General features: G+C 41.1%; 6 protein-coding genes and 1 pseudogene across 6 annotated transcripts; 6 read left to right on the top strand and 1 right to left on the bottom strand.

Moving 5' to 3' along the window:
* Positions 1–14,012: 14,012 nt before the first annotated feature.
* On the bottom strand, positions 14,013–15,593 carry LOC115365917 (UDP-glucuronosyltransferase 2C1 pseudogene; annotated as a pseudogene).
* A 6,932-nt stretch (positions 15,594–22,525) lies between these two features.
* Positions 22,526–25,596, top strand: LOC115365489 (nuclear factor 7, brain-like). The gene is made up of 2 exons (XM_030060526.1): positions 22,526–22,713; positions 24,300–25,596. Exons 1-2 carry the CDS (start codon positions 22,526–22,528, stop codon positions 25,558–25,560), a joined length of 1,449 nt encoding a protein of 482 aa, XP_029916386.1. The 3' UTR covers positions 25,561–25,596.
* A 6,048-nt stretch (positions 25,597–31,644) lies between these two features.
* On the top strand, positions 31,645–33,081 carry LOC115364999 (tripartite motif-containing protein 35-like). Its single transcript, XM_030059709.1, has one exon. The coding sequence runs from the start codon at positions 31,645–31,647 to the stop codon at positions 33,079–33,081; it is 1,437 nt and encodes a 478-aa protein (XP_029915569.1).
* A 3,079-nt stretch (positions 33,082–36,160) lies between these two features.
* On the top strand, positions 36,161–37,724 carry LOC115364998 (nuclear factor 7, ovary-like). Its single transcript, XM_030059708.1, has one exon. It carries the CDS (start codon positions 36,291–36,293, stop codon positions 37,722–37,724), a length of 1,434 nt encoding a protein of 477 aa, XP_029915568.1. The 5' UTR covers positions 36,161–36,290.
* Positions 37,725–45,263: 7,539 nt separating this feature from the next.
* Positions 45,264–46,700, top strand: LOC115364997 (nuclear factor 7, ovary-like). The gene has a single exon (XM_030059707.1). The coding sequence runs from the start codon at positions 45,264–45,266 to the stop codon at positions 46,698–46,700; it is 1,437 nt and encodes a 478-aa protein (XP_029915567.1).
* Positions 46,701–60,887: 14,187 nt separating this feature from the next.
* LOC115364996 (tripartite motif-containing protein 35-like) lies at positions 60,888–65,057 on the top strand. The gene is made up of 5 exons (XM_030059706.1): positions 60,888–62,331; positions 63,630–63,642; positions 63,911–64,099; positions 64,235–64,287; positions 64,896–65,057. Exons 1-5 carry the CDS (start codon positions 60,910–60,912, stop codon positions 65,055–65,057), a joined length of 1,839 nt encoding a protein of 612 aa, XP_029915566.1. The 5' UTR covers positions 60,888–60,909.
* A 2,470-nt stretch (positions 65,058–67,527) lies between these two features.
* LOC115365333 (nuclear factor 7, brain-like) lies at positions 67,528–69,086 on the top strand. Its single transcript, XM_030060289.1, has one exon. The coding sequence runs from the start codon at positions 67,633–67,635 to the stop codon at positions 69,067–69,069; it is 1,437 nt and encodes a 478-aa protein (XP_029916149.1). The 5' UTR covers positions 67,528–67,632; the 3' UTR covers positions 69,070–69,086.
* Positions 69,087–71,444: the final 2,358 nt, after the last annotated feature.

The raw sequence follows: 71,444 nt of genomic DNA, 5'->3' as shown, positions 1-71,444 counted from the left end.
TCTCCTTGCTAGGTCATTAGATACAAGGTGATGAGCGTAATGGGTTAAAAATCAACATTTCGACTCAATCCCTAATACAAGGAGCTCAGTTCGCCAAACACAGCAGCCTCACCTCGACTAGAGACGACACAGAGTGGAGTGAGGACACCGCAGCCTGGGAGTGTTTTTGTTTTCTGCACACACATCAACACACACAGTGAGCTTAAACACTCGTAGAAGCTATCATAACAAAATGTGAACATAGAATATGCATGAGTATGGCATATAGAATAAAAGCGGTTGCATGATTTGAAATACAAACATAAGCAGAGTGCATAATTTCCTTCGCAATGGACACTGACGCCTCCTCGGGGGTTGAAAGGGGTCTCAATGTCGGCATCACGTACTTTCCCGAGAATCGCTTCTTCGCCTCAAGTCTGCACGAGGTCTCACACTCTGATCATTTGAAATCTATGTGCGGTTGAGAAGCTATTCTCATTGGTTTGATTTGAATAGATGCAGAAGAAGTTTGCAAGTTATCGACAAGATACAAAACACATGATGCAACACTAAATCCATGGAGGGATACAGGTGCAACTGTGGGGTGTGAGCTTCACTCTTGTCTTATAAAATGGAAAGGATGGAAGGTTTAAAGGAGAGCTGAAAGTCAAATGTGAAATGTAGGCAGCAAATCTTCTGTGATTTGTTGTTTTTTTTTTGGTATTATATAACAGGTGGTTGGCATGTAGCGAGGCTGGGAAGTTCTTTGAACGTCTGCTTTTGTGTATTGATACAGAAACGTACATATTTTCTTGTTGTCTGGCTTTCTCTTTGTGTGTGTGTCTCTCTCCATGCAGCAGAGCGTTCTGGGTGTGTTGTGCCCTGGGCTTGGAGATGCTCCACTATGACGCTGCTCTGAGCCCTGGTGGCTGGCAGAGTCAGCAGGAGAGACGAGGAGAGGATAAATTAGAGACGAGACAATGGGTGAGTTGAAGAACAGAGCAGAGAGAATGAGCGATAGTGGGCTGAGAAGAGGAGACAACAACAGAGGCCAGTGGGAGAAAAGTGCAAGAGGAGGGGGGGAGGACAGGGTGGGGAAAAGGTTGTTAGTTTGACTTGACATAATGGATGAATTATACATGAGCCGCAGCGTCACGGCAATACAAATAGCTCTGGCCTCGGCCTTGAGTATGTGACCCACCAACTTGTTGCAACTGGTGGTGCAAATTACCCATCAAAGTTTATTTATTGAGCTACAACCAGGTGAAGGCTGCTATAGCACAGATTCATGTCCTCCTCAAGGCGAACCTGTGTGTCCACAGGCCTGCTCCACGGTCACACTCAAGGCAGATGCGACGAGGTGAGCCGGTGCATGTCACTGGAAACAGGCACGCCGAGGCTTCTCCGGCGTTTATTTTGTGGTTTGGCAGCGCTCAGACATTGGGCTTCTGGTTCCTCTCAACCTCCTTGACTTTTTTGAAAGGAGGTTTAGAGAGTGTTTTTTTGGGGGGATGGATCGCTTTCCATAAAGCCCATCACCTGATTGGACATGTATAAATAAAAAAAAAAAATAATAAAAATGCATGTGCCTGTTTTTGCCTGTCCTGTGCTGGGTAAATGGGGCGAAGGGCAGATTCTTGTGATCGCCTGTAAGCTGATGCTGCATACAGTCACTGTTGCGCGACACACACGTCATACTTCTCTGATTCGCAGCGCTAGATATCTCCGATCATCCAGGACCGGTCTGATAACTTTCCAGAAAAACAAAGAAAAGAAAAAAATAACACGGTGGAGCAGCAGTTTGCTATTACACGACACACAGAGGGAGCAAACCTCCAGGGAGACTTGCCCCAACTCTGACTTCTGTCAAATCCAGGATGAAAAACTGCCTTTTATTTAGTGCTAGACTATTTATTCTTTTATTCTAATTTAATTCTTGTTGATCTTTGCTTTTTTTTAAAAAAAACTTTTATTAAAAGTGCCTTTATGCATTATGTAAAGCACTTTGAATTTTCTTCGTGAATGAAACGAGACATTCAAACAAACTTGCCATGCCTTCGTCTTGTCGCCAAGGTGACGAATCTGTCACTATGGGTTTGGCAACTAATCAAACCAAGGCAACTTCATTTCTCTAAAGTAAAGCAACAAATCCCGCTACCATTTCCAATCCATGGGAAACAATGCTGATATGTTGTCTACATAATACTTTTCTAACCTAAGACGTCTCATGAGCGCCGTGCCTTCCTCTACACAACATAGACATGCCCTACTTTAAGAGGGACTACAGTAAATGTTTTATAAATAAATTATAATTATTATTATATCATTTTTTTTTTATCAGACTCTGTTTTTGTTTGTTGTAATTGTTGCACTTTGGCTGGCTGTCGTTCATGTACTTAAATATACTTTATAAATAAATTTGGCTTGACTTGACTTGCATGTTCCCTTTGAAATAAACATAAAATAACATAATTAGGGCTAGAGCAAACTTCAATTTGCTGACATCATCCGGTCACTTGTACTGAAGTTTTGAAGAGCCAGTTGCCAGCAACACTGGCTGCAACCTGTTAACTCAGAAAGCCACGCTGCCCGCAGCCTGTGGCCGGCACGACGTCCTGACATCCAAAAGTGTGTGTGCGTGCACAGTCGAACAATCCCTGCGTCTGAGCCCAAAGAGGATTTAGTAAACATGTATATCCCCCCTTCTCAATTAACTAATATGTTGATGTCAGCATGGCCGCTCTAATCCCTGTCTTAATGTGGTATAATGCTCCTGTAGCCTGCTCTGCTCTCTCCTGCTGGATACACAAGGCCTCCTCGGGGGAAACAGCCGTACAGCAACGTAACAGGATGCTGCATTACCTCAGCCGTCACAACAACAGCACCAGGAGCTGGGAGCAACTCCCGGCGGCTTTGAAATCAAGATCTTTATGATCCGGCGGCTGAATCCCTCTACGCATTTAAACAACGAGCCACCTTACAGACATTTTTTTCACTATTTACCAGAGGTGTCCTATAATTTCTATGTGCTTTAGTTATTCCCTTTGAGATCTTCAAGGCAAACATCACACAACAACAAAACACCCCTCTCAAGGTCCGAACCACCGACAAATCCTGCTCATTCTGCCTTTAACTTCCTCTTAATCTAAACTACAGGTCCATCAAATTAGATGTAAATAAATACCACCATCACTGGGACTTCATGTAACGGTGCAGAGTCAAAACTTGTTCTTAAAGCTGGCAGAAGCTGTGATTATGCCTCAAATTACTGAGACGTCTACCTTGATGTCATTATTATGATGTTATCTATCAGATTTGGAAAAAAGGAAACATTTGATGTATTCATGCTCTGTCTCAGGTCAAGTTTCCTTTTTACAATGTACACTTTTTTGGGGGGATGGTGGGTCCCAAATCCCAAGAAAATCCCTGGATATCTCTGTGACAGATCTGTAAAAAAAAAACACACACATCCTCCAGCCAATCAGAAATGGGTGGTAAAAATATAAATGTGAAATGTGTCACTTCCTGTTCCTGTGTGCTAGACTCGGATTCCTCCTGGGAAAGACCCTGCCAGACATCGGCCGTTTACAACAAGCTTTCTTAAAACGGGCATGGGTTTCATCAGTGTTGTGTTCTATCAAAAGAAGGCAGCGGAACAGCTTTTCGCTTGCGTAAAATGTCACAGATTGCCACTTTAAACACACCAAGCTCTTTCAACTTGACATCGGTTCCGTGGTGTCTTCGCAGCGAGAGCCAAAAATAATGACGACCAGCCGCACAGCCCCTTCAAAACTTCTTCCCTTCATGTCATCATCAATCACAAAACCACTTTTAAGCAGCCCAGTGGTCTGTCCGTCCCACTATCTCTGGCTCGGAGGGATGCAGCAAGTGTCAGGGCCAACATAACACCTAATGATGCGTGGTTTGCATGTGTGTGTGGGGGGGTAAGGGGGCGGCTGCCAGTTCAGCCGGGGGGGCAGTCTTGTCTGGGCCACTAATGGATCCAGACAGCTGGTCACAGAAACCCCACCGTCCCGAGGCTCGAACGGGCCGGGCATCCAGCCGATTGTTGTAGTATCCCTCCTGGAGGAAATGTAGTGCGGAGTGGGTGGCAGGTATGTGTGCGGCGAGTGTGTTTGCCTGTTTGTGGGCGAGTGTGCGTGTGTGTAATGAGAGAAGGAACGGAGGGAAATGATGATTTTCATGATTGACGTCAGCGGGGACAACAGATCCTCTGTGGCCTTTAGCGGTCTTAATGATGAAGAGGGGAGGATATGAAGATTAACTCCCTTCAGCAAGCCCTTAGGAGTGTGTGTGTGTGTGTGTGTCTGTGTGCATGTGCGTGCATTCATCTGATGTGTGTGTGCTCAAAAATCGTTCACCCAGGAGTTATGATATAAATGCATACAGTCTAAAACGGTGTGCTACACCCAGTGCACAGTGCATATTAGCTCAAGACCTCAAGCGTTCATTTAGGAAATATTGGAATGCAAACAACAAAGTAAACAAGAAATCTAAGGGTGTGTGTTTTTTTTTTTTTTTTTTTAAATCAGCAGAAAATGATCAGAGAAAACAGACTAAATGGAGCAGTGTATATGTGTTCATCATTTCTCTGTGTGTGTGTGTGTGTGTGTGTGGACAGGTTGCCTTGTACTGTACATATGAGTCCTCTAAGGGCCAAATGTCCTTTTCCACCTCCTCTGTCTCCATGGTGAAACAAATGAGGTTCTTTCCTTGAGGGATTGTTGAGGAGCCTGCATTGCGTGTTTGTGTTTGTGTGTGTGTGTGTGTGTGTGTGTGTGTGCACATGCATGTGTGTCTTTCAGTCTGTGTTTGTAACTGCTTTTGTGTGTGAGGCTGAGCATGTGTGCATACGCCCTCCTACCTTTTCATCTGTGCGCTTGTGTGTGTATGCATGCCTAATAAATTTGTGTGTGTGTGTGTGTAAACATCCCTGTGTGTGTGTGTGTGTGACAGTCGACTCCAGGTGTCTTTTGCGGATCACAGCGTTGTCAGGTAGCTCATGCCTGTCTCTTCCCTGGTGACTAAAAAACAATGATGCTTGCTTTACACATCTGTCTGCCAACCGATGCCTGCTGTATCAGAATAATCACACACACACACACACACACACACACACACACACACACACACACGCCCACAAATCATCTTTGATTGGGGAACAAATTTGACTTAACTGGGTCTGTATGGAAATTTCTGATGTTGCAACAGTGTTGTGTCCTCATTTCACCCCGACACATGTTGACTGCAGCTTCATTCACATAAACAAATATATTCTGCTGTACATCACATATTCCACGGCTGTAAAGAGATTTAAAATGCCACGCACAATCTCATTCATAGCTGTGGATTGTGTGTGTGTGTGTGTGTGTGTGTGCTGTATTTTGTTGCGTAACTTCCTCCTTGTGTTTGTGCGTGTGTATTCCTGCTCCTAGAGTTACTAAGCTAAACCTCGGAGACTGTAGCGCTGGTGGCCGCGGTTTAAGCGTCCCAGTGCTCCCTCTAAAAAAAATACAATAAAACATCTCCGAAGCAAAAGCCGCTGAATAATTCAACCGCGTTTCAAAGGAATAAGCTGCCGTATGATCCTCCATGAACATGACCTGGCATTCTCAGCAATCCCCACAGACTTTCTTCCTGTTTCTCTTAGCCATCACTTCCTTTGCTTTCTTACCTCTCTCTTCTCTCACTTCACCCGACTCCTCTTCAGGGAGCGATATCAATGGGAAATAACAGGAGTCGACTCGGATTCCTTTTGTAATTCCTTATGATTCGTTTACCAGTTCAACCAAACACCACCTGCTTGATGTACTAAGTTGTCCGGGGAAGCTTGGCTTACTTTCAGAGTGTAATCCGTTACTGATTACACACCGTTCTGCAAAAGGGAGATCGATGAAAAACGAGGTTACACACAAAATAAAATCAGTGAATGCAATCTGAGCAAAACAGATAAAACAGCTTTATAGCCGCCCGTCATTAAATATGTATGTTAAAGGCAGTTAAGCTTTTCAGGCAGGGAAAGGCCTGATCACTTTGGCTTTTTTGGCTCTCAGTCTGTTTTTTAAAGTGGTTTAAAGACCTGAGATGTCGCCAGGAGTCAGGTCATGCTGACCTTACAAAATAATCAGTAAAATCTTGAAATCAGTATCTTTTGATATACTATAAGGGTCCCTGCCGGGCAAAAATAACCTCAGATGCTTATTGAAAGGCACCTCAGTGGTCAGGAACACGAAAAAGTTTGAAAATCCCTGCCTAAGGTGACAAGAAGCAACCGTGCACTGAACTGGAAATAATAAGCCACAGCAAATTAGTGACTGCATGCACAAAATATTTCGTCCTTATTCCCGTCCTTATTCCCGAAAAGGACAATATTCCTGCTAAGCTGTTTATATGGCTAATGAAAATGAGTATTCCACTAATATTCCCATTCACGTGCAGCCGCGCAAAATCCGACTTGCACAGCCTCCCTCTGTCATTCATTCACCTTATCGAAAAGGTCGACGTTGTGATACTCGTGCATATCCAAAAAAAAAAAACAGTCAGTACCCAAGTCTTTCATAATGTGTCAAAGTAGGTGTGTTTCTCCTTCCGGCCTGCAGAGAGGGACTTGAGGGCTGGTTAGTTTTATTTACAACACTGAGCTGACCGTAAACAGGCAGCCATGTGTCGTAAACTGCGGTAAAAACCCCACTTGAGTCATATTCCAGAAAAACCTGAATAATATCGGCACATCACACGTGTTCATCTGAAAGTGCCACATTTGGAAAAAGGCCTTATTAGTAATATCCATTTACATGACCCATCAAATTCAGAATACTGACATATTTTGAATAATATTGGAATGTTAGTCTGCATGTAAATTTACATGTAGGTTGTTGTGTGCAGCATTGAATGTGTGCTGCTGCTTGTGTTTTTATGTTACTTTACTATTTATTATGCTTTTGAACTTGTATGTCTCTTTCTCGCTGTATGTTCTCAGTTGCTTACCGGGACCTCAGTACTTAATTTCGTACGTTTTCATGTGAAACAGCATGTCTAGATATGACAAATAAAATCCTTGAATCCTGCTGCTTGTTGTTTAGCCTCAGTGCTCCATTTGTTTGTGTGACTGCACAACTTAGCTGACGTCAAGCTACGAATTTCTGCAAGCGATTTTTTTTCTTCCCAAACGGTTTGAACCCAACAGTGTCCAGACTCGCGCTTCGTGTCCAGAGTGTGTCCGTGCAGACGCTTTCCTCCTTTGCAGAACAGTGGGTGGAGCGATTCGAGAGGCACGTCAAAGGTGTAAAAAAATAGACTTGAATCCTCAACAGAGGCAGCACATTCACCTGAGATGTGCGTGTCAATGGAAGCGGTGCAGACAGTTGCACCGATTAGCCTTTCTGTTGTGAGTGATGCACGAGCTAAAAAAAAAAAAAAAAAAAAAAAGTGGCTGAAACAGAGACAAAGCGTAACATTTCGCTCATCCGAGGAATGACTGACAGCTACGAATTACGAGCACAGTATGTACAGAGACGAGCAGAGCAGTCAGTGTTCAGGGTGGCCAATTAGTTCAAGATGAAATGACGTATAGCGAGCTCCCCGTGGTGATGAATCATGTACACTGAATTTGAATGCCGAGCCGTTCTTCGCCCTGCACCATCCCCGCCACTGTACACGCTGCCACAGTCGGGTCAGAAATGTGAATGTGTGTGTTTGCGTGCATGAAAACCCGCTGAGAGAGGCTGTCCACTCCAACTGCTCTATGGGTGTTTTTTTTTTTCTGGTTTGGATTTAATTGGATTTAAATGATGTAAATGCACACGCACACAGAAACACACACACACATATTTGTACCACACAAGTTTTCTCCACCCCCGGCCATGCGGGGCGAGCAGAGGTATGCTGGCGGTGTGTTAATGTACCTGGGGCTGGAGAGAGCCAGCCTCAAGGCCTCTGGACCGCATCAATATTACAACACACAGGGCCGGGGGCACGGAGAGGAGCAGATCAAATATTAATTTCTAACCCCTCCTGTCTTTTTCTCTCCACCATACGCTCGGCCTCTGCTCTCAATGCACTGTAACAGACACACACGTACGCACGCGGGCACACAAACGCAACCTCTATTCACATCTACTCCCTTGACCCTTAGTCCTGAAAGAGGCACTATTTGCGTATTCAGTTATTCAGCGTTCCTGCGGGAGTGCTTGGGTTAAGTGTTAAATGGAATGAGAACTCCATTTGGGGTCAACGACTGAACAAGGATGCCGTACCGCTAAGAAAACACTGTCTTGTTCTGCTTTGCTAGCATACTAGTGCTGCACATGTACAGACTGATTTTTTTTCTCCCTGTATTACAAGTGTAAACTTTTTCAGCAGCGGCCGTACATGAGACAATGTGAGCTGATACAGCAAGACAGTGTAAATGAGCTGGGATGCATTCACTGATTTAAGGTATTTCCGTGTTTTCCATGTAAAAAAAAAAAAAAAAAAAAAAAAGAGTGAAGAGAAAGTGAGATTTGATAAGGTTAATGGATGATGCATATGGTGTAAAATGAGGAAGAGGTATATCTTGTACAGAATGAGGTTCCTCTCCAGTAGATTCAGCTGGAAACACACTGATAATATTGGTTTGACAATATTTGGTGTTTATTAGACTGGGGTTTTCGCCTCATTCCATTCGTTTGTTGTTGTATGAACATATTTGCATATTTAGCATGGCTTAGTGATCATATTTGTTATGGTTTTAGTGTCTTAATCGATGTTTGCATTTTTACATTCTGTACTTTCAGTATTTTATATGGCCTCATGCTGTTCTATCGTGTCTTATCTGTGCTCATGTACATTGTAAATGAGGAGTTTTCCTCAGTGGTTCCTTCGAGTCAAAATAAAGTACATATACATGAAAACTTTGTGGGAAAAGTTGGTCACGAGGGAAGAAAGAGCTGATTAAATTTTAACACAGATTGGCCAAGGGGTTGCGTGGCAATGGGTGTGACTTCTCATGAAAAGGCATGTAACTTTGGAGCAGACTGACAAAACATTGTGAAACTTTGTGGAAAGTTTGGTCAGGGGGCAAAGATCAGTCGGTCAAAGGGGCGTGTGGCCCAAGGAAGTGACGAACCTTTGGTGCTGGCACCCGACTGAGTGCTGGCTAGTTAAATAACGGATGTTGGCCAGTTCAAGTTCAAGTTACAGTCTGAAAGGGCTTTACATGTCCGCATGTTTACAACAAACAGGACGACACCCCCTGACTTAATCTTCATTGTGGGCAAGAAAAAAACTCCCAGAAAAAAAAAAAAAATCTGAACTGGGAAAAATGGGAGAAATCTTGAGTGGGACCACACAGAGAGGAGAGCCCATTCCTGGACAGACAGGTGGGCACCAGGCATCAACCCAGCAAGCATATTACAAACACAACAGTCATAATGCAAATGCAAGAAAACACAAGAGCAGACAATATGACAGCCGAAGCAGCAGGAGGCCTCGACCGAAGCAGCAGACACACACAGGCCGAGGAAGGCCAGGATGAGGAGGATGATGATGACGAGGAGGATGACACACAGGCAAGACGAGGGCGAGAGAGGAAGATAGCCACTCGGACAGGGCATGCATAGTTGAGCATATGTGATACACACACACACACACATACACACACATAGAAGATGAGGGGGGAAAGGAGAGCATTAGTGGGACCAAGACAAAGAACCAAGAGCATAAATGCAGCAAAGCTAATGTCGTTAATGCGTCTCCTCCCTAACCGGTGTCACATAAACAGTCTGCAAACACAACACTGATGCCTTTAAAGCTTCAGCTCCATTTGCATTGGACAAAACGCATATTCCTCTTGTCTTGTGCCATAAAGCACTAAAGATTCCCGGTGGCACACAATCTGGATCGCAGTGTGACGTCTGGTCGAGGCTGGAGACGCTCTCTGTATTTACAGTAATTGTGGAGAATGCGGTTTAGGTTTATTATGGGTGTTAAAATGCGACATTTATATTTAAACTCAACCTGGGAGCCGAATTTAGTCTCATTTTGCGACCCAGACTCATTCAAACACACTAGCACACACATCATATGGGGAGGCCACTGAACCAGGCACAAAAAAAAAAAAAGATAAAAAATGACAACCCTTACAGTTAATTGAGAAATCCAGTGAAGTGAGAATAAAACAGACAGCAGCATGAGACTTTGTGGGCTTTTGGGGAACTGCTGCAGTTTCTCTGAATTGCAGATTCTTCAGTCAATATATATTTCCTCTCAACTGTGAGCCTGCTGCATTCATTTGGTTTTTATAGCGGGTGATTAATTTCATGAATGAACTCATCAGCTCTGTTCTTAATGTGCAGCATAATTAAGTTAGGTTAGTTTGTTTTATATGCAAAATTCTTTTGCATGCAAACTGCGACCTCGTCATCTTCCACTCTGATCTGTGGTTTCCATATTATACATGAATTTTAAAGTCCTATTTTACAGACCACGTTCTCACATCAGCATGCAACCGTTTAATTAGGCTGCATATATTTTATATAGACATAATTTCTTGGGCGTGTGTGTGTTCCATCCTTTTAACTCCACAAGAGGGAGGTAAAATACCCACTTTGTTTTATGCTCCACAGTATTTTGAACACTGATTATGAGTGACATGACGTCTGTAGTTCCCATTACCACCAAACACGGTTTTAATTTCTAATTTCTGCACATTATCTTATATTAAAATGCATGTTTTTGTTAGAATATACACAATAAATGACAGAATTTTTTTAGAGAGTAATTGATTCCTAACATTATTGCAGATGTTATGCAGTTTTCTATCAAGGCAAGTAAGGCCTGATTGTTCCCTCAACAGATAAAGAAAAAAATTCAAGAAATGAATCTCTGCACCGCTATTTTATTAACTGTGATGATGCACTGTCATGAGTTTTTGTCGTTCAGCAGCATGCTTGCTGTAAAGGAGGCACAGATCTATCCACACTGATTTCAGATACGGGTCACATACAAAGAAGAATGTGAACAGTCGAGGCAAAGAGATCAGATTAGAGAAAAAAATCGGGATTGACTCACTTTCAGCCGCTGTGTGAATGTAGCCAAAGTGTAAAATATCTATGAAATAAAGGGAGAACTTTGCACTTAAAATCCTCAAATGCAATTTTAGATTTGACTTTGGTAAGGGTTCAGTTTTCCACCAAGAGCAGTCACAGGCCAGCATGTGCCGAAGCCAAACCCAAGCCACCGCCGGCTCTATTTATGTATTTGCATAATTTTTCTCATTTTTCTCTCATTTTGTATGTATGACTGATTTCGGCTACTGAAAGAACTACATTATACTGGCCTTGGCTGATAGAGCGATCAGCAGTTTATAGATTTGTGCTCTGCTGTGAAAGATCACAAAACCCAACCAAACAAAGGAAAACCAGTCTACAGCTCACTTTGTGCACCTGACTCTCGCCTGATTTAAGGAAATATCTTATGGTTTAAAGAAATATATTTACAGCAAGATGGTGGTGCACACGGACACAGCGGCTCTCGGCTCTGTAGAGAAATGCCGTCATCTTCTGAGCCGCTTTTCACTTTTAACTCTTAACTTTTACCTTAATTTGTCTTCGTAACTGCACTGATCAGGAGTAGAGCAATACAATGACAATAAAGGCTTTCTATTCTATAAATCAAGTTTATTTTATATTTATGTGTGGACAGTCTCTGTCTATATGCTGAGCAGGCTAATCAGCCAAGGTTTACAGTATTACTATTCATACATTTTAGTTATGCCTTTCATAACTTAACAGTCCAGAGTGTGATTAGCATGTTACCTACTGAAATTTGAAACTTTTCCTGCATCTTCCTCATCAAAGGTTTCAGCAACATCGACATTCATCTGTTGACTGGAAATGGATTCGATATCATAGAAACACTTGATAATGCATTCTCATTTTAACCCTTTTTCGCTTAAGCTGCAGAATTTTCACTGCAAATAAGTAAATCAGTGCAATCAGCATGACAGATGCTAGCAAAAACTGCAACCATTGGTCAACACATTTCCTCTTCCCATGATCAGGTTTGACATTTAACCAATCAGAGGTTAATTTTGGTCACTGGTAAGTTGTGTATCATTGTAGCTACACAGGTGGAAGTCAAAGAAGCACAGTGATCCCGATCTAGCATGGCCCTTTAAACCTGGGTCTGACCACAGGATTTTTGAGCTGCTGCCAGTATGCAGGATAATTTGCTAAAGTTACCATGTACAGTATGTTAGCCCTTCTGTTTCATTCACGCTCGTCTTCAGAAAACATCTTGCAAAAGAAAGTCTCTTCTTACAGTGGAAAGTAACAGCAGATTTGCAGTAGGCTTCCAGGCTACGACCGTAATTGTCCGACTGTCCTTGTGATATCTTGGTTTGTTTGCCTTTCCCCAGTTCTGATGCGCAGTGCAGCAGTGGCGTGGAATTAAACGTGGCCTTGGTAAACTGGCCAAGGAAAAGCAGCTCAAGTCTTTTTCAACCAGAGAAATGCGTTTCCTTGAGTTCTTCAGTTTAATCATATTTTTATAGAAATGATAGGTGTGGTATTTTAAGAATTCAAAGGACACTCACATGCCACTCATACAGTTTTTCATTTGTGGCTGAAATGATTGATGTATCTACTGCAGTAAAATCACTTTTGTGTATTTTTTTAAAAAATGTTATTAAACAGAATTTAAAACGTCCCATTTGTGCAAAAGTGTGTTATCCTTGCCCTTCCCTGTGTCAGCTTCTTCTCACTGCATCTCCTAGCAAGGAAAATATGAATGCTGGCAATGTTTTGTCACACTTTCTTTGTTTTGACATGATGATTGTGCAAGCTCTTTTGATTTGAAATCTTAGTGGCCTGATTCACTGAAAGTAGAAGAGAATTTAACTGTTTTCCTTGGCCAATTTTCACACATTCATTTGGTTACAATAGAGGAACAAAATTACAGTATTATGCCTTGGCCAAACTCACCTAGCCACATGGTTATATGTTCATATTTTCACTTTTTTCCATCTCATTTTGTGTGTGTGATTGATGCCAGTTCTTCATCTTGGTTTTACAGTAAGCCAGATGTTATTTCCAGCATATTATGTTCCAGCTGTTTAATGAAAGAATTATCTTCTGCATTCCACCTGGCTGATGAAAGCATCAGTAGTTTTCAGGCATGTGGACTACTGTGAAAGATCACAGAAATGTTATATCAGCTGACAAAACAGAGGAAGAACCGCTATTGCACGTGTGTATTTCTGAATCCATTTTGTCTGATTTAATTTAAGAAAACATAAAATTTTCAAGTTGCTTTTTGCTACATGATTAGTCACACAAAGTCTGTGTCCCATTGTCATTTTCAGTGTCTATTATATAATACTCATATTCTCAAGTGGCTAAATAGCCCTGTTTTACTATTTAATGATTGTAAAGTTTAATATTCCTTTAATTTAACAATTCAGAATGTAATTCATTTGTTACCCCCTGAAATTTGATGAATGAGGAGTTCATGTCCAAACATTTTCATGTGTATTTCACTACAGTTCACACATTGGTATTATGTGTAGAGTCTTTTTAAAAAAAAAATCCAGATGAAGCTCTTCTCTTGGTACAAACTGTACATACAGTTTAAATTAACAGGTTATGGCCCAGTCAAAGGAAAACAACCACAGACATCCCTCAGTGACTATGCCTTTCTAATGCCATAGGTTGCATCTTCAAGTGTCAGATTGATCTAATGTTGATCTAAAAGGAAAACTCAGTGCTTATCAGCTATCCAGTAAACGTTTCTGATTGATCATCATGGCTATTTAAATACAGGAAGGTAGATTATGTCTCAGATTGCTATGAAAAAATGAAAACAAAAATCACTGCCCTCTCACATTCATCTTGGGAAACACATCAAGCACAGCAATGATTAAATGCAAATCATTGAAATCAACAAAAAAATGAGCAAAAACTGAGGCAGTAGAGAGGTAATTAATCCAGGACGTCTTTCTTTCTTTCTTGTAGTTGAGGAGTTACACTTGTAAATTAGTCTGTTTTCCCCTTCTTCCTGCCAAAAACTTTACGCCACAGCATTTTCACTGCTAAAAAGCAGATCAGTGCCATCAGCATGAAACATGATAGCAAAAATGCGACAACATCAATCGAGTGGTATTGAATCCAGGACATTTTGTAAGAATCAGTCCTCAAGTGAGCAGCTCCTTTGTGTCTCATGACAAATTCGATCCAGAACATGGCGCGGTCCAGAGGCTTCATGGGCTGGTCTCTGTGCAGCCTGGAGAGCATCTGCATGTTCTCCCTGTAGGACCGCTCATAAAGCACTGCCTTCACTGCCTCCAAGAAGCTGTCTTTGTTTACCGTGGCAAGATCCAGCACTTTTGCAACACCTTTTGCTTCCATCCTAAAGAGGTTATCATCCTGGTCAAACATCAGAGGAAGGCCAAGAATGGGAACTCCATGGTAGATGGCCTCCTGAACTCCGTTGGTGCCTCCATGGGCCACAAAGACTCTGGTCTTTGGGTGTCCCAAGAGGTCATTTTGGGGCAGCCAGTCCAGCAGCAAGGTGTTGTTGCCCAGGGTGGATGGTCTCTTTCCAGTGTGCCTCCAGATGACCTTCTGAGGTAACTGGGCAAAAGCAGCAGCAATACCTTCTGTTATATCCTCAGGGAGATTTCCCACCAAGGTCCCCAAGGTCATAATGATAACACCATGCTCTCCAGAGCTCTGAACAAAGTCCTCAAGATCTTTGGAAAGGCGCTTGGAGGGCTTGCACTGAAAACCGCCAATATAGATGATGTTGGGCATTGAGGGACGGGGGAACTCGAAGGTAAAATCATTTCTCATCAGCCAAATATCTGATGCCTGAAGAAGCTCCATATAATCGACATTGGGACCGAAGTAATGTTGGACAATGGGCGTGTAGTGAGGACCTACCAGGGAGGCCTGATGATGAAGTGCCATTAAGAAAATAAAGACATTCTTTACCCTTTGAAAAAAAGTCATCTTGTCAGTCAGTAAGGCCCCTGCCACTGGAACATATGAGAGTGGTGAGGGAGCAACTGCAAAATGTCCATCTCCCGGAATAATCCATCTTACATTGAGGACCAGAGGCAGACCCAATCGATGAGCCAGAAGTACCCCTCCACCGAAGCAGGGGTCTGTCAGAACAACATCGTACTTGGCCTCTTGGAGGGACTGCATCAGCTTAGCATCTTCAAATATTTCTTTCACTGTCTCAGCAACAATTTTGTGCCATTCATACATGGCTTTTAAAATCACCTCTCCTGTTCTGAGGACGGCCCTCCAAGAAGTGTGGGACTCTAGCCTGAGTTGCAGCATTGTTGTTAGAAATCGATTAAAGCCATCATCAGATGCAGTGGCAGCCTTGAGAGTGACTGTTTGGTAGTAATGGGGCATCTCTTTGATGTACAAACTTTGTGCTGGTTTTATCACGGTGATGCTGTGACCTCTGGAGTGGAGCTCTTCAGTGAGGACCCTCATGTTGACCCAGTGGCTTCCATCCACGGGGAAAACAAGGACTTTCCCTCCATCAGTGCTGGGAAGAGAGCAGAGCAGCGCAGCCAGGGTCACCAGTCTCAGTGGGTTCATCTCTCAGGCCAACCTGGAATCACACATGACAGCACAATGCTTGCTTCATTCAGCGATGTCAAGCCATGCGCTATGAGGGGCCAACTTTACCCATTTTCATTCCAAAACTAGAGGAAAAGGGTAATCTACACGCTGACCATGAGCTCCTATTGAGATTCTACTTTCTTCTCCAGTTTTTAATGTCCCTCTGTCCTGCACCTGGATGATACCTTTTTGAATGTGCGTGCTTTACTCTCCTTTATCTGCAATTTTTCATTCCAACCAAAGACTACAGCAGCTGTATTCACTGATTACTCCGTCCTCCCCAGTTCAATTTGTTCAAATCTGGGAAATGTGTCCCATATTAAGTAACCTTTTCTTCTAAAATGAATTCTATTTATTTACACATTTGTAACCTTACTGTATATAGGATATGAGATTTAGATTCAAGCTAAACCTATTCATGTGAATGTGTGAAATTATGTGCACATCCAACCAAGTGCTGGTGTAGTATTAAATAAAAAAAGACAAATGTAGGATATCTGGAGAATATTGCCCTGAAATATTTATTGTGAGTTAAAATGTTCTGACCTCAGTCGGTCTCTGTCAATCTAACATTGCTGAACCTGGAACGTAGAGAACATGTGATGGTCCTTTGCTAAGCACATCTGTTAATTTTAAAATTTAGTAAAACCTGCAAATACTTCAATAAAAGATTACACCCAAAGCCAAAAACATCACCCTGAGTACGTCAAAGAATAATGTGGAATAGTGTATCCACTCGCATTCAAATTTGGAAAATATTTTGTAAAAGTGTTTTTCTACTTACAGCGGAGAGAAACGGCAGATATGTAGCAGGCTTCAGTGCTGCTGTGAAAATGTGGTGTGTTGACCTTTACTCAGCTCACATGTAACTTCAAACTTTGCTTCCAAGGTTGAGCAATAGTACCATTAAATAAGACGGCAATAAATCAGCCAAGTTGGGGAAACAGACTTTTCCCACCAGAGGTGACAGTCGACCTGAGCCTGAGCTCTTCAATCACATTCTTTGTAATTATGATCTTTGTGGTATTTTAATAGCTCAAAGGAAACTGATGTGCCCCTCACATGTTTTCATTTGTGGTTGAAAATTAACATGTCTACTGAATCAAAATATGTTTTACACTACACACTAAAAACTGCTGGGTTAAAAAAATAACCCAACCATAACCCAGTGCCTGAGTCAATATAGGACAGAACACGCGTTGGGTTATTTTAACCCATGCACTGGGTTGGATCATTTTAACCCATGTGCTGGGTTGTTCATTTGACCCAATGTAGTGATTGGAATTAACTACATCACTGGGTTAAATACAAACCCTACACCGGGTTGTTCATTTGACCCAAGCTAGTAATTAAAATAACTATATCACTGGGTTAAATACAAACCCTACACTGGGTTGTTCATTTGACCCAAGCTGGTAATTCATTCATTCAACCTTTATTTGGATTCGGAGAATCATTGAGGGCAAGCCCTCATTTGCAATGATGCCGAATGTACAACAACCATAAAAACAATACGGAATTACAATAAAAATAGCAAAAAATAGAATAAAACAGGGATTAAAAGAGAATAAAACAGGGAATAAAACACAATAAAACAGGGATTAAAAGAGAATAAAACAGGGATTAAAAGAGAATAAAACAGGGAAATAAAACAGAATAAAACAGGGACAAAATTAAAAGCAGTTACAACTATGAGTAAAATAATCAGCAATCAAGGATTTGAACTGGTCGAGGTGTACAAATGTTTTAAGTTGCAGGTCACGTTGCAAAATGTTCCAGCTGTGAGCTGCACAGAAGCTAAAAGCAGTTTTTCCAAGTTCAGTGCGTACTTGGTACTTGGAGCAACAAAAAATTGGAAGAGCGTGTGGAGTAATTCCTACTGGACCACCTCAATAGAGAGCTCAGATAATGAGGAAGCCTTCCAATAAGGGCTTTATAAATGAAAACAAGCCAGTGCCTATTCTGTCTGACAGACAGGGAAGTCCAGCCAAGTTTATCATACAAAACACAATGATGGACAAAATAACTGTCACCAGTAATAAATCTTAAGGCTGAGTGATAAACAGCATCTAATGATTTTAGGGTGGAAGCAGATGCATGGCGATAAATAACATCACCGTAATCCAGGACTGACAGGAAGACTGCCTCAATTACCCGCTTCCTGCAGGACATAGGAAAGCTGTCTCTATTTCTATAAAAATACCCTATTTTCTGACGAAGCTTGGTAACAAGCATGGCAATATGAAACTTAAACTTAAAAGTTTTTGGTCCAGCCAAATACCAAGATATTTATACTCTGAGACCCTCTCAATGTTATGACCGTCCAGGGTCGCAATACACAGTGGTATGTTGATATCAGCATCACTACGAGAGAACAGCATACATTTAGTCTTGTTTGGATTCAGTAGTAATTTCAAGCTGAAGAGAGCATCTTGAAGTGCATTAAAAGCCATTTGAAGGGTTTCAACAGCAGACTGAGCAGTATCAGCAGAACAGTATAGGACTGTATCATCTGCATAGAGATGAGCATTACAGCCTGTTATAGAGGTTGTAACATTATTAATAAAAATTGAAAACAAAATTGGACCCAGAATGGAACCTTGAGGAACCCCTTTTGCCAGTGGCAGGAATTTAGAGCGATTTTTACCCAGGATTACAGATTGTTGTCTATGAGACAAATAATCACAAAACCAATTACAGGCATTCAAATCAAAACCAATATCATATAATTTCTGAAGCAGCAGAGCATGATCAACAGTGTCAAACGCTTTTGTAAGATCAACAAAAAGTGCCGCACAGTATTTCTTGTTATCAACATCAGAAATAATATCATTTAAAACCATGGTAGTAGCAGTGATGGTACTATGTTGGGCTCTAAAGCCAGATTGATTTGGGCTCAACACAGAATTTTCTGAGAGGAATGATTTGAGCTGCTCATTTACAAAAGATTCCAGTATTTTAGCAAGGCAGGGCAGTTTGGAAATCGGTCTATAGTTATTTAAATCATTTTTATCACCACCTTTATGCAGTGGGATTATGTGAGCAGATTTCCAAACTAGAGGGACAATACCACTAGACATAGAAAGATTGAAAAGATAAGTTACCTGCTCTGTAATAAAAGGGGCAGCGAGCTTTAAAAAGAAAGGTTCTAGGTTGTCCTCACCAATTGCTGACCTACAATCAATGGCCTGCAGTGCCTTACTCACAGCAGAGGGAGTGACAGCCTGTAGGGTGAACTGAGGACAGGCAGGTGAGGTGGAAATAGAGTTGATAAATGGGCTAAAATAACTACATCACTGGGTTATATATAATCTATACACTGGGTTATCCATTTGACCCAAGCTAGTAATTGAAATTAACTATATTGGTGGGTTAAATAATAATAATAATGCAATGAATCACACCATAAATGTATATATAAAATGCATTTATTAATATTTTTAACAGTTATAAAACAATGCATTTATTGCAATTTTTTTAACACATCAACCATGCAGTTATTTTTTAACACATCAACTATGTCATTGCATTTCATTGCTTCTTGCCAAATATCCTCTATTTCACCATCCCAAAGTGATGGAGACAAACCATAACAGCTTGACACAAACAAAACAAGCATACTGGATCACAATGAAAATAAGTTATTAGATTAGAATTTAACAATGCAATGACTTGACATTTATTTATTTATTGTAACCTTAGCTACCTTGATATTCTCATATGTTAAAGCTGCATAATGTGCTTTATTGAATAAAATGTAATTTTATCCAGGCTGTATAGCAGGGGTTCCCAAAAAATTCAGGCTGTGACCCGCAAAATGATCATGTTTTAACTGGTATCCCCTCACACTAAACACTTGGAATAAAGGAGTTTAGTTTTTTTGGGCGGCATTTTTTCATGTCACGTGTGGGGCGGCACGACCGCAAAAACAAGTGCATTGCGCAGTCAATAATCAACCATGTTATCTGTGTCATTGTCCGTTGTGCTGCTGCAGCGGCATATGAACAAAAGTTGATTTTATAATGAAAGGTATATATGGCATATATGTATGTGTGCGCGCTCACCTGTCAGATCTGGCAGACCTGACTGGGCTAACCCTAACCCTAACCCACCTGGAGCCGACCGGTGCCGCGGCGCGGCCGGCCCGCCCACCTGGTGCCGACCGGTGCCCTGGCTTTTTAATTCAAACAAGATTTTGTCCATATAAAAAGTATTTTTATATTACATAAAATATTTTTTATATTATATCGGGCGCGGTAGCGGCCGTTAACGTCTGGGAAGGTCTCGCTCTCGGGGGGAGGGAGGAGTAAGAATAGAATACGACCTGGTCTTGTGCTAGCATCGATGCTAAAACAATGCTAGGCTAGTTTAGCATAGCTTTAGTAGTTTAATACCAGTAATAAAGGTAATAAAAGCAAACTCACGATTGCCGTCGTCCCAAATCTGATGAACGTTCTTCACTTGCGATGCAGATGAAGGCTGCAAGATGGACATATATTTCAGGCGGGCTTTACTAAAATAACTTAAGTCTAGGCGGGCTTAAATAATGAAAGCTGACATGATGTGGTTCGGTGACTTCGGTCACTCACTCTTAAAAATAAAATTCCGTGGTTGTTAAGTTTAAAGATTAATGTATTAAATAAATAAACCTAAAACTTACCTTTCATAAATGAATAAATCTCTTCGGTGTGCCGAGCGAACGCAACAGTGTGTAGCAGCAACCGTGTATGTGCCATAGACCGCGCACTTCCTCCTGCCACTGCCAGTGAGTGTGTGCGCGCGCGCGAACTGCATGCTGGGCCAATAGCTCTATATTTTAATCCCAAGCCAACAGCTACACTGAAGTGAAGTTTGTAGATCAAATAATTTTGCACACGAAACCAAAGCTATAGTTCAGGCCACTTTATAGCTACTAAAATAGTTATTAATTGATTGATTAAATTTCTTTATTAACAGTTTGCATGGACAAGCACAGTAAGTTGAAATGGTCGAATCGATCCCAGTCTCTCCTAATATAAATATAGGTAAAATATAGTGATAAAATATATGTTTACATACCGTGTGTTTGAAGATGGTGATAAAAAGATGGTTCCAGAATGATTCAGAAGCAGGAAAATGAATAAAGCAACCACTGGGTTAAAAATAACCCAGGCAGGTGTTCAACTGCAATTGAAGCCCCAATAACCCCTTTGACCCAGCATGAACAACCCATCAGTGTGTTTACAGTTCCCAAATAACCCAGAATTATGACCCAGCAAAATCAACCCAGCAATGTGGTTATAGAAATAACCCAACACTTTTAAGAGTGTAATTGAACAGAATTTAAAGGTCCCAATTACACAAAGCTGTTTTATCCTTCTATGCTTAAACTGACAGGTTTTTATTTGATAGTCACAGAAAAGTACAAGGCAGCTTCAGATATTTTCAGGATGTCCCATAGCACATATCTTGCCTTTATGATTGTACTTGTACTGTTTAAGATAGATAGATAGATAGTTTATTCATCCCGAAGGAAATTCACAGTTTTCAACAGTATCCACAAATAAGTGAATTGTGAATAAAAACTGAATTGAATTGAACATCTAAATGGCTGTTACAAAGACTTTGGATTAAGATATACATTCCCATTGCACACTGGGATGGGTGTGAACCAGGAAAAAGTGGGTAAAAAAAAAAAAAAAATGAATGAGAACATGTAGAGACAATCACAAACAAGCCTGAGGGTGACTGGAATGGTACAGCTGTGCAGCTCTTCTCCTGACAAATTGTTGAAAAAAAAAAAAAAATCATGTTTGTATCTTTCTGACTTTTCTTCTTTTGTCGTACATTGAGATGAGCCTCACTGGTGACCGAGTTAACACACAAACAAGGTAACGTGCTCAGCTCAGAGATGCATCATGCTAACAGCGCCACCTTCTGGTAACAAATTCAAACTGCACAAAAATATTCATTTTGGAGATTTTTAAATGTATTGTACAACCAGATTCAAGCACCTATGGCATACAAAAGGCTTATTCAGCAAAAAATGATTGTGAATGGTCAGACTTTCTTGCATGTTTACAGCTGGTTCACAATAAAAATAAAACACAGGCTTACTTTGGGCTAAGTGAGTTTGGGTAAGTGGGTAAGTGAGTTTGTAAAAATAGTGCTAAAGCACTAACCTCTCCTTTTTTTGGTCGGGGTGTTTTCATGAATGGAGGCACTTTTTTTTAAATTATTATTATTTTTTATTTACACAGTATAAAAGACACAAGAGAGACCTATGGACACACCAGCAGCTCCTTGTTATGCTCATATAGGGAAACACTAGATTAGGCTGTATAAAATGAAATGTATACACTATATCACACACCATATTCTATTTCCACTGTGTCACTGTGAAGTTCTGTGTGATCATTTAATGTGCAAATAAATGAAATCAACTCTGTGCTCTTTAAAAAGAAAAAGAAAAACTCTGATATTTCATAAAATTGTGCTGTGCCAAGAGTTCAAAACACTTCAAATAATATTTCTGGTAATTTCCTGAGGGATCAGCAGAAACAGGATGGGTTTTGTATTATTCTCCCATTCAATTTTAATTTGGGCTAGAAGTGATCCTTACTGGTGCAACAGTGAGAAAAGGTACATTTATTTCATGCAAAATGATGTTGAACTAACAAAAGTATCAGGCTAGCAGCACCACCTGCTGGTAACAAAATTAAATGGCAACATTTTTTAATCAAAACCCGTAAAAAGAGGAAGAAGTGAAACTGAAAACAAATGTTGACATTGCTGAAAGAAACAGAGACGCCATTACAGAGTGAACAGTCTTTCATAAAATACACATTTGGAGGATTATATTCACAAAGTTGAAGTGGAGGTGATTTGGTGAGTCTTGTTCTTGACAGATCATTTGGATCCCAAAGCAAATGGCTGAGAAATTTGCTCTTGTTGAAAGTTATTTGAACTGCCATGTGTGTGCAGAGACTTTCAGAGATCCTGTGTCTCTGAGCTGCCATCACAGCTTCTGTTCCAGCTGCCTGAAACAATTCTGGGAACAAAGCAAAAACAAAAACTGTCCCATTTGTAAAAGAAAATCCTCAAAGGATAATATACAGTACAGGCCAAAAGTTTGGACACACCTTCTCATTCAATGCGTTTTCTTTATTTTCATGACTATTTACATTGTAGATTCTCACTGAAGGAATCAAAACTATGAATGAACACATGTGGAGTTATGTACTTAACAAAAAAAGGTGAAATAACTGAAAACATGTTTTATATTCTAGTTTCTTCAAAATAGCCACCCTTTGCTCTGATTACTGCTTTGCACACTCTTGGCATTCTCTCCATGAGCTTCAAGAGGTAGTCACCTGAAATGGTTTTCACTTCACAGGTGTGCCTTATCAGGGTTAATTAGTGGAATTTCTTGCTTTATCAATGGGGTTGGGACCATCAGTTGTGTTGTGCAGAAGTCAGGTTACTACACAGCCGACAGCTGGACAACTGTTAAAATTCATATTATGGCAAGAACCAATCAGCTAACTAAAGAAAAACGAGTGGCCATCATTACTTTAAGAAATGAAGGTCAGTCAGTCTGGAAAATTGCAAAAACTTTAAATGTGTCCCCAAGTGGAGTCGCAAAAACCATCAAGCGCTACAACGAAACTGGCACACATGAGGACCGACCCAGGAAAGGAAGACCAAGAGTCACCTCTGCTTCTGAGGACAAGTTCATCCGAGTCACCAGCCTCAGAAATCGCAAGTTAACAGCAGCTCAGATCAGAGACCAGATAAATGCCACACAGAGTTCTAGCAGCAGACCCATCTCTAGAACAACTGTTAAGAGGAGACTGCGCCAATCAGGCCTTCATGGTCAAATAGCTGCTAGGAAACCACTGCTAAGGAGAGGCAACAAGCAGAAGAGATTTGTTTGGGCCAAGAAACACAAGGAATGGACATTAGACCAGTGGAAATCTGTGCTTTGGTCTGATGAGTCCAAATTTGAGATCTTTGGTTCCAACCACCGTGTCTTTGTGAGACGCAGAAAAGGTGAACGGATGGATTCCACATGCCTGGTTCCCACTGTGAAGCATGGAGGAGGAGGTGTGATGGTGTGGGGGTGTTTTGCTGGTGACACTGTTGGGGATTTATTCAAAATTGAAGGCACACTGAACCAGCATAGCTACCACAGCATCCTGCAGCGACATGCCATCCCATCCGGTTTAGTTGGACGATCATTTATTTTTCAACAGGACAGTGACCCCAAACACACCTCCAGGCTGTGTAAGGGCTATTTGACCAAGAAGGAGAGTGATGGAGTGCTGCGGCAGATGACCTGGCCTCCACAGTCACTGGACCTGAACCCAATCAAGATGGTTTGGGGTGAGCTGGACCGCAGAGTGAAGGCAAAGGGGCCAACAAGTGCTAAACACCTCTGGGAACTCCTTCAAGACTGTTGGAAAACCATTTCAGGTGACTACCTCTTGAAGCTCATCGAGAGAATGCCAAGAATGTGCAAAGCAGTAATCAGAGCAAAGGGTGGCTATTTCAAAGAAACTAGAATATAAATCATGTTTTCAGTTATTTCACCTTTTTTTGTTAAGTACATAACTCCACATGTGTTCATTCATAGTTTTGATCCCTTCAGTGAGAATCTACAATGTAAATAGTCATGAAAATAAAGAAAACGCATTGAATGAGAAGCTGTACTGTACATGTGAACTTTACTCTGAAGGAACTGGCTGACTCCTTTGCTGGGAGACAGAAAGCTGCATCATCTGAGACAGAAAAAGAAGAGGAGGAAGTGGAGGTGGTGTGTAGAGAACATAAAGAAGAACCTAAATGGTTCTGTATGAACGAACAGAGAGCTGTGTGTACTGTCTGTGAGTTCCCTCTCCACCACGGTCACAAGGTGGTTCCTATAGAAGAAGCAGTCAGTGAACTGAAGGAGCAGCTGAAATCTGACTTGAAGTCTCTACAGGAAAAGAAGAAAAAGTATAAAGACGCTGAGGAAACATACAAAGACGTGGTTCAACACTCCAAGAAGCAGCTGGTGGCCACAGAGAGGCAGATCAGAGCAGAGTTCAACAAGCTTCACCAGTTCCTGAAAGAGGAAGAGGAGGCCAGACTGGCAGCTCTGAGGGAGGAAGAGGAGCAGAAGGGGAAGACTGTCACCAGAGAGATGAAGATGATTGAGGAGAAGATCTCCTCTCTGTCAGACAGCATCTCTGCTGTTGAAAAAGACCTGCAGAAACACAACGTGCCGTTCCTCAGCAGTTATAAAAGCAGTCAGAGCAGCACCAGAGCCCAGTGCTCACAGCCGGATCCACAACTGGTCTCAGGAGCGCTGATAGATGTGGCCAAACACCTGGGCAACCTGTCCTTCAGAGTCTGGGAGAAGATGAAGGACAAGGTCAAGTTCAGTCCCGTCATCCTGGACCCAAACACTGCACACCAACGGCTCTCTCTGTCTGATGACCTGACCAGTGTGAGACATGGAGACACAAAGCAGAAACTCCCTGACAACCCAGAGAGAAACACAAAGTATGCCAATGTCCTGGGCTCTGAGGGCTTCAGCTCAGGGAAACACAGCTGGGAGGTGGAGGTGGGAGACCTTCCTCACTGGAATGTGGGTTTGGCTAAAGAGTCAGTGAACAGGAAGGGGGAGAGGTTTCCCACACCAGAATATGGAATCTGGTGTCTCTGGCACGGTGATGGAAAATACACTAATGGGCTTGGTGAGACCGTCACAGAGAAGAGTCTCCAGAGGATCAGAGTCCAGCTGGACTATGACAGGGGGGAGGTTTCCTTCTACGATTCTGAGGACAAAACTCACATCTACACTCACAGAGACACTTTCACTGAGAAACTCTACCCATATTTCTATGTTGGAAACGCTGCTGACGCAAAGACCAAAGATATCAAAGTCCTGCAAACTGAGCCTTCAGTGATTTTACAGTGATGTCAGTGAGGTGTGTGTGTGTGTGTGTGTGTGTGTGTGTGTGAGAGAGAGAGAGAGAGAGAGAGAGAGAGACAGAGAGACAGAGAGAGAGAGAGACAGACAGAGAGAGAGAGAGACAGAGAGAGAGAGAGCAGAGCAGGAAATGATGTAAGTGAATATAGAAAAGTCAGCAGGTGAGGAGAGGGAGGGGCAGAGTCACATTTACTGGAGGAGCCACAGCAAGCAGGTGGACATTTATTTTTTCTGTTCTCTGTCATTTATTTTATGTCAATGTAAACAGCATCCATGTGCAACAAATGTGTGTATAGACGTGTTCTTATTTGATTTAATGATTCAGTCTTTGTGTAAATGGTGACTCAGAAGACACTTCACACACCTGTTTCATGAGACAGGTGTGTAGGAGAGGGACGTGTGGATCAAAATTACAAAAAGACTCCAGCATACTGTCGAACTTGTAATGAGACATTTATGTGCAACATTTTTATTAAAAATAAATAAAAAGAACAATAGTCTTTTTGTAACTTTTGTATAAATGGTACCTGCATGCTGTAATAATGACACTCAACATGAAGCAGAGGAAAAACAGTGAAAAAAGTAGATGAAACTGCATAAACAACACGTGCAACACGTACGTGCAACGTGCAAGAACCTGCAGGAGTGGATCTCAAGAGATTATTTGTTTGTTTGTTTGTTTGTTTTGAACTATGATCACATGGCATACAACTTGATTGGTAAAAGCTGTTAATGAGATATCTTGCACAACTGGAGGAGTGTCTCCCTCTGGTGTGTGTGTGTGTGTGTGTGTGTGTGTGTGTGTGTGTGTGTGTGTGTGTGTGTGTGTGTGCATAAATGAATCAATGAGTTGGTATATTTTCATCATGAGAGAATCATGACAGCAAGGAACAAAAGTTTCTGTTATTGATCATACAAATAATTATGTACATAATGTTGTGAACATCCTGCGACCCTTGTGAGGATAAGTCGTTTAGAAGATGAATGAATGAAAGAATGTTGTGAACATTTAAAAAAAATGAGGGGAATTTATTTTGTTGTTTGAATGTGATTCTCATTTTTTTGTGATGTTAGAAAAAAGTTTCAAAATGCAATGTTGCAGTGTACTGGCCTATGTCTTGATGCATATTGTTTTCTACATTTAATGATTTTCATTTGATTCAGGTTCAGTGATCGATATAAATGGTTATTTTGTTATTTTCATTAAATGCTCTTCTTGCATTATGTGTATACTGCCTGGTTATTTCAACTGTAAAAAAGTTTTTAATAATAAATATACAAATTTCCTCTTTTTTTTTTTTTTTTTTTAAGTCAAAGTGAGATTCTGTTCCAAATAAAAGTAAATGATGTGAACAAGAACTCATGTTGAGTAAAAATATTGCATGTTTTCATGATGTTAGAGAAATACGTGTAGCACGTAAGAGAACAGAGCAATATCCTGATTTTAGTCAGGATAATTCATATACTGGTTATTTGGTGCAAATGAAACATTTGATTGAATTAAATGTGGCTGAGAATAGTAAAAGTGTTGACACAAGAGGCAAAGAAAGCTGAAGTGGAGGTGATCTGGTGAGTCTTGTTTCTGACAGATAATATGGATACTCAAAGCAAATGGCTTAGAAAACTGCTCTTATTCTCGTTATTTGAACTGTTGTGTGTGCAGAGACTTTCACAGATCCTGTGTCTCTGAGCTGCCACCACAGCTTCTGTTCCAGCTGCCTGGAGTGGCCCCATGACTCCCTCAGGTAGGAAGCAGACATTTTTTAGGGTTTGCTCATTTTTACAACCGTTTGACCAGAAATTTCACTTCTGTTGCCGTCCCACTGCATGCCCTAACCTCCACAAATGTTAAGTTTAAATTGAATCCCCAGGCAGGTGGGTCCTTTCCCAGTCTCCAGGGTCATCAATCCAGTTACGGTCCAGCTCAAACTGCCCAGACCCATGAGGATTCACCCCAGGTTCCATGTGGCCCACATCAAACCTGCTAAAGAGAGCCCTTTGGTTCCTGTCGCCAGGCCCCCTCCTCCCCATGGAGCATTGATCATTGAGGATCAGGATACTCAGTCAAGTGCCTCCTGGCTGTCATTGACGTGGCCATCAGTATCAGCTCCATCTGGAGCAGCCTGGGACGTCTGGTGCTGTAAAATTCCTCCTGAACCCAAATTGTTTCAGTGTCTCAAACCTACAAGGCCACTCAATGTGATCAAATGCCTTTTGGGTGACATTGGATAAGATGGTCTATTTATGCTGATTTCTTTTGGCTAAATGATTCTGAAAACCTTGAGTTATATTTCAGAAAGGTAACTGTTTTATTGCAGATTTTTTTTTTTTGCCAAACCTTGGGACAGAGGGTAGACTATTTTTAGACTGAGCAGTACGAAAATCTCCAATTTTGTTCAAGGTGCACTTAAACACAATGCATGACATGTAAATATAAGAAAAATCAAATTATCCTCCATGTACAAATGATCAGTTGCTGCAGGTTTGTTTCCTCATTGGCCTGAAGACAACCTCCAATTCCCAGGCAGCAACATCTCCATCACAACATGATGGCATGTTTATTAAGACGTTCACTCCAAAGTCCAAGTTTCAGTCTCTTTCAGCCACATCTTTATGTTGGTGTGTGTGGAGCAGAAACTATTTCTCACTTCTCTAACAAGAACATTTATAAAGGCTGAGCAGCTGCATGTGTGTAACTCCATCACTGCGTCATGTTTGTATTTCTTATCTAACCTTCACTTCATTTGTGATATTTTAATTGACAGCATGGGTTTGTGTGTGTGTGTGTGTGTGTGTGTGTGTGTGTGTGTGTTGGATAGACCTGAATATCCACTCTGACCTCACATGGTGTTGAACTCAAAAACATCTGTGTTTTTTACTTACCTACCTGCATGCATAAAACTAATTATGCAAATATCTTAAAGTGAACTAAGGTCCTCAGTTACTCCTGCCTGTCAAAATCAGAGGTATGTTTCAGTCTTTTCTAGGTGTAAAAACAGAAACACAATCAGTTTTCTATTTAAATTGTCATTTTATTGATAACACCTTAACACATTTTCTTGAAGTTAGAGAAACACGTGTAGCACGTAAGAGAACAGAGGAATAATCCAAGAAGCGGAGAACTAGAGGATTAATATTATTATACAGAAGAAACCCAAACTGACAAAAAGACAAGGGAAACTAGAAAGAGCCAACTGCAGAGAAATGATTGAATAAGGCTGGAAACAGAGGGACTAGGAGAAAGAGTGAAAGACAGCCTACGAAGAGAAGCAGCTCAGTGTTGTCAGTGCGACTGGTAGTAGTCACTGGACAGAGAAAGAAGATGGCAGAGGATCAGAGGCCACACACTCGCTCCGCCGCTGGAAGGCAGCAGAGCTGGAAGTGACCTCAAGAGCCCAGAGAAGGACAGCTGCTGCACATTATATGTAGGGCTGCACAGCTGATAGGATATCCTGATTTTAGTCAGGATAATTCATACACTGGTTATTTGGTGCAAATGAAACATTTGATTGAATTAAATGTGGCTGAGAATAGTCAAAGTGTTGACATAAGAGGCAAAAGGGACAATCATTTTGTTTCTCAAATCATCAAGAGAAACCTGATCATGAGGTTAAGACACTACGAGAATTATCATTTTAGCCACAACTGTGCAGCTCTAATCATACAATTAAAATGTAAGCTGTTTTTTTATTTTCCAATGATAAAATATTGTTTTGCTGTTGGATTTGATGCAAAAATCAAGTTGTTGTGCAGCTGCCTTCCAAACATCAGTCTGCCATCCATCTGTGTCCTACTTGTGCTTTAGTCTGTGTGACTGCGCCCCCTGCTGGGGCTGGTTCATTCCTTCAGCTGCAGCTAATGTGTGAACTCAGGTGGCATGTCCTCAAGGTGACATGCAGGCCAAGCCAAGTTCAGGTCAGCCTCGCTGCTTCTGCTCAGGAAGTGCTCCTCGTTTTCTCTTAGCTATGTACAAAAGGCAGCCGCTCTGCACTGACAACACAGAGCCCCATAGAAAAGCATGCTAAATCATCATCATCATCACCATCACCACCATCATCCTTATAGTCCTCCTCAGTGCCAGAGTCATTATTAGAATCATCCTCATAATCATCTTCATTATATCATCTCCAGACAAAAATAGTTCTATGCACTTAAAAGCTGAGAAAATAGATAAAGGTTTAGTATACCAGCATTCAGTAGAAAATGAGAAAGCAAATGAAAAGGAAAACACCAACAAAAAAGAAGTGTCCTGTTGACTGTCATGCAAAGAAAATGTCAGCTACGATGCTAATTAGTTGCAGTTGTGTAATACTGTATGCTCCCTCATTTTAAATATGTGAATCTTATTATACTGATTTTCAAGGCTAGTAAACACACTAAGAAGAACAGAAGAACAACACCTTTGTACTGTACACGCTGCTTTTTCTTCTTTCTTGTAGGGGGGGCGGGGGGGTCATGTTTGGTTAACACGATCACGCATGAACGCCTTCAGATGACCTTTGACCTCTTTAGTATCAGAACAGAGTCAACTAGGCATGAACATGGTCACTGGATGACACACGAGTACAATACAACAGCTCAGTGGTTCACCTTGAAAAGCCTTGGTTTCCAAAGCTGTCACTGGGAACACAGTGACAGAGCCTCTGATGGGAGGGATAGTTCACACAAAACACAAACCTGTCTGAAATGAGTTTTAAGAGACACATTTTCCCCTCAGCCAAAGCTGTTTGAAAATCATGGCCTGAGGGGAGGAAAAAAACGAAGTCAAAACACACTAAAATGCTTATGACAAAAGCAACTTTACTCTCAAGTTGCCACAGAAAAGCAGCAGAAAAGAAAAACAAAACACACCTTGTTGGTCGGTTGTTACAGTAAAACACGTGCAGGATGCAAATTGGGTGTACTATCCCATTGAAAATGCTCATCTTTTCCACAGAGCCATGTCCCTTTGAACAGACAGACAGTACCTGCACAAGTGCATGAACTGTACAATAGGAAAACAAAGCAAAAAAAGGAAAACATATTAAAAATGTACAGTAAAATAAATAAATAAATAGTCCAAATAAATATAAACCTGAGGACTAACCACCAAACCAGCCGACTGCCTGCCGTCTTCCGTCTTGGTCTGACCAATAGGGGCGAGACAACTCTGAAGGCAGCCAATGGCGGACAAACAAAGGACTGTGGAGCTGACTGCAAGTCAAACCCCCCAAAAATCAGTTTTCAGCTCTGCAAAGTCCATCTGTCCATTCCTGACAGCCCTGGCACCAGGACATGGTGTTCTATCATCGAAAGCTGATAACACTTGATGGTAACACAAATCAAAGAGCAGGAGAGGAAGAACATCAGAAACAAACTCATGAAAAATAATAAAAAGGAAGAAAAATCATAAGGAGGTTTAGTCATTTACTTATTTATGTATTGCTACTTAACGTCACCTGGATGATTTTCCTGTTGGATTTTTTTCTATGTTTATCAAAACAAGAAAATTTGTCAATTCAGTTTAATTCCTGCTTCTTTGTTTGTTTGTGTGTTTGTTTGTTTTTTGTTGTTGCTTTTTTAAAGCAACCGTTTTTTAAAAAGTTCAAACACCTAAATTTAAAAAAAAACAAAAAAAAAAAAAAACAGTTGGGATCATTTCAAGTATTTCCATTATTTTTGTGATGCAGCAATTGTTTGAATTGTGAAAGAACAGACAACTATCAGTGATTTTTCTTTTTTCTGTTTTAATCTTTAGAGAAAGTTCCTTTACCTGTGAAATTATTTAACATGAAGGTGAACTGATAGAAGGAAGTGTAAAATGATCAAATTTGTTAGATACAAAAGAAACAGCACCATCTCCTGGTAAAAAAAAAAATTAAATGTGACATCTTCCTACCAGAAATGATTAATCCGTGACAGAGGTGAGTGAAATTGAAAGTAGATTTTGACGTTGTTGAACAGAGTAGAGACGCCATTACAGGGTGTGAAATCTTTACTGAAAAACACTTTTGGAGGATTATATTCAGAAAGTTGGAGTGGAGGTCATTTGGTGAGTCTCATTACTGAAAGATCATCTGGATATCAAAACAAATGGCTGAGAAAACTGCTCTTGTTGAAAGTTATTTGAACTGCCATGTGTGTGCAGAGACTTTCAGAGATCCTGTGTCTCTGAGCTGCCACCACAGCTTCTGTTCCAGCTGCCTGAAACAATTCTGGGAACAAACCAAAAACAAAAACTGTCCCATTTGTAAAAGAAAATACTCAAAGGATTTTCTAGATGTAAACTTCACACTGAAGGAACTGGCTGACTCCTTTGCTGGGAGACAGAAAGCTGCATCATCTGAGACAGAAAAAGTAGAGGAGGAAGTGGAGGTGGTGTGTAGAGAACATAAAGAAGAACCTAAATGGTTCTGTAGGAACGAACAGAGAGCTGTGTGTGCTGTCTGTGAGTTCCCTCTCCACCACGGTCACAAGGTGGTTCCTATAGAAGAAGCAGTCAGTGAGCTGAAGGAGCAGCTGAAATCTGATTTGAAGTCTCTACAGGACAAGAAGAAGAAGTATGAAGACACTGAGGAAACATACAAAGACGTGGTTGAACACTCCAAGAAGCAGCTGGTGGCCACAGAGAGGCAGATCAGAGCAGAGTTCAACAAGCTTCACCAGTTCCTGAAAGAGGAAGAGGAGGCCAGACTGGCAGCTCTGAGGAAGGAAGAGGAGCAGAATAGGAAGACTGTCACCAGAAAGATGAAGATGATTGAGGAGAAGATCTCCTCTCTGTCAGACAGCATCTCTGCTGTTGAAAAAGACCTGCAGAAACACAATGTGCCGTTCCTCAGCAGTTATAAAAGCAGTCAGAGCAGCGCCAGAGCCCAGTGCTCACAGCCGGATCCACAACTGGTCTCAGGAGCGCTGATAGATGTGGCCAAACACCTGGGCAACCTGTCCTTCAGAGTCTGGGAGAAGATGAAGGACAAGGTCAAGTTCAGTCCCGTCATCCTGGACCCAAACACTGCAAGTCCCTGGCTCTATCTGTCTGATGACCTGACCAGTGTGAGACGTGGAGACACAGTGCAAATACTCCCTGACAACCCAGAGAGAAACACAAAGTATTCCACTGTCCTGGGCTCTGAGGGCTTCAGCTCAGGGAAACACAGATGGGAGGTGGAGGTGGGAGACCTTCCTTACTGGACTGTGGGTTTGGCTAAAGAGTCAGTGGACAGGAAGGGGGAGGGACCTGCCTCACCAAAATATGGAATCTGGTGTTTACTGCATCGCAGTGGAAAATACACTGATGGGCTCAATAAGATGGTCACAGTGAAGAAGAGTCTCCAGAGGATCAGAGTCCAGCTGGACTATGACAGGGGGGAGGTTTCCTTCTACGACTCTGAGGACAAAACTCACATCTACACTCACAGAGACACTTTCACTGAGAAACTCTACCCATATTTCCATGTTGGAAAAGCTGCTGATGCAAAGACGAAAGATATCAAAGTTCTGCAAACTGAGCCTTCAGTTACTTTACAGTGATGTAAGTGAAGTATGTGTGTGTGTGTGTGTGTGTGTGTATTTACTTGAGGAGCCACAGCAAGCAGGTGGACATTTATTTTTTATATTCTCTGTCATTTCTGTGCAACAAATGTGTGTATCTATATGGTTTTATTTGATTTAATAATTTAGTCTTTGTGTAAATGGTGACTCAGAAGACACTTCACACACCTTTTCATGAGACTGGTGTGTAGATGTGAGGATCAAAAGTTACAAAAAGACTCTAGCACTCTGTCCAACTTGAAATGAGACATTTACGTGCAGCGTGCAAGAACCTGAAGGAGTGGATCTCAAGAGATTATTTGTTTGTTTATTTGTTTGTTTGTTTGTTTTTAGCTATAAAACTTGATTGGTAAAAATTGTTAAGATGATATCTTGCACAACTGGAGGAGTGTCGCCCTCTGGTGTGTATGTGTGTGTGTGTGTGTCGTTTGTTTTCACTTTTCTTGTTTTTATGTAAAGTACATTGCTCTGAGTATGAAATGTGCTATAGAAATAAAATTGCCTTGACTTGCCTTGTGTGTGTGTGTGTGTGTGTGCATGCGCGCGTGTGTGTGTGTGTGTGTGTGTGTGTGTGTGTGTGTGTGTGTGTGTGTGTGTTAATGAGTTGGTGTATTTTCATCATGAGAGAGATTCATGACAGCAAAGATGAAAAGTTTGTTGCAGAAATCATGTTACTGATCATACAAATAATTATGTGCATAATGCTGTGAACATTTAAAAAAAAATGAGGGAAAATTATTTTGTTGTGTGAATGTGATTCTCATTTTTCTGTGATATTAGGAAAATGTTTCAAAATGCAATGCTGCAGTGTACTGGACTATGTTTTGATGCATATTGTTTTCTACATTTAATGACTTTCATCTGCTTCAGGTTCAATAATCAGGTTCAGTGATTGATATAAATGTTTTTTTTTGTGATTTTCATTAAATGCTCTTCCTTCGTTGTGTGTGCAGTGCATTGTTATTTTGAATGTAGGAAAAGTTTTAATAATAAATATACAAATTTCTTTTTTTTTTTTTTTTTTTTTTTTTTTAAGTCAAAGTGAGATTCAATTCCAAATACAAGTGAAGAATGTGAACAAGAACTCATGTTGAGTAAAAATATTGCATATTTTCTTGAAGTTAGAGAAATATGTGTAGCACGTAAGAGCACAGAGCAATGTCCTGATTTTAGTCAGGATAATTCATACACTGGTTATTTGGTGCGACTGAAACATTTGATTGAATTAAATGTGGCTGAGAATAGTCAAAGTGTTGACACAGGAGGCAAAAAGGACAATCATTTTGTTTCTCAAATCATCAAGAGAAACCTGATCATGAGGTTAAGACACTATGAGAATTATCATTTTAGCCACAACTGTGCAGCTCTAATCATACAATTAAAATGTAAACTGCTTTTTATTTTCCAATGATAAAATATTGTTTTGCTGTTGGATTTGATGAAAAAATCAAGTTGTTGTGCAGCTGCCTTCCAAACATCAGTCTGCCATCCATCTGTGTCCTACTTGTGCTTTAGTCTGTGTGACTGCGCCCCCTGCTGGGGCTGGTTCATTCCTTCAGCTGCAGCTAATGTGTGAACTGGACTCAGGTGGCATGTCCTCAAGGTGACATGCAGGCCAAGCCAAGTTCAAGTCAGCCTTGGTGCTTCTGCTCAGGAAGTGCTCCTCGTTTTCTCTTAGCTATGTACAAAAGGCCGCCGCTCTGCACTGACAACACAGAGCCCCATAGAAAAGCATGCTAAATCATCATCATCATCACCATCACCACCATCATCTTTATAGTCATCCTCAGTGCCAGAGTCATTATTAGAATCATCCTCATAATCATCTTCATTATATCATCTCCAGACAAAAATAGTTATATGCACTTAAAAGCTGAGAAAATAGATAAAGGTTTAGTATACCAGCATTCAGTAGAAAATGAAAAAGCAAATGAAAAGGAAAACACCAACAAAAAAGAAGTGTCTTGTTGACTGTCATGCAAAGAAAATGTCAGCTACGATGCTAATTAGTTGCAGTTGTGTAATACTGTGTACTCCCTCATTTTAAATATGTGAATCTTATTATACTGATTTTCAAGGCTAGTAAACACACTAAGAAGAACAGAAGAACAACACCTTTGTACTCTACATGCTGCTTTTTCTTCACTGGGAATACAGTGACAGAGACTCTGATGGGAGGGATAGTTCACACAAAACACAAACCTGTCTGATATGAGCTTTAAGAGACACATTTTCCCCTCAGCCAAAGCTGTTTGAAAATCATGGCCTGAGGGGAGTCAAAACACACTAAAAATGCTCATGACAACAGCAACTTTACTATGGCGGACGAGCAAAGGACTGTGGAGCCGACTGCAGGTCAAACCCCCCAAAATCAGTTTTCAGCTCTGCAAAGTCCATCTGTCCATTCCTGACAGCCCTGGCACAAGAACATGGTGTTCTATCATCAAAAGCTGATAACACTTGATGGTAACACAAATCAAAGAGCAGGAGAGGAAGAACATCGGAAGAAAAATACATGAAAAAGAATAAAAAACAAGACAAATTATGAAGAGGGTTAGTCATTTACTTATTTATGTATTACTTAACATCACCTGGATGATTTTCCTGTTGGATGTTTTTCTGTGTTTATTAGAACAAGAAAAAAATATCAATACAGTTTCATTCCTACTTCTTTGTTTGTTTTTTGTTGTGTTTTTAAAGTACCAATTTCTAAAAAAAAAAAAAAAAGTTCAAACACCTAAATGAAAAAACCCCAGTTGTGATGATTTAAAGTATTTCCATTATATTTGTGATGCTGCAATTGTTTGAATTGTGAAAGAAGGAACAAGTATCATTGATTTTTCTTTTTTCTGTTTTAAAAGTTCCTTTACCTGTGAAATTGTTACTTAACCTGAAGGTAAATTGATAGAGGAAAGATTAAAATGTTCAAGTTTGTTAGATACAAGAGAAATACCACCATCTGCTGTTAAAAAATTAAATGCAACACTTTCTTACCAGAAATGATTAACCCGTGACAGAGGTGAGTGAAATTGAAAGTAGATTTTGATGTTCTTGAACAGAGCGGAGACGCCATTACAGGGTGTGAAATCTTTACTGAAAAACACTTTTGGAGGATTATATTCAGAAAGTTGAAGTGGAAGTGATTTGGTGAGTCTTGTTTCCATCAGAAAATTTGGATACCAAAGCAAATGGCTGAGAAAAATGCTCTTTTTGAAAGTTATTTGAACTGCCATGTGTGTGCAGAGACTTTCAGAGATCCTGTGTCTCTGAACTGCCAACACAGCTTCTGTTCCAGCTGCCTGAAACAATTCTGGGAACAAAGCAAAAACAAAAACTGTCCCATTTGTAAAAGAAAATCCTCAATGGAAGATCCACGTGTGAACTTTACTCTGAAGGAACTGGCTGACTCCTTTGCTGGGAGACAGAAAGCTGCATCATGTGAGACAGAGAAAGGAGAGGAGGAAGTGGAGGTGGTGTGTAGAGAACATAAAGAAAAGCCTAAATGGTTCTGTAGGAACGAACAGAGAGCTGTGTGTGCTGTCTGTGAGTTCCCTCACCACCACGGTCACAAGGTGGTTCTTATAGAAGAAGCAGTCAGTGAGCTGAAGGAGCAGCTGAAATCTGACTTGAAGTCTCTACAGGACAAGAAGAAAAAGTATAAAGACACTGAGAACACATACAAAGATGTGGTTGTACAATCCAAGAAGCAGCTGGTGGCCACAGAGAGGCAGATCAGAGAAGAGTTCAACAAGCTTCACCAGTTCCTGAAAGAGGAAGAGGAGGCCAGACTGGCAGCTCTGAGGGAGGAAGAGGAGCAGGGGGCGACGACAGTTACCCGAGAGATGAAGATGATTGAGGAGAAGATCTCCTCTCTGTCAGACAGCATCTGTGCTGTTGAAAAAGACCTGCAGAAACACAATGTGCCGTTCCTCAGCAGTTATAAAAGCAGTCAGAGCAGCGCCAGAGCCCAGTGCTCACAGCCGGATCCACAACTGGTCTCAGGAGCGCTGATAGATGTGGCCAAACACCTGGGCAACCTGTCCTTCAGAGTCTGGGAGAAGATGAAGGACAAGGTCAAGTTCAGTGCCGTCATCCTGGACCCAAACACTGCAAATCCCTGGCTCTATTTGTCTGATGACCTGACCAGTGTGAGATGTGGAGACACGGAGCAGAAACTCCCTGACAACCCAGAGAGAAACACCAACTATACCAATGTCCTGGGCTCTGAGGGCTTCAGCTCAGGGAAACACAGCTGGGAGGTGGAGGTGGGAGACCATCCAAGCTGGACTGTAGGTTTGGCTAAAGAGTCAGTGAACAGGAAGGGGGAATTTTTTGCCTCACCAGAACATGGAATCTGGTGTTTAGATTATCGCAGTGGAAAATACACTAATGGGCTCAGTGAGACTGTCACAGAGAAGAGTCTCCAGAGGATCAGAGTCCAGCTGGACTATGACAGGGGGAAGGTTTCCTTCTACAACTCTGAGGACCAAACTTTCATCTACACTTACAGAGACACTTTCACTGAGAAACTCTACCCATATTTCTCTGTTGGAGACACTGCTGATGCAAAGACCAAAGATATCAAAGTCCTGCAAACTGAGCCTTCAGTGATTTTACAGTGATGTCAGTGAGGTGTTTGTGTGTGTGTGTGTGTGTGTGTCTTTGTGTGTGTGAGACAAGGGAATTGAGGCAACACACACACATATTTGGAAATACTCTTTGACTTTTAAATCATCCAAGTGTGACATAAAAAAAAAATAAAAAAAAATCACAGCATAAAGGTGTTTTTTTTTTTAATCTGTGTTTCTAAATTTTTAACTTGACGTCAATTTTTTATGTAATTTTTTAAAACTGGAATTGTTTCCTGCTCTGTCTCAAAAGTTCACAATTGATAAGATAAAAAAGAACACAATGCAGTCAAACATGATGAACAGATATGAGCCTGTAGCTGTTATAGATTAGTGAGTACAGCCAGAATTGAAATCAACAACGTTCTCACTTCCAGTTGATGAGCAGGAAATGATGTGAGTGAAAATAGAAAAGTCAGCAGGTGAGGAGAGGGAGGGGCAGAGTCACATTTACTGGAGGAGCCACAGCAAGCAGGTGGACATTTATTTTTTATGTATTCTGTGTCATTTATTTTATGTCAATGTAAACAGCATCCATGTGCAACAAATGTGTGTATCTATATGGTTTTATTTGATTTAATAATTTAGTCTTTGTGTAAATGGTGACTCAGAAGACACTTTACACATCTGTTTCATGAGACAGGTGTGTAGGAGAGGGATGTGTGGATCAAAAGTTACAAGATGCCAGCACACTGTCCAACTTGTAATGAGACATTCAGCAATATTATTGTTAAAAATAAATAAAAGGAGCAATAGTCTTTTTGTAACTTTTGTTTAAACAGTACCTACATGCTGTAATAATGACACTCAGGCAAACAGAGGAAAAACATGTAAAATGTAAAAAAAAAAAGTGAAATCCTGTCATTAGAGAGAGGAATCAAATATCATCAGTACAGAAATACAGCAGCAGGTGGTATTCCAAGAAAACGTGCAGGTACCAGTCAAAAACATTGTATAAGACATAGAACAGACACGCAAGATGGAGGATCCCAACATGCAACAACCTGCAGGAGTGGATCTCAACACATTGTTTGTTTGTTTGTTTTTAGCCATGATCAAGTGGTATACAACTTATTTGGTAAAATGTGTTAGGATGATATCTTGCAAAACTGGAGGAGTGTCTCCCTCTGGTGTGTGTGTGTGTGTGTGCATAAATGAATCAATGAGTTAGTATATTTTATTTATGAGAGAAATTCATGACAGCAAGGAACAAATGTTTATTACAGAAATCCTGTTATTGCACCAATGACCATACAAATAATTATGTACATAATATTGTGGACAATTAAAAAAACATATTATTCAAGGGGATTTATTTTGTTGTATAAATGTGATTCTGATTTTTGTGATGTTAGGTTCAATAGTCAAGTTCAATAAGGTTCAATGGTTGATATAAATGGTTATTTTGTAATTTTCATTAAATTCTCTCCTCATATTATATGTATACTGTCTCGTTATTTCATCTATAAAAAGGTTTTAATAATAAATATAAAAAAATTCTTTTTTTTTTTTTTTTTTTTTTTTTTTGTTAAATGATACTCCATCAGCATCACCCTGCAGAACGGACAGAGCCTGGCACCTAGTGTCAGCTTTTGGTTACTGCAACACAATTTGAAAATGACAACAAACCAGGAAGATGTGTTCATCTTTTTTTCTGCAAAATGCAAAACTAAAAAAAAAAAAAAAAAAAAAAAAAAAAAGATCATGAAAGACCACTGAGCTTCATTCCAGTTTACCTCACCAACAGCACACAGACTGACCTGAATGACCACTAAATCCACGATTTTCAGGCAGGGCCGCCCCTCCCTACACCCAGAACACGCAGCACGCGTAGGGCCTCACGATCTATGGGGTCCTCGTTTTGCCCGCGAGCATGGTGCGCGCGCGCATCGCCCGCGGTATACGCACGATCGTGCGCACGATGCCTGCGATAGGCTACGCGCTCGATACGCGCGCGATGCCCGTGAGGCTAGAGCACCAAGTCAGCCCAAGCCAGGAGGAGAGAAAAAAGAGACCTGTAATCTGACACCCCACCGCACGCGTTGCTGCAATGATTGACAGCAACGACACCGACACCGACACTGCTGCAGGTGAGGAGAGAGATGGCTTCTAAGAGGCATTTTGAATCTGAAGCAACTAAGAAAAAAATCAAAACAAGAGGAAGCTCATGCTTCGCTTGAAGGTGAGTATGTTGTTGAAATAAACGTAAAACTTTGTGGCGCCGCATAAACACCTTAGCTGCTCCTCATAATGAGACAGAAGAGAGACTACTGTAAGTCTGTCTAAAATGTAGCCTGGAGATGACATTTTCCAGGAGCCCTCTTACCATTTCTTTAATGTCTTGTTAATGTATTTGTCTACATATGCATTCACCTCTGTGAGAAAGGAGTGCTAAAGTGACCAGTTGGTGGTCGTATATTAGCTTAGGTTTACAGCCTATCAATCTGTGCATCAATAAAGAAGATCAGTTTAAGGCTATTTGAATTGAATTTATTTAATTCGTAATACGCTTGCTTGTTTAGTTCACTGACCTGCTTTCAGATATTTGTCAGGTTGAAATTACTTTTTTTTTTTTTTTTTTTTTTTTTTTTAGGAAAACATCTTTTGTTAAAATTATTTTTTTAATTGATGACTATTTGTGACTCAGATTTATTTATTTATTCTAGTTTGAAGTTATTTTTTTTAGTTGACTCATACAGTACTGCTTATTCCACTCACAGTACTTTGTTCTTACTAATAAAGCTTGTCAAGTTTAATGGAATGTCGTTGTGCCGTCATTTTATTCCTGTTATACATCTGGGATTGTGTGGTCGGCAGGAGCCCCAGTTTGGCCAGGGGCGGCCCTGTTTTCAGGGTTTAAAGTTCTCAGGCACCGTGTGTAATTTGAGTTTCACTTTTGCCCCTGGACAACTTTCCAGGGTCAAACTTCTTGCTGTGTGTGATTAAGTTTAGTCTGTTTTTTTTTTTTTTTTCTCTCTCTCTCTTAAATAATCACAGAAGCATGGAACCATATATGTGAAGTAATTCCCAGTCTGACCCTTAAATACCTGATGGTTTCTAATAAACATATGTGTTACAGAGAAGATTAGCATGGCCCTTTATAAATTATGATTTGAAATGATTTGTGTTGTTTTAATTGGTTTGCTTCAAACAGCGGCCACTAGTGGCGGCCCGTGCAACTGACAGTGATGCCTTGAAGGACATCTGGGCTGCAGGTGATGTGTGGTGTTACAGTAACTACGCTGTGTTATTTCTTCATCTCTGATCACATTTCATCATGTTTGTTGTTCTCCTTTTCATTTTGTACAAAACAGGCACATTTCATTGAACAATATGATCACACAGAAATGGGTTGTTGAAGGGCTTCCCCTGTGGAAATCACTTAGCTAGGAGCTACCACAGAAACATTGCTGATTTGATAAAACTCTGTCAGTGCCTTTCCCAGTATTGTAGACTGTTTAATTCAGCACTGCCTGTTATTTCTCAGCTTCTGTGTGTGTTTTCCTGTCCTGTTAACAGGCATTGAGCTGTCTCGGATTTAAAACATACTCAGTTGAATGCAATGGACACTTTTCCCCCTGGACAACTTTCTAGGCTCAGAAGTTTGAAAGCAGTGAACAAGAGAAGCTGGGCCTGTTCATACAGAACCAGCAGGTTTACAAGCCACAGGCCACAGGCAGTGTTTAGTGCACTGAACTGGTGGCTCCTGGGAAATCCAACAGAGTGTGCTGCTCTGCTTCTGATCTGGGTTTCAGTCCCAGGAGGAAGCTTCTTGCTGTGAGCGGCTGTTGTCTCATCATCAGCACAACACAGGGGAGGAAAGGAAGGAGGGAAAGACTCTCACTCTCTCTCTCTCTCTCCCTCTCTCTCTCTCTCTCTCTCTCTCTCTCTCTCTCTCTGTCTCTCTCACTTGTCAGTAGGAGTGTCTCAGGGCTGACAGCAGGAATGAATGGCAGCTGTGGGAGGAGGGCATGTGGGTGTGTTGATCTTTATGTTTTCTTGACTGCAAAGCACCAATCCACCAATCGGCAGCAGCTGACGTAAAAACTGCTTTGCCTTCAAGTCCCATAATTCCTGTCTGCTCAAACCTGGGCACATGAAACCTGAACCAGGCTGATCTGGGTCAAACTTCTTGCTGTGTGTGATTCTGTTTTGTCTGTTTTTTCTCTCTCAAATAATCACAGAAGCATTAACCTGGAACCATATATGAGAAGTAATTCCTAGTCTGACCCTTAAACACCTGATGACTTCCAATAAACATATGTGTTACTTCGGGGGCTGGTTGTAGGCTATTTATATGAACATAAGTTCAAGATAAAGCAAAATTTATTTGAACACTGACAGCAGCAGCTTCTGTTGTCACTCTGAAGGAGACTTACATTGAAACTCATTTGATGCAGAGCTGTCTGCATCAAATGATTATTTATGTATTGCTACTTAACATCACTTGGAGGATTTTCCTGTTGGATGTTTTTATATGTTTATCAAAACAAGAAAATCTCATTTCAGTTTCATTCCTGCTTTGTTGTTTGTTTGTTTTCTGTTGTGTTTTTAAAACCAATATTTAATGATATTCAAACAACTAACTTAAAAAAAAGTTATGATGATTTCAAGGATTTCCATTATTTTTGTGATGCAGCAATTGTTTGAAATGTGAAAGAACAGAGAACTATCAGTGATTTTTCTTTTTTATGTTTTAATGTTCAGAAAAAATTTCCTTGTGAAATTATTTAACATGAAGGTAAATTGATAGAGGAAAGAGTAAAATGATCAATATTGTTAGATACAAAAGAAACAGCACCATCAGCTGGTGAAAAAATTAAATGCAACATCTTCCTACCAGAAATGATTAACCTGTGACAGGTGAGTGAAATTGAAAGTAGTTTTTGACGTTGTTGAACAGAGCGGAGACGCCATTACAGGGTGTGAAATCTTTATTGAAAAACAGTTTTGGAGGAATATATTCAGAAAGTTGGAGTGGAGGTGATTTGGTGGACATTTATTTTTTCTCTTCTCTGTCATTTATTTTATGTGAATGTAAACAGTATCCATGTGCAAATATATGTGTATCTATATTGTTTTATTTGATTTAATGATTTAGTGTTTGCGTAAATGGTGACTCAGAAGACACCTCACACACCTGTTTCATGAGACAGGTGTTTCATACAGTACAGGCCAAAAGTTTGGACACACCTTCTCATTCAATGCGTTTTCTTTATTTTCATGTCTATTTACATTGTAGATTCTAACTGAAGGAATCAAAACTATGAATGAACACATGTGGAGTTATGTACTTAACAAAAAAAGTAGAGTGAAGGCAAAGGGGCCAACAAGTGCTAAACACCTCTGGGAACTCCTTCAAGAATGTTGGAAAACCATTTCAGGTGACTACCTCTTGAAGCTCATCGAGAGAATGCCAAGAGTGTGCAAAGCAGTAATCAGAGCAAAGGGTGGCTATTTTGAAGAAACTAGAATATAAAACATGTTTTCAGTTATTTCACCTTTTTTTGTTAAGTACATAACTCCACATGTGTTCATTCATAGTTTTGATTCCTTCAGTTAGAATCTACAATGTAAATAGTCATGAAAATAAAGAAAACGCATTGAATGAGAAGGTGTGTCCAAACTTTTGGCCTGTACTGTATATGTGTGTGTGTGTGTGTGTGTGTGTGTGTGTGTGTGTGTGTGTGTGTGTGTGTGTGTGTGTTTTGTGTTTGTGCATAAGGGAATCCATGAGTTGGTATATTTTCATCATGAGAGAGATTCATGACAGCAAGGAACAAAAGTTTCTTGTACAAATCCTGTTACTGATCATACAAATAATTGTGTACTTAATATTGTGGACATTTAAAAAAATGAGAGGAATTTATTTTGTTGTATGAATGTGATTCTCATATTGTTGTGATGTTAGAAAAAAGTTTCAAAATGCAATGTTGCAGTGTCCTGGCCTGTTTTGATGCATATTGTTTTCTACTTTAAATGATTTTCATTTGATTCAGGTTCAAAAATCAGGTTCATTGATCACTTTAAATGGTTATTTTGTCATTTTCATTAAATGCTCTTCTTGCACTATGTGTGCAGTGCCTTGTTATTTCAACTCTAAAAAAGGTTTTAATAATAAATATACACATTTCTTTCTTTCTTTCTTTTCTTTTTTTAAGTCAAAGTGAGATTCAGTTCCAAATATAAGTAAAGGAAGTGAACAATAACTCATGTTGAGTAAGAATATTGGATATTTTCTTGAAGTTCGAGAAACTTGTGCAGCACATAAGAGAACAGAGCAATGTCCTGATTTGAGTCAGGATAATTCATATACTGGTTATTTGATGCAACTGAAACATTTGATTGAATTAAATGTGGCTGAGAACAGTCAAAGTGTTGACACAGGAGGCAAAAAGGACAATATTTTGTTTCTCAAATCATCAAGAGAAACCTGATCATGAGGTTAAGACACTATGAGAATTATCATTTTAGCCATAACTGTGCAGCTCGAACCATACAATTAAAATGTAAGCTGGTTTTTATTTTCCAATGATAAAATATTGTTTTGCTGTTGGATTTGATGCAAAAATCAAGTTGTTGTGCAGCTGCCCTCCAAACATCAGTCTGCCATCCATCTGTGTCCTACTTGTGCTTTAGTCTGTGTGACTGTGCCCCCTGCTGGGGCTGGTTCATTCCTTCAGCTGCAGCTAATCTTTGAACTGGACAACAACAAACAAAACACATGAAAAAGAATAAAAAAACAAGAAAAATCATAAAAAGGGTTAGTCATTTACTTATTTATGTATTGCTACTTAACATCACCTGGAGGATTTTCCTGTTGGATGTTTTTCAATGTTTATCAAAACAAGAAAATTTGTCAATTCTGTTTCATTCCTACTTCTTTGTTTGTTTGTTTGTTTCAAAGCACCATTTTTTAAAGTTCAAACACCTAAATTAAAAAAAAAAAACAGTTGTGATGATTTAAAGTATTTCCATTATTTTTGTGATGCAGCAATTGTTTGAATTGTGAAAGAACAGAAAACTATGGAGCCCCTAAAGTCCCAAAAAGTGGTATTTTTTTATCTTGTGCGCACAAGATAAAAAAAATACCACTTTTTGGGACTTTAGGGGCTCCAAGATAAAAAAAAAAAAATTTGGGACTTTAGGGGCTCCATAGAAAACTATCAGTGAGTTTTCTTTTTTATGTTTTAATCTTCAGAGAAAGTTCATTTACCTGTAAAATTGTTACGTGACATGAAGGCAAACTGATAGAGGAAAGAGTAAAATGATCAAATTTGTTGGATACAAAAGAAACAGCACCATCTGCAGGTTAAAAAAATAAATACAACATCTTCTTACCAGAAATGATTAACCCGTGACAGGTGAGTGAAATTGAAAGTAGATTTTGATGTTGTTGAACAGAGCAGAGACGCCATTACAGGGTGTGAAATCTTTACTGAAAAACACTTTTGGAGGATTATATTTGGAAGGTTGAAGTGGAGGTGATTTGGTGAGTCTTGTTACTGACAGAAAATTTGGATATCAAAGCAAATGGCTGAGGAATTTGCTCTTCTTGAAAGTTATTTGAACTGCCATGTGTGTGCAGAGACTTTCAGAGATCCTGTGTCTCTGGGCTGCCACCACAGCTTCTGTTCCAGCTGCCTGAAACAATTCTGGGAACAAACTAAAAACAAAAACTGTCCCATTTGTAAAAGAAAAGCTTCAAACGAAAATATACGTGTGAACTTTACTCTGAAGAAACTGGCTGACTCTTTTGCTGGGAGACAGAAAGCTGCATCATGTGAGACAGAAAAGGGAGAGGAGGAAGTGGAGGTGGTGTGTAGAGAACATAAAGAAGAACCTAAATGGTTCTGTAGGAATGAACAGAGAGCTGTGTGTACTGTCTGTGAGTTCCCTCACCACCACGGTCACAAGGTGGTTCCTATAGAAGAAGCAATCAGTGAGCTGAAGGAGCAGCTGAAATCTGACTTGAAGTCTCTACAGGACAAGAAGAAAAAGTATGAAGATGCTGAGGAAACATACAAAGACGTGGTTCAACACTCCAAGAAGCAGCTGGTGGCTACAGAGAGGCAGATCAGAGCAGAGTTCAACAAGCTTCACCAGTTCCTGAAAAAGGAAGAGGAGGCCAGACTGGCAGCTCTGAGGGAGGAAGAGGAGCAGAAGAGGAAGACTGTCACCAGAGAGATGAAGATGATTGAGGAGAAGATCTCCTCTCTGTCAGACAGCATCTGTGCTGTTGAAAAAGACCTGCAGAAACACAATGTGCCGTTCCTCAGCAGTTATAAAAGCAGTCAGAGCAGCGCCAGAGCCCAGTGCTCACAGCCGGATCCACAACTGGTCTCAGGAGCGCTGATAGATGTGGCCAAACACCTGGGCAACCTGTCCTTCAGAGTCTGGGAGAAGATGAAGGACAAGGTCAACTTCAGTCCCGTCATCTTGGACCCAAACACTGCTAACGGATCACTCTCTCTGTCTGATGACCTGACCAGTGTGAGACATGGAGACACAAAGCAGAAACTCCCTGACAACCCAGAGAGAAACACAAAGTCTGCCACTGTCCTGGGCTCTGAGGGCTTCAGCTCAGGGAAACACAGCTGGGAGGTGGAGGTGGGAGACCATCCAAGCTGGAATGTAGGTTTGGCTAAAGAATCAGTGGAGAGGAAGGGGGAGAGATTTGCCTCACCAGAATATGGAATCTGGTGTCTCTGGCACGGCGATGGAAAATACACTAATGGGCTCAATAAGACCGTCACAGAGAAGAAGAGTCTCCAGAGGATCAGAGTCCAGCTGGACTATGACAGGGGGAAGGTTTCCTTCTACGACTCTGAAGACAAAACTCACATCTACACTCACAGAGACACTTTCACTGAGAAACTCTACCCATATTTGAATGTTGGAAACGCTGCTAATGCAAAGACCAAAGATATCAAAGTCCTGCAAACTGAGCCTTCAGTGACTTTACAGTGACGTCAGTGAGGTGTGTGTGTGTGTGTGTGTGTGTGTGTGTGAGAGAGAGAGAGAGAGAGACAGAGAGAGAGAGAGAGAAGTGAGTTGAGGCTAAAATTCAATCACACACACACAAAGAATATTGTGATCACAGATTTGGAAAAACTCTTTGAAATCATCCAACTTCGACAAAAGAAATCACAGTATAAAGATGTTTTCTTTTAAATTTGTGTTTCTGAACTTTACACTTGACGTAAACATTTAAAAAATGATGTCAGTGAATACAAAAAAGTCAGCAGGTGAGGAGAGGGAGGGGCAGAGTCACATTTAGTGGAGGAGCCACAGCAAGCAGGTGGACATTTATTTTTTATATTCTCTGTCATTTATTTTATGTGAATGTAAACAGCATTCATGTGCATCAAATGTGTGTATCTATATGGTTTTATTTTATTTAATAATTTAGTCTTTGTGTAAATGGTGACTCAGAAGACACTTCACACACCTGTTTCATGAGACAGGTGTGTAGGAGAGGGATGTGTGGATCAAAAGTTACAAAAAGACTCCAGCACTCTGTCCAACTTGTAATGAGACATTTATGTGCAACATTTTTTGTTTAAAATAAATAAAAAGAGCAATAGTCTCTTTTGTAACTTTTGTATAAATGGTACCTGCATGCTGGAATAATGACACTCAACATGAAAAAGAGGAAAAACAGTGAAAAAAGTAGATGAAACTGCATAAACAACACGTGCAAGAACCTGACCAAGATCTCTCTTGAGATCCACTCCTGTTTGTTTTTTTGTTTGTTTTGAACTATGATCACATGGCATACAACTTGATTGGTAAAAGCTGTTAATGAGATATCTTGCACAACTGGAGGAGTGTCTCCCCCTGGTGTGTGGTGTGTGTGTGTGTGTGTGTGTGTGTGTGTGTGTGTGTGTGTGTCTGTGTGTGTGTGTGTGTGTGTGTGTGTGTGTGTGTGTGTGTGTGCGTTTGTGCATAAATGAATCAAAAAGTTTCTGTTATTGATCATACAAATAATTATGTACATAATGTTGTGAACATCCCGCGACCCTTGTGAGGATAAGCGGTTTACAAGATGAATGAATGAATGAATGTTGTGAACATTTAAAAAAAAATGAGGGGAATTTATTTTGTTGTTTGAATGTGATTCTCATTTTTTTGTGATGTTAGAAAAAAGTTTCAAAATGCAGTGTTGCAGTCCACTGGCCTATGTCTTGATGCATATTGTTTTCTACATTTAATGACTTTCATTTGATTCAGGTTCAGTGATCGATATAAATGGTTATTTTGTTATTTTCATTAAATGCTCTTCTTGCATTATGTGTGTACTGCCTGGTTATTTCAACTGTAAAAAGATTTTAATAATAAATATACAAATTTCTTTCTTTCTTTTTTTTTTTTTTTTTAAGTCAAAGTGAGATTCTGTTCCAAATACAAGTAAATGATGTGAACAAGAACTCATGTTGAGTAAAAATATTGCGTGTTTTCATGATGTTAGAGAAATACGTGTAGCACGTAAGAGAACAGAGCAATATCCTGATTTTAGTCAGGATAATTCATATACTGGTTATTTGGTGCAACTGAGACATTTGATTCAATTAAATGTGGCTGAGAATAGTAAAAGTGTTGACACAAGAGGCAAAGAAAGCTGAAGTGGAGGTGATCTGGTGAGTCTTGTTTCTGACAGATAATATGGATACTCAAAGGAAATGGCTTAGAAAACTGCTCTTGTTGAAAGTTATTTGAACTGTCGTGTGTGCAGAGACTTTCACAGATCCTGTGTATCTGAGCTGCCACCACAGCTTCTGTTCCAGCTGCCTGGAATGGCCCCCTGACTCTCTCAGGTAGGAAGCAGACATTTTTTAGGGTTTGCTCATTTTTACAACCGTTTCACCAGAAATTTCACTTCTGTTGCCGTCCCACTGCATGCCCTAACCTCCACAAATGTTAAGTTTAAATTGAATCCCAGGCAGGTGGGTCCTTTCCCAGTCTCCAGGGTTATCAATCCAGTTGCAGTCCAGCTCAAACTGCCCAGACCCATGAGGCTAAAGAGAGCCCTTTGGTTCCTGTTGCCAGGCCCCCTCCTCCCCACGGATCATTGATTGAGGATCAGGATACTCAGTCAAGTGCCTCCTGGCTGTCATTGACATGGCCATCAGTATCAGGTGGACTGCAGGAATATTGTGGACCCAGACCTCATCTGAGACCTCCATCTGGAGCAGCCTGGGATGTCTGGTGCTGTAAAATTCCTCCCGAACCCAAATCATTTCAGTGTCTCAAACCTACAAGGCCACTCAATGTGATCAAATGCCTTTTGGGTGTCGTGGGATAAGATGGTCTATTTATGCTGATTTCTTTTGGCTAAATGATTCTGAAAACCTTGAGTTATATTTCACAAAGGTAACTGTTTTATTGCAGATTTTTTTTTTGCCAAGCCTTGGGACAGAGGGTAGACTATTTTTAGACTGAGCAGTACGAAAATCTCCAATTTTGTAAAAGGTGCACTGAAACACAATGCATGACATGTAAATGTAAGAAAAATCAAATTATCCTCCACGTACAAATGATCAGTTGCTGCAGGTTTGTTTCCTCATTGGCCTGAAGACAACCACCAATTCCCAGGCAGCAACATCTCCATCACAACATGATGGCATGTTTATTAAGACGTTCACTCCAAAGTCCAAGTTTCAGTCTCTTTCAGCCACATCTTTATGTTGGTGTGTGTGGAGCAGAAACTATTTCTCACTTCTCTAACAAGGCAAGGCAAGGCAAGGCAAATTTATTTGTAGAGCACAATTCAACACAAGGTGATTCAAAGTGCTTTACAGAGACATTAAAAGCAGCAAAACACAATTTAAAACAATAAAAACAGTCAATAAAAAGGGAAATAGAATTGGTAATGATAGCGAAAATAAAATACAGTAACATAAAATAAAAAGGGAAATAGAATTGGGAATGATAGCAAAAATAAAATACAGTAACATAAAATATCAACAGGCTCAGTACATTGCCTGAGCTATACGGACTTCCAGTCACCCCCTGCAGGGATGCCGACAGCCCAACCTCTTGATTCCTTAGACTCTGAAACCTCTCCTATTGGAGATTTCAGTCCGGACTCAGTCCTCAGCCCTGGAATCTCTGACATTTGACATCGGAACTTTCCCCGACATCAGAACCTTTTCCCGACGTTAGACTTTTCCTGACATCAGAACTTTTCCTGACATCAGAACCTTTTCCCGACATCAGAACCTTTTCCTGACATCAGAATTTTTCATCAGAACTTTTCCTGACATCAGAACCTTTTCCCGACATCAGAACCTTTTCCCGACATCAGAACTTTTCCTGACATCAGAACCTTTTCCTGACATCAGAACTTTTCCGGCATCAGAACTTTTTCTGACACTAGACCCATTCTGACATCGCCCGCGGCGACATCAGGTCCTCTCCCAGCATCGGACTATTTGGCAATAATCCAGCATCACTTTAAGTGGAAAGAAAAGAAGTAGAAAAATAAAAGGCAACAGGTAGTCCTTGGAGTGCGAAGGAGGCATAAAACAACAGTGCGTAGTTAAAGGTACAGGCAATACAACAGGTAAGTATTGAATCTAAGAGTATGCTTCGTTGAACAGTAGTGTTTTTAGCCCCGCTTTAAAGGAGCTAACAGATTGAGCAGACCTCAGATCTACAGGAAGTTTGTTCCACAGGTGAGGAGCATAATAACTGAATGCTGCCTCACCTTGCTTGGTTCTTGTTCTTGGAACACACAACAAACCAGTTCCAGATGACCTAAGGGATCTAGATGCTTCGTAGGGAACCAGTAGATCAAGCATGTATTTTGGTCCGAGACCATTCAGGGCTTTGTAGACCAGCAGTAAGATTTTAAAATCTATCCTTTGACTCACAGGAAGCCAGTGTAGTGATTTAATGACAGGTGTAATATGGTCCAGTTTCCTGGTGTTTGTAAGGACTCTGGCGGCAGCGTTCTGAATCAGCTGCAGCTGTCTGATTGATTTTTTGTTAAGGCCTGTAAATATGCCATTGCAGTAGTCCAACCTACTAAAAATGAATGCATGAATAAGTTTTTCCATGTCTTGTTTAGACAGAAACCCCTTAATTCTAGCAATGTTTTTCAGGTGGTAATAGGCAGATTTAGTGATGAATTTTAAATGGCTGTTGAAGTTCAGGTCTGAGTCAATAATAACACCAAGATTTCTTGCTTGATTTGTAGCTGTCAGTGACATAGAGCCAAGGTGAGCGCTGATCTTTGCCCTTTCATTTTTTGGGCCAAAAATTAATACCTCTGTCTTTTCTGGATTTAGCTGGAGAAAATTCTGGCACATCCAGTCATTGATTTGATGAATGCAGCTACTCAATGAGAGTAAGGGACTGTAGTTATGTGATGACACTGAGATATAGAGTTGTGTGTCATCGGCATATGTATGATAGGAGACGTTGTGATGTTCCATAATCTGGGCTAGGGGTAACATATAGATGTTGAATAGAAGTGGTCCGAGAATGGACCCTTGAGGAACCCCACATGTGATCGTAGTTCGCTCAGATTTATGGTTACCAATTGACACAAAAAAGTCCCTATCTTGTAAGTACGATTTGAACCATTGTAGCACAGTGCCGGTGAGTCCCACCCACTTTTCCAGTCTGCTAAGTAGTATATTATGATCAACTGTATCAAATGCAGCACTGAGATCTAGTAGTACCAGGACAGAGGATTTGCATGCATCATTATTCTGATGAATATCATTTAAGACTTTGATAAGTACAGTCTCAGTGCTGTGGTGTGGCCGAAATCCAGACTGAAATGTGTTAAAAAGATTGTTTTGCATCATGAACGAATGGATTTGCTGGAAGACAACCTTTTCAATGATTTTCCCCAAAAATGGCAGATTTGATATTGGCCTATAGTTACTAATTGTTGTGGCGTCCAGATTTGATTTTTTTAGAAGAGGTTTTATTACTGCAGTTTTCAAGGCCTGGGGAAACTGGCCTGCTTTAAGAGAAGTATTTATTATCTGCAGTACATCCGGAGCTATGCAGTTAAAAATGGTTTTAAAAAAGTTTGAAGGCAGAATATCAAGGCAGCATGTTGTGGGCTTTAATTTTGAAACTGTCTCTGTTAGAGTTTTGTAATCAAGGAGGCTAAAATGTCCTAGATTAGCCGGAGGACAGGAAGGCACAAGAGTTATCATTCCTGAGCTGGAACTGCACACTGCCTGTCTTATCTGCAATATTTTGTTTGTGAAGAAGGCTGCAAAGTCATTACATGACTTGTTGGACAGTAGTTCAGGAGGGAGTGATGCTGTGGGGTTGGTCAGTCTGTCCACTACAGAAAAAAGTGTGCGGGCATTATTACTGTTTCTATTGATAATCTCTGAGAGATATGATTGCCTTGCATTCTTCAGTTCCTGATTATAGTTGTGAAGACTCTCTTTATAAATGTCGTAATATACCTGGAGTTTGTTTTTTCGCCACCTGCGTTCAGCTTGTCTACATAATCTTTTGTGTTCTTTAACCAGTGTGGCGTTCCTCCAGGGTGCCTTTTTTCTGCCTGACAGAACTTTGGTCTTAATTGGGGCGATAGAATCAATAACAGTCATAACATTGGAACTAAAACTGTCTACAAGGTCATCAACTAGAGCTGAGGGCAGGGTTGGTGATGGTGTAAAACTCTGGGTGAATAATGCACAGGTGTTATCATTTATGTAACGCTTACTGATCACCTCTGCTTCACTTTTCATAGTATTAGCAGGGGTGGTCATTTTAAACGAAACACAGTAATGGTCAGATAAAGCGACATCGTTCACCACAACCTCAGAGATATTAAGACCTTTGGAAATAATTAGATCTAATATGTGTCCTCTGTTATGTGTTGATTCTGTGACATGCTGAGAAAGCCCAAAGTTATCCAGGATATTTAAAAGTTCCTTAGCACACCCATCTGTAAGATTATCAACATGAATGTTAAAATCTCCCACCAAAACAACACAGTCAAAATCCATGCACACAATAGACAGCAATTTCGCAAACTCATCAAAAAACCTTGCATTATATTTGGGGGGTCTGTAGATGGTCACTAAAATTGCTCGACAGGGAGTTTTTAACTGAGTGGCAACATATTCAAAAGAGTCAAATTGACCATAAAACATTTGCTTGCACTGGAAGCTGTCCTTGAACAGGGTGGCAACTCCGCCACCTCTCTTGTGTATTCTCGCTTCACTAAAGAAACTAAAATTTGGAGGGGCTGTCTCAATCAGAACTGCTGCACTATTTTCCTGACCTAGCCACGTTTCAGTTAAAAACATAAAATCAAGTTTGTGCTGGTTAATAAGATCATTGATTATGAACGATTTACCAGCCAGAGACCTGATATTTAAAAGTGCTAATTGTAAAACATTATCTGGCCTAAGTTTGGAGACAGACTGTGACTGACATGAGATACATATCAGATTTGATGGGTTGGCCGTCCTTGATTTTCTGCAATTGTTTTTATCTTTGTTTTTATGTTTGCCATGCCGCTGGCTGTGTGAAATTGCCAGCATAAGGGGGAAAGCAGCATGGTGACTGTCCTATCTCTTCTTTTCTTGACGTTCTTGCTGGGACAAAGACAATCTCTGCAGGCTTCTTGTAATGTGGAGGACAGAGTCACAGGCCGTGACGTCATCATTATGGGAGGCGGTTGTTGTTGTGGGAGCAGTAACTGTCTCTCTGGCTGCTCCCTGTGTGCTGACCTTCCTGCTTATCAGTGCATATATGTTCTGATAAGACGACTCAATGGTGTGACGTACACTATATTACCAAAAGTATTCACTCACCTGCCTTTACTCATACTATGAACTGAAGTGCCATCCCATTCCTAACCCATAGAGTTCAATATGATGTCGGCCCACCTTTTGCAGCTATTACAGCTTCAACTCTTCTGGGAAGACTGTCCACAAGGTTGAGGAGAGTGTTTATAGGAATTTTTGACCATTCTTCCAAAAGCGCATTGGTGAGGTCACACACTGATGTTGGTCGAGAAGGCCTGGCTCTCAGTCTCCGCTCTAATTCATCCCAAAGGTGTTCTATCGGGTTCAGGTCAGGACTCTGTGCAGGCCAGTCAAGTTCATCCACACCAGACTCTGTCATCCATGTCTTTATGGACCTTGCTTTGTGCACTGGTGCACAGTCATGTTGGAAGAGGAAGGGGCCCGCTCCAAACTGTTCCCACAAGGTTGGGAGCATGGAATTGTCCAAAATGTTTTGGTATCCTGAAGCATTCAAAGTTCCTTTCACTGGAACTAAGGGGCCAAGCCCAGCTCCTGAAAACAACCCCACACCATAATTCCTCCTCCACCAAATTTCACAGTCGGCACAATGCAGTCTGAAATGTACCGTTCTCCTGGCAACCTCCAAACCCAGACTCGTCCATCAGATTGCCAGATGGAAAAGCGTGATTCATCACTCCAGAGAACGCGTCTCCACTGCTCTAGAGGCCAGTGGCGGCGTGCTTTACACCATTGCATCCGACGCTTTGCATTGCACTTGGTGATGTGTGGCTTGGCTGCAGCTGCTCGGCCATGGAAACCCATTCCATGAAGCTCTCTGCGTACTGTACTTGGGCTAATCTGAAGGTCACATGAAGTTTGTAGCTCTGTAGCAATTGACTGTGCAGAAAGTCGGCGACCTCTTTGCACTATGCGCTTCAGCATCCGCTGACCCCTCTCCGTCACTTTACGTGGCCTACCACTTCGTGGCTGAGTTGCTGTTGTTCCCAAACGCTTCCATTTTGTTATAATAGAGCTGACAGTTGACTGTGGAATATTTAGGAGTGAGGAAATTGGACTGGATTTGTTGCATAGGTGGCATCCTATGACAGTTCCACGCTGGAATTCACTGAGCTCCTGAGAGCGGCCCATTCTTTCACAAATGTCTTGTTTCACAGTCTGCATGCCTGAGTGCTTGATTTTATACACCTGTGGCCAGGCCAAGTGATTAGGACACCTGATTCTGATCATTTGAATGGGTGAGCGAATACTTTTGGTAATATAGTGTATGTTGGACCCAAGATGTCTGGAGCCAAGGTTGCTTGGATGAATCCCGTCTGGCATGAAGCGGCTTTTTATGTTCCAAAAAATATTAAAATTGTCAATAAATCCAACCTGTTGCTCGTGACAGGCTGATGACAGCCATGTGCTTAAGCCAAGGAGTCTGCTGAAGGACTCGCAACCTCTGCCGAGTGTTGGGATCGGTCCAGAGATGTAAGACACTCCTGAGTGAAGTTTTTTAAGTGTTTCCAACAAAAACAAAAAGTCTTTCTTTAGGGTCTCAGACCCAGATTTATTCTTGAGGATGTCAAATGAGCCAGCATGAATAACAATCTTCTTAATATGTGGCCGTGTAGACATGATGTCAGGTAGCATAGCTGCCACCTCTCTGACTGATGTGTTATTCACAGTTAGATTTTCAGGTTAGATTTTCAGCCAGTGCCAGGCTCTCGGCCTGGCACTGGCTTGTGACCCACTAACTTTGTTATTGTTCAGTCTCATAGTCTCACCTTTATGAGTTGAGGGACTCTTTTTCCTCCGTCGCCGCTCTGTTTCCGTGGTGTGTGCGGGGGGGGACACAGAGCCGTCCACACGGGGGGCCTGCCGGCTGTCAGCCGGGAGGGGGGCTGCCGGCAGAGGAAGACTCCCGAACTGGGGAGACGTGGGACGGGCTGCATCATCCTTGAGCTCGTCGGAGTCCGGCGCTTCGAGCCGTGATGACAGAGGCTCAAATCTGTTGGAGAGGCTGAGGTGGGATGAGAGACCGAGTGAAGTCCTTTTTTTGCCCCTTAACACCACCTCCGACCATTGCAGTTTACGACGGGGCGTTGAGCTGCTGGGCTCCGGAAGAGAAGAGGCAGGATCCCAGGCTACTGTGTCCTGAAGAGCAGCTTTTAACGATGAGATCTGTAGAGACTGCTCATGAGCCACGTTCAGGGTGTTTGACAGCAGCTCAGATTGGGACTTGAGTTCCGCTGAGAGCTTTCGGATGTCCTCTCTGAGGTTGGCAATAATCCTGTCTTTCCTAACGAGTTGGTTTTCATCTGGAGGGCTGGATGTAGCCATCTGCTTAGCAAACCAAGCTAAGTTGCTACAGGCAGTCTGACTGTGACCGAGTAAAGTCACTCTTCAATGGCGGTAAAAATGGTAAAAATAAATAAAAGCCCCACAGAAAGTTATGCGGTGATAGAAAATGATTAAAAATGATTAAAAGCTAAAGTAAAGTAAGTAAAGGAAAGAAAAGCAGAAAAAGCAGAAAGCAAAGCAGAGAGCAAAGAGCGGTGCGTCTGCACTCCTCCGCACTCCAAGGACAAAAACGAGACAAAAACAAGAACATTTATAAAGGCTGAGCAGCTGCATGTAACTCCATCACTGCGTCATGTTTGTATTTCTTATCTAACTTTCCCTTAATTTGTGACATTTTAATTGACAGCATGGGTTTGTGTGTGTGTGTGTGTGGGTGTGCAGGCTGTTCTCATTCAACGTTCGTACAAATTCCTACGAAAAATATTGCACTATAATTCGTATATTTCCCACGTAATTGTGAACCAGAAAGTTGTGATCACGTGACCTATGCACTGCAGGCTGGTCTTACTGTGAAAACAAAATAAATGGCGGACATTCCTTTTATTCTCAGTGGAAAATGCAATATTTTAAGATAGCTTATGCATTCAAATGCGTTTTGATAACATTTCTAGCGGGAAATGTGCATTTTATTTCCAAAATCTTTGTTCAGTTAATGTATACGATGTTTACTTTGTTAGTTATTACGAAGATTCTTTCAGGTTTCTATCATTGCTATGGCTGTTGCTATGGACGCTGCTACCACTGTCGCTGATGTAGCTTCCGCTCGGAAGTATTGTCCTCACTGTCACCGTGGAAATCTGGGGAGGGAGGCGTGGGGTTAACCTGCTCTCACAGAAATCCGTGAAATGAGCATGACCTCCTAATCCGTGACATCACGCTGTGGGTGGTGGTTCATAGATCCCGGAAGTGCAAATTTAATCGATATTCCAGAAAAAGGTCTGATTATTAAAATATTGCATTTTCCACTGAGAATAAAAGGAATGTCCGCCATTTTTCTTAAGGCTCTTGCTTCGGGTCTCGCGCAGCTCATACTGCTGAAAATTCGTAGGAATATGCACGAAAATTTGTGCATAACTTTTCGTATGATATCATACGAACCGTTTCATGAGAATACGTTGGTGTGTGTTTGCGCGTGTTGGATAGACCTGAATATTCACTCTGACCTCACATGGTGTTGAACTCAAAAACATCTGTTTTTTACTTACCTACCTGCATGCATAAAACTAATTATGCAAATATCTTTAAGTGAACTAAGGTCCTCAGTTACTCCTGCCAGTCAAAATCAGAGGTATGTTCCAGTCTTTTCTAGGTGTAAAAACAGAAACACAATCAGTTTTCTATTTAAATTGTCATTTTATTGATAACACCTTAACACATTTTCTTGAAGTTAGAGAAACACGTGTAGCACGTAAGAGAACAGAGCAATAAACCAGGAATTGGAGAACTAGAGGATTAATATTATTATACAGAAGAAACCCAAACTGATAAAAAGACAAGGGAAACTAGAAAGAGCCAACTGCAGAGAAATGATTGAATAAGGCTGGAAACAGAGGGACTGGAAGAAAGAGTGAAAGACAGCCTACGAAGAGAAGCAGCTCAGTGTTGTCAGTGCGACTGGTAGTACTCACTGGACAGAGAAAGAAGATGGCAGAGGATCAGAGTCCACACACTCGCTCCGCCGCTGGAAGGCAGCAGAGCTGGAAGTGACCTCAAGAGCCCAGAGAAGGACAGCTGCTGCACATTATATGTAGGGCTGCACAGCTGATAGGATATCCTGATTTTAGTCAGGATAATTCATACACTGGTTATTTGGTGCAAATGAAACATTTGATTGAATTAAATGTGGCTGAGAATAGTCAAAGTGTCGACACAGGAGGCAAAAGGGACAATCATTTTGTTTCTCAAATCATCAAGAGAAACCTGATCATTAGGTTAAGACACTATGAGAATTATCATTTTAGCCATAACTGTGCAGCTGTAATCATACAATTAAAATGTAAGCTGCTTTTTATTTTCCAATGATAAAATATTGTTTTGCTGTTGGATTTGATGCAAAAATCAGCTGCCTTCCAAACATCAGTCTGCCATCCATCTGTGTCCTACTTGTGCTTTAGTTTGTGTGACTGCGCCCCCTGCTGGGGCTAGTTCATTCCTTCAGCTGCAGCTAATGTGTGACCTGGACTCAGGTGGCATGTCCTCAAGGTGACATGCAGGCCAAGCCAAGTACAAGTCAGCCTCGCTGCTTCTGCTCAGGAAGTGCTCCTCGTTTTCTCTTAGCTATGTACAAAAGGCAGCCGCTCTGCACTGACAACACAGAGCCCCACAGAAAAGCATGCTAAATCATCATCATCATCACCATCACCACCATCATCCTTACAGTCATCCTCGTTGCCAGAGTCATTATTAGAATCATCCTTATAATGATCTTCATTATATCATCTCCAGACAAAAATAGTTCTATGCACTTAAAAGCTGAGAAAATAGATAAAGGTTTAGTATACCAGCATTCAGTAGAAAATGAGAAAGCAAATGAAAAGGAAAACACCAACAAAAAAGAAGTGTCTTGTTGACTGTCATGCAAAGATAATGTCAGCTACAATGCTAATTAGTTGCAGTTGTGTAATACTGTGTACTCCCTCATTTTAAATATGTGAATCTTATTATACTGATTTTCAAGGCTAGTAAACACATTAAGAAGAACAGAAGAACAACACCTTTGTGCTGTACATGCTTGTTACAGGTGCTATGTTCTCTTTTGCCCTTCTCTTCAGCCTCTTTCTTACCTGCCTTCACCCTTAGGGTGTGGAGCCATCGACACGTGAATTTAATTCCACAGAGGTTATAAGGGAGGTTCAAGAAAACACACACACTCTCTCACCCTGACACACAGACACCCGCCTGCCCCACAGCCAACAGACTCGCTAGTCAGTGACCGAGACTGCATTGTCACCATTCCAGAACGCAGGCGACAAAGTAGACTGTGTCATATCAACACGCTGAAGCCGTACCTGGACAGGGACACTGGTTTTCAGTCTCCTGTCAGAGCAGAGGTCAAGGCTGCCTTGGCGCTGTCCAGTGCTGAAACCATTGATAAGGGCCGCTCGGTCGTGGCGCTGTCCAGTGCTGATTCTAGTGACGCCGGTTGCGTTAGCGTTGAGTCTGCTGAAGATGTTGTTGCTCCGTTCAGTGCTGTTGTTCACAGACGGCTAAAAAACTCTGAAATGTTGTCGAAACTTGGCATCTGTTTTCCGCATTTGACTGGGTCTCAACGTGAGGATGTGGTCAAATTGACTGAATCTCACTTGCCCCTGTTTTCAGATGTGCCTACTCAGACGCAAGTGGTACAATGGAGTGCGAGAGTTGACCAAATGAATTTCCCTTGTGGGATAATAAAGTTTTACTTAACTTAACTTACAGCATGACATCGATGTGAGGGATTCTCCTCCGATAAACCAACATGCGTACAGAGTAAATCCTGATAAACGTCTCCAGTTACAAAAGCTGGTGAACTATATGTTGGAGAACGGCATTGCAGAGCCGAGCTCTACTTCTTGGAGTTCACCATGCCTTTAGCTAATAAATCTGATAGGTCAGACCGCTTTTGTACTGATTTTAGGAAAGTGAATGGGGTCACCAAACCAAATCGTTATCTTCTTCCTCGCGGGGAGGATTGTGTCGATAATCTTGGCAGTTCAAATTATGTGACGAAACTTTATTTGCTGAAGGGTTATTGGCAGGTGCCGCTAACTTCTCAGGCAAATAAAATCTCTGCCTTTGTGACTCCTGACGCTTTCCTGCAGTACACAGTGATGCCGTTTGGCGTGTGTAACGCTCCCGCGACATTTCAGAGCTTGGTTAATACGGTTTTGTCAGGCCTATCAGGCTGCGCAGCTTATTTGGACGACATTGTTGTCTATTCCGGTTCATGGGATGAACACATTCAACAGTTGTATGCCGTGTTCGGGAGTTTGCGTGATGCCACTCTTACACTTAAACTTACGGTGTGAGGGGACGCTGGCGTGTTATGTCGCCGCTCCTAAACCTGGGCTAAAAACCGGGCTAAAACCTTTGTTTTGGTGTTTTTCCAATGATCCTTCACTGCAAACGGCTTTCAACATGTGGATTATTATCGCTGTTTAATGATCGCACAATTTTCTGTACTCACCGCTCCATTGTTCAGGTGCTGCTGTCGGTAGCCACCGGTCAAGTTAGCTATCGCGCTGTCACGTTAATCCTGCACGGAGTCGAGTGTTCCTCTGGGTTAAACAATCCAGCTGTGGTACGCTCTGTTTGGACTTTCTCTATCTTGATGTCGGGGATTGGTTGGATTCTCTGGGCGTTTTGCTTTCCAGTGGTGGTGTTGGTCAACTGCAACTACCTGACGTTGTTGGGGAGGAGGTGTTGAAATAATCCGCCACGGAGCTTCACAACTTTAAAAGCAACTCCACTCCAGACTCCCTTGCAGTGATTAAATCCCTTGAGCTCTTGTTTCACCGCTGTAAAATTCCTCCCGAATCCAAATCGTTTCAGTGTCTCAAACCTACAAGGCCATTCAGTGTGATCAAATGCCTTTTGGGTGTCATGGGATAAGATGGTCTATTTATGCTGATTTCTTTTGGCTAAATGATTATGAGTTATATGATGACTTCAAATATTTCAAGAAACTATCAAAGTTAGTTCTGTGATGCAGAAACTGTTTGCATGATCAAAGAACAACTTGAATTTTTTTCTGATTTTATGTTCAGATGAAGTGGTTTACCTTTTAAATATTTAATTAACATGAAGGTAAATGGATAGACTACAGAATGGAATGCTCAAATCTGTCAGATACAAAATAAACAGCACCATCTCCTGGTAGAAAAAATTAAATGGCAGCATTTCCCTGCGATAAATGATTAAACCCTGACAGGGGAAAGTGAAACTGACAGTAAATTTTGACACTGTCAAACAGAGCTCAGCCACCATTACAGGGTGTGACATCTTTCCTAAAAAACACTCTCGGAGGATTAAAATCAAAAAGTTGAAGTTGGAGGTGACTTGGTGAGTCTTGTTACTGAAAGATAATTTGGATACCAAAGGAAATGGCTGAGAAAACTGCTCTTGTTGAAAGTTATTTGAACTGCCATGTGTGTGCAGAGACTTTCAGAGATCCTGTGTCTCTGGGCTGCCAACACAGCTTCTGTTCCAGCTGCCTGAAACAATTCTGGGAACAAACCAAAACCAAAAACTGTCCCATTTGTAAAAGAAAATCATCAAAGGATGAACCATGTGAAAACTTTATTCTGAAGGAACTGGCTGACTCCTTTGCTGGGAGACAGAAAGCTGCATCATCTGAGACAGAAAAAGGAGAGGAGGAAGTGGTGGTGGTGTGTAGAGAACATGAAGCAGAGCGTAAATGGTTCTGTAGGGAGGATCAGAGAGCTGTATGTGCTGCCTCTGAGTTACTTCAGCACCACGGTCACAAGGTGGTTCCTACAGAAGAAGCAGTCAGTGAACTGAAGGAGCAGCTGAATTCTGACTTGAAGTCTCTACAGGACAAGAAGAAAAGGTATGAAGATGCTGAGAAAACATACAAAGACGTGGTTCAACACTCCAAGAAGCAGCTGGTGGCCACAGAGAGGCAGATCAGAGCAGAGTTCAACAAGCTTCACCAGTTCCTGAAAGAAGAAGAGGAGGCCAGACTGGCAGCTCTGAGGGAGGAAGAGGAGCAGAAGGGGAAGACTGTCACCAGAGAGATGAAGATGATTGAGGAGAAGATCTCCACTCTGTCAGACAGCATCTCTGCTGTTGAAAAAGACCTGCAGACACACAATGTGCCGTTCCTCAGCAGTTATCAAAGCAGTCAGAGCAGCGCCAGAGCCCAATGCTCACAGCCGGATCCACAAATGGTCTCAGGAGCGCTGATAGATGTGGCCAAACACCTGGGCAACCTGTCCTTCAGAGTCTGGGAGAAGATGAAGGACAAGGTCAAGTTCAGTCCCGTCATCCTGGACCCAAACACTGCAAATCGATGTCTCTCCCTGTTTGATGACCTGATCAGTGTGAGACAGGGAGACACAATGCAGAAACTCCCTGACAACCCAGAGAGAAACAGTTACAGTATCAGTGTTTTAGGCTCTGAGGGCTTCAGCTCAGGGAAACACAGCTGGGAGGTGGAGGTGGGAGACCTTCCATTCTGGAATGTGGGTTTGGCTAAAGAGTCATTTGACAGGAAGGGAGAGCGAAAATCCTCACCAGAACATGGGATCTGGTGTGTAAAACGTCGCAGTGGAAATTACATTAATGGGTTTGATGAGATCATCACAGTGAAGAAGAGTCTCCAGAGGATCAGAGTCCAGCTGGACTATGACAGGGGGGAGGTTTCCTTCTACGACTCTGTGGACAAAACTCACATCTACACTTACAGAGACACTTTCACTGAGAAACTCTACCCATATTTCTCTGTTGGAAACGCTGCTGACGCAAAGACCAAAGATATCAAAGTCCTGAAAACTGAGCCTTCAGTGATTTTACACTGATATCAGTATGGTGTATGTGTGTGAGGGAGTGTGTGTGTTTGACTTTTAAATCTCCTAATATTTGAAAGTGTTTTTCTTCTCTATCTCAAAATTTCACTCAGAATTAGGGAAAAAAACACAAGACAGTTATAGATTAGTGAGTACAGCCAGAATTGAAATAAACAACATTCTCACTCCCAGTTCATGAGCAGGAAATGATGTGAGTGAATATAGAAAAGTCAGCAGTCATTTATTTTTACGTGACTTTAAAAAGCATCCATGTGCAAATGTATGTGTAGATGTGATCTTACTCGATGGTAATTATTTTGGAATGGTATTAACAATAGTTGAGTGGAAGAAAAAGAAACTTTGAACAAAAAAATGTAAAATCCTGTCATTAGAGAGGAATCAAATATCATCAGTACAGAAATACAGCAGCAGGTGATATTCCAAGAAAACATGCAGGTACCCGTCCAAAACATTGTATAAGACATAGAACAGACATGCAGACATCCTGTTGCACCAGTGAACATACTGTACAAATAATTATGTACATACTACTGTGGACATGTAAAAAGATATTTTATTTAGGGGGATATATTTTGTTATAAAAATGGGATTCTAATTTTTGTGATGTTAGAGAAATGTTTCAAAATGAAATGTTGCAGTGTAGTGGCCTATGTTTTGATGCATATTGTTTTCTACTTTTAATGAGTTTCATTTGATTCAGGTTCAGTAATCAGGTTCAGTGAGGTTCAATTGCCGATATCATTTTTTTAATTGTAATTTCATCTCTTGCTCTGCTTGCATTCTGTGTGTAGTGCCTTGTTATTTTCAAGATTTGAAAAGATTTTAATAATAAATATCATGCATACATATCATGCACATTTCTTTTTTTCTCAAGTTAAAGTAAGATTCATTCACATAAAAAGTGGAGGATGTGAACAAGCTCTCATGATGAGTGAAAATATTGCGGAGCAGGCTGATTTTGACAGAAATGTAAACGAGTGAACACAGAGCTGTTTGTGAGCTGAAAGAGCCGCTCTGACAAGTGAGCTGGGCCAAAGGATCAGCGCCAAGATAATCTCTCGTGTCTCTGTAATCCTGTCAGAATATGGAGCCAGTAAACTGAGCAACAAGACAGATTCCCAAAAAGTGAATGTAGTTTTGTGTAATGTTGTTTAGAGTGCAGTTTAGCTTTACAGACTTGTTAAGGAACTGGGACTTGAAAGTATTCCTTTGCCTAAACCAATAGAGGTTAATGCTCTGGATGACTGCCTGCTGTGCCGTGTCTGTCCATCCAGATGACCATCACTGGTAAGCACACAAAAAATATGAGTTTCCACCTGTTTGACTTGCCCTCCCTCATTCTGGGTTTTCCCTGGCTGACCAAGCATAACCCTCACATGGACCGGTCCACAGGGGAGGGCACTGGTTGGGGAAAAGGCTGTTTTGCCACTTGCCCTGTCTGTCCCTGAGTCTCCCCTGCCTTTGGCTCCACTTCCTGCACTGGAAGTCCCAGAACCTGTAGCTTCCGCTGAAACCACATCCTTCGCCCTGGATTCTTCGTACCCAAAATTTCCAGACATCTCCAAAGTGCCTCTTTGTTACCGTGTGAAGGAGGTGTTCAACAAAGCTCATGCCTCCTTTCTGTCGCCCTGTCGTCTCTATTACTGTACTAGCGATTTGCTCACCTCACCCCCTAGAGGCCGACTCTACTGTCTGTTAGAGATGGAGGCCATGAACAACTGCATCGACTCTGCCCTTGCTGCAGGTATCATCCTAGCCTGAATGATATCACCATCAAAAACAGGCACCCTCTCCCTCTCATTTGCTCTGCATTTGAGTTGCTACAAGGAGCTAAAATTTTCAGTTAATTGGGTCTCAGAAATGCTGATCATCTGGTCAGGATCAGAGAGGGAGATGAGTGGAAGACCGCCTTCAAAGCCCCTAGTGGCCACTGTGAGTACCTTGTCATGCCCTTTAGACTTACCAATGCTCCAGCTGTGTTTCAGGCTTTGGTGAATGACATTTTCAGAGACATGCTTAACCATTTTGTCTTTGTGTCTCTGGATGAAATCCTCATCATCTCCTCTGATTGAGGAAACCCACATTCGACATGTGCATCAGGTCCTCCAGTGGCTCCTGGACAACCATCTGTTTGTGAAGGTAGACAAATGTGAATTTCACATTTCCTCCATCTCCTTCCTTAGCTTTATCTTTTCTGATGGCAACATGCAAATGGATCCAACCAAGGTCAATGCAGTCAAGGAGTGGCCCCCTAACTCCCTCAGGTAGGAAGCAACTGAGATGTTTTTTTAGGGTTTGCTCATTTTTACAACCGTTTGACCAGAAATTTCACTTCTGTTGCCGTCCCACTGCATGCCCTAACCTCCACAAATGTTAAGTTTAAATTGAATCCCCAGGCAGGTGGGTCCTTTCCCAGTCTCCAAGGTCATCAATTCAGTTGCAGTCCAGCTCAAACTGCCCAGACCCATGAGGATTCACCCCAGGTTCCATGTGGCCCACATCAAACCTGCTAAAGAGAGCCCTTTGGTTCCTGTCTCCAGGCCCCCTCCTCCCCACGGATCATTGATGGAGGATCAGGATACTCAGTCAAGTGCCTCCTGGCTGTCATTGACGTGGCCATCAGGTGGACTGCAGGAATATTGTGGACCCAGACCTCATCTGAGACCTCCATCTGGAGCAGCCTGGGATGTCTGGTGCTGTAAAATTCCTCCCGAACCCAAATCGTTTCAGTGTCTCAAACCTACAAGGCCACTCAATGTGATCAAATGCCTTTTGGGTGTTGTGGGATAAGATGGTCTATTTATGCTGATTTCTTTTGGCTAAATGATTCTGAAAACCTTGAGTTATATTTCAGAAAGGTAACTGTTTTATTGCAGATTTTTTCTGCCAAGCCTTGGGACAGAGGGTAGACTATTTTTAGACTGAGCAGTACGAAAATCTCCAATTTTGTTAAAGGTGCACTTAAACACAATGCATGACATGTAAATGTAAGAAAAATCAAATTATCCTCCATGTACAAATGATCAGTTGCTGCAGGTTTGTTTCCTCATTGGCCTGAAGACAACCTCCAATTCCCAGGCAGCAACATCTCCATCACAACATGATGGCATGTTTATTAAGACGTTCACTCCAAAGTCCAAGTTTCAGTCTCTTTCAGCCACATCTTTATGTTAGTGTGTGTGGAGCAGAAACTATTTCTCACTTCTCTAACAAGAACATTTATAAAGGCTGAGCTGCTGCATGTAACTCCAGCACTGCGTCATGTTTGTATGTCTTATCTAACCTTCACTTCATTTGTGATATTTTAATTGACAGCATGGGTTTGTGTGTGTGTGTGTGTGTGTGTGTGTGTGTGTGTGTGTGTGTGTGTGTGTGTGTGTGTGTGTTGGATAGACCTGAATATCCACTCTGACCTCACATGGTGTTGAACTCAAAAACATCTGTGTTTTTTACTTACCTACCTGCATGCATAAAACTAATTATGCAAATATCTTAAAGTGAACTAAGGTCCTCAGTTACTCCTGCCAGTCAAAATCAGAGGTATGTTTCAGTCTTTTCTAGGTGTAAAAACAGAAACACAATCAGTTTTCTATTTAAATTGTCATTTTATTGATAACACCTTAACACATTTTCTTGAAGTTAGAGAAACACGTGTAGCACGTAAGAGAACAGAGCAATAATCCAGGAATCGGAGAACTAGAGGATTAATATTATTATACAGAAGAAACCCAAACTGACAAAAAGACAAGGGAAACTAGAAAGAGCCAACTGCAGAGAAATGATTGAATAAGGCTGGAAACAGAGGGACTAGGAAAAAGAGTGAAAGACAGCCTACGAAGAGAAGCAGCTCAGTGTTGTCAGTGCGACTGGTAGTAGTCACTGGACAGAGAAAGAAGATGGCAGAGGATCAGAGTCCACACACTCGCTCCGCCGTTGGAAGGCAGCAGAGCTGGAAGTGACCTCAAGAGCCCAGAGAAGGACAGCTGCTGCACATTATATGTAGGGCTGCACAGCTGATAGGATATCCTGATTTTAGTCAGGATAATTCATACACTGGTTATTTGGTGCAAATGAAAGATTTGATTGAATTAAATGTGGCTGAGAATAGTCAAAGTGTCGACACAAGAGGCAAAAGGGACAATCATTTTGTTTCTCAAATCATCAAGAGAAATGTGATCATGAGGTTAAGACACTATGAGAATTATCATTCTAGCCATAACTGTGCAGCTCTAATCATACAATTAAAATGTAAGCTGTTTTTTATTTTCCAATGATAAAATATTGTTTTGCTGTTGGATTTGATGCAAAAATCAAGTTGTTGTGCAGCTGCCTTCCAAACATCAGTCTGCCATTTTCCCCTCAGCCAAAGCTGTTTGAAAATCATGGCCTGAGGGGTGGAAAAAAATGGAGTCAAAACACACTAAAAATGCTCATGACAAAAGCAACTTTACTATCAAGTTGCCACAGAAAAGCAGCAGAAAAGAAAAACAAAACACACCTTGTTGGTCGGTTGTTACAGTAAAACACGTGCAGGATGCAAATTAGGTGTACTATCCCATTGAAAATGCTCATCTTTTCCACAGAGCCATGTCCCTTTGAACAGACAGACAGGACATCTGTGTTACACTTGATGGTAACACAAATCAAAGAGCAGGAGAGGAAGAACATCAGAAACAAAACACATGAAAAAGAATAAAAAGCAAGAAACATCATAAGGAGATTTAGTTATTTACTTATTTATGTATTGCTTTCCTTGTATTCCTGTGTTTTTGTTTGTTTGTTTTTTGATGTTTTTTTAAAGCACCGATTTTAACAAAGTTCAAACACCTAAATAAAAAAAAGTTGTGACGATCTCAAATTTTTCCGTAATTTTTGTGATGCAGCAATTTTTTTTTGCAGACAACTACCAGTGATTTTTCTTTTTTTTTGTTTGTTTTAATGTTCAGAGAGAGTTGCTTTACCTGGGAATTTATTTAACATGAAGGTAAATTGATAGAGGACAGCGTGAAATGATCAAATTTGTTAGATACAAAAGAAACAGCACCATCTGCTGGTGAAAAAATTAAATGCAACATTTTCCTCCCAGAAATGATTAACCTGTGACAAAGGTAAATGAAATTGAAAGTAGATTTTGATGTTGCTGACCAGAGCGGAGACACCATTACAGGGTGTGAAATCTTTACTGAAAAACACTTTTGGAGGATTATAATCAGAAAGTTGAAGTGGAGGTGATTTGGTGAGTCTTGTTGCTGAAAGATAATTTGGATACCAAAGTAAATGGCTGAGAAAATTGCTCTTTTTGAAAGTTATTTGAACTGCCATGTGTGTGCAGAGACTTTCAGAGATCCTGTGTCTCTGGGCTGCCACCACAGCTTCTGTTCCAGCTGCCTGAAACAATTCTGGGAACAAAACCAAAACAAAAACTGTCCTATTTGTAAAAGAAAATCTTCAAAAGATAATCCAAATGTGAACTTTACTCTGAAGGAACTGGCTGACTCCTTTGCTGGGAGACAGAAAGCTGCATCATCTGAGACAGAGAAAGGAGAGCAGGAAGTGGAGGTGGTGTGTAGTGAACATGACGAAGAGCCGAAATGGTTCTGTAAGAAGAGGCAGAAATTTGTGTGTCCCACTTGTGAGTTGCCTCCCCACCACGGTCACAAGGTGGTTCCTACAGAAGAAGCAGTCAGTGAGCTGAAGGAGCAGCTGAAATCTGACTTGAAGTCTCTACAGGACAAGAAGAAAAAGTATAAAGACGCTGAGAAAACATACAAAGACGTGGTTCAACTCTCCAAGAAGCAGCTGGTGGCCACAGAGAGGCAGATCAGAGCAGAGTTCAACAAGCTTCACCAGTTCCTGAAAGAGGAAGAGGAGGCCAGACTGGCGGCTCTGAGGGAGGAAGAGGAGCAGAAGGGGAAGACTGTCACCAGAGAGATGAAGATGATTGAGGAGAAGATCTCCTCTCTGTCAGACAGCATCTCTGCTGTTGAAAAAGACCTGCAGAAACACAATGTGCCGTTCCTCAGCAGTTATAAAAGCAGTCAGAGCAGCGCCAGAGCCCAGTGCTCACAGCCGGATCCACAACTGGTCTCAGGAGCGCTAATAGATGTGGCCAAACACCTGGGCAACCTGTCCTTCAGGGTCTGGGAGAAGATGAAGGACAAGGTCAAGTTCAGTCCCGTTATCCTGGACCCAAACACTGCAGCCAGATCACTCTCTCTGTCTGATGACCTGACCAGTGTGAGACAGGGAGACACAGTGCAGAAACTCCCTGACAACCCAGAGAGAAACACAAAGTATACCCATGTCCTTGGCTCTGAGGGCTTCAACTCAGGGAAACACAGCTGGGAGGTGGAGGTGGGAGACCATCCTGACTGGACTGTAGGTTTGGCTAAAGAGTCAGTGGACAGGAAGGGGAAGTTATTTATCTCACCAACATATGGAATCTGGTGTTTACTGCATCGCAGTGGAAAATACACTAATGGGATTGGTGAGACCGTCACTTTGAAGAAGAGTCTCCAGAGGATCAGAGTCCAGCTGGACTATGACAGGGGGGAGGTTTCCTTCTACGACTCTGAGGACAAAACTCACATCTTCACTCACAAAGACACTTTCACTGAGAAACTCTACCCATATTTCCATGTTGGAAACGCTGCTGACGCAAAGACCAAAGATATCAAAGTCCTGAAAACTGAGCCTTCAGTGATTTTACAGTGATGTCAGTGAGGTGTGTGTGTGCGTGTGTGTGTGTGTGTGTGTGTGTGCATGTGTGTGTGTGTATGTCTGTGTGTGTGTGTGTGCGTGTGTGTCTGTGTGTGTTTGTTTGTGTATAAGGGAATCAATGAGTTGGTATATTTTCATCATGAGACAGATTCATGAAAACAAGGAACAAAAGTTTGTTGCACAAGTCTTGTTATCGCACAAATGATCAAATAATTATGCATATAATATTGTGGACATTTACAAAAATGAGGGGAATTTATTTTGTTGTATGAATGTGATTCTCATATTTTTGTGCTGTCAGAAAAAAGTTTCAAAATGCAATGTTGCAGTGCACTGGCCTGTGTTGTAATGCATATTGTTTTCTACTTTAAATGACTTTCATTTGATTCAGGTTCAATAATCAGGTTCAATGATCGATATAAATGGTGGACATTTATTTTTTCTATGCTCTGTCATTTATTTTATGTCAATGTAAACAGGATCCATGTGCAACAAATGTGTGTATCTATATGGTTCTTATTTGATTTAATAATTTAGTCTTTGTGTAAATGGTGACTCAGAAGACACTTCACACACCTGTTTCATGAGACAGGTGTGTAGCAGAGGGACGTGTGGATCAAAAGTTACAAAAACACTTCAGCACACTGTCGAACTTGTAATGAGACATTTATGTGCAACATTTTTGTTAAAAATAAGTAAAAAGAGCTAGTCTTTTTTGTAACTTTTGTATAAATGGTACCTACATGCTGTGATAATGACACTCCACATGAAACAGAGGAAAAACAGTGAAAAAAAAGTAGATGAAACTGCATAAACAACACGTGCAACACGTACGTGCAACGTGCAAGAACCTGCAGGAGTGGATCTCAAGAGATTATTTGTTTGTTTGTTTTAGCTATGATCACATTGCGTACAACTTGATTGGTAAAAACTGAGGTGAAGATGATATCTTGCACAACTGGAGGAGTGTCTCCCTCTGGTGTGTGTGTGTGTGTGTGTGTGTGTGTGTGTGTGTGTGTGTGTGTGTGTGTGTGTGCATACATAAATGAATCAATGAGTTGGTATATTGGTATAGTTTTGATGCATATTGTTTTCTACTTTAAATGATTTTCATTTGATTCAGGTTCAATAATCATGTTCAGTTATCGATATAAATCGTTATTTTGTAATTTTCATTAAATGCTCTTCTTGCATTAGGTGTGCAGTGCCTTGTTATTTCAACTGTAAAAAGGTTTTAATAATAAACATAAAAATGTCTTTCTTTTAAAGTCAAAGTGAAATTCAGTTCCAAATACAAGCAACGGATGTGAACTAGAACTGTTGAGTAAAAATATTGCATATTTTCTTGAAGTTAGAGAGACACATGTAGCACGTAAGAGAACAGAGCAATGTCCTAACTTGAGTCAGGACAATTCATATACTGGGTATTTGGTGCAATTGAAAGATTTGATTGAATTAAATGTGGCTGAGAATAGTCAAAAGTTTTGTCACAGGAGGCAAAAAGGACAATCATTTTGTTTCTCAAATCATCAAGAGAAACCTGATCATGAGGTTAAGACACTATGAGAATTATCATTTTAGCCACAACTGTGCAGCTCTAATCATACAATTAAAATGTAAACTGCTTTTTATTTTCGAATGATAAAATATTGTTTTGTTGTTGGATTTAATGAAAAAATCAAGTTGTTGTGCAGCTGCCTTCCAAACATCAGTCTGCCATCCATCTGTGTCCTACTTGTGCTTTAGTCTGTGTGACTGCGCCCCCTGCTGAGGCTGGTTCATTCCTTCAGCTGCAGCTAATGTGTGAACTGTACTCAGGTGACATGTCCTCAAGGTGACATGCAGGCCAAGCCAAGTTCAAGTCAGCCTCGGTGCTTCTGCTCAGGAAGTGCTCCTTGTTTTCTCTTAGCTATGTACAAAAGGCAGCCACTCTGCACTGACAGCACAGAGGCCCACAGAAAAGCATGCTAAATCATCATCATCATCATCCCCACCATCATCCTTACAGTCATCCTCGGTCCCAGAGTCATTATTAGAATCATCCTTATAATCGTCTTCATTATATCATCTCCAGACAAAAATAGTTCTATGCACTTAAAAGCTGAGAAAATAGATAAAGGTTTAGTATACCAGCATTCAGTAGAAAATGAGAAAGCAAATGAAAAGGAAAACACCAACAAAAAAGAAGTGTCCTGTTGACTGTCATGCAAAGAAAATGTCAGCTACAATGCTAATTAGTTGCAGTTGTGTAATACTATGTACTCCCTCATTTTAAATATGTGAATCTTATTGTACTGATTTTCAAGGCTAGTAAACACATTTAGAAGAACAGAAGTAAAACACCTTTGTGCTGTACATGCTTGTTACAG

The sequence above is a fragment of the Myripristis murdjan genome, chromosome 9 (assembly GCF_902150065.1).
Source record: "Myripristis murdjan chromosome 9, fMyrMur1.1, whole genome shotgun sequence".
Classification (NCBI taxonomy): domain Eukaryota; kingdom Metazoa; phylum Chordata; class Actinopteri; order Holocentriformes; family Holocentridae; genus Myripristis; species Myripristis murdjan.
Note: the sequence above shows the minus strand (reverse complement) of the source record. Positions and strands in the feature narration are given on the sequence as shown.

Coding starts and splice junctions, on each gene's coding strand:
- LOC115364997 (XM_030059707.1), top strand. CDS start 45,264: ATGGCTGAGGAATTTGCTCTTCTTGAAAGTTATTTGAACTGCCATGTG.
- LOC115364996 (XM_030059706.1), top strand. CDS start 60,910: ATGGCTGAGAAAACTGCTCTTGTTGAAAGTTATTTGAACTGCCATGTG. Junction 64,100..64,234: donor CGACTCTGCCCTTGCTGCAG/GTATCATCCTAG, acceptor TCATCTGGTCAG/GATCAGAGAGGGAGATGAGT. Junction 64,288..64,895: donor CAAAGCCCCTAGTGGCCACT/GTGAGTACCTTG, acceptor TCCTGTCTCCAG/GCCCCCTCCTCCCCACGGAT.
- LOC115365333 (XM_030060289.1), top strand. CDS start 67,633: ATGGCTGAGAAAATTGCTCTTTTTGAAAGTTATTTGAACTGCCATGTG.
- LOC115364999 (XM_030059709.1), top strand. CDS start 31,645: ATGGCTGAGAAAACTGCTCTTGTTGAAAGTTATTTGAACTGCCATGTG.
- LOC115364998 (XM_030059708.1), top strand. CDS start 36,291: ATGGCTGAGAAAAATGCTCTTTTTGAAAGTTATTTGAACTGCCATGTG.
- LOC115365489 (XM_030060526.1), top strand. CDS start 22,526: ATGGCTGAGAAATTTGCTCTTGTTGAAAGTTATTTGAACTGCCATGTG. Junction 22,714..24,299: donor TCCTCAAAGGATAATATACA/GTACAGGCCAAA, acceptor GCATTGAATGAG/AAGCTGTACTGTACATGTGA.